Genomic DNA, 69171 nt, shown 5'->3' on the forward strand with positions numbered 1-69171 from the left:
TCCGCACCACGTGCTCTCACCACTGGTGTCCCCCAGGGCTCTGTTCTAGGCCCACTCATATTCTCGCTATACACCAAGTCACTTGGCTCTGTCATATCCTCACATGGTCTCTCATATCATTGCTATGCAGATGACACACAATTAATCTTCTCCTTTCCCCCTTCTGACAACCAGGTGGCGAATCGCATCTCTGCATGTCTGGCAGACATATCAGTGTGGATGACGGATCACCACCTCAAGCTGAACCTCGGCAAGACGGAGCTGCTCTTCCTCCCGGGGAAGGACTGCCCGTTCCATGATCTCGCCATCACGGTTGACAACTCCCTTGTGTCCTCCTCCCAGAGTGCTAAGAGCCTCGGCGTGACCCTGGACAACACCCTCTCGTTCTCCACTAACATCAAGGCGGTGACCCGATCCTGTAGGTTCATGCTCTACAACATTCGCAGAGTACGACCCTGCCTCACACAGGAAGCGGCGCAGGTCCTAATCCAGGCACTTGTCATCTCCCGTCTGGATTACTGCAACTCGTTGTTGGCTGGGCTCCCTGCCTGTGCCATTAAACCCCTACAACTCATCCAGAACGCCGCAGCCCGTCTGGTGTTCAACCTTCCCAAGTTCTCTCACGTCACCCCGCTCCTCCGCTCTCTCCACTGGCTTCCAGTCGAAGCTCGCATCCGCTACAAGACCATGGTGCTTGCCTACGGAGCTGTGGGGGGAACGGTACCTCCGTACCTTCAGGCTCTGACCAGGCCCTACACCCAAACAAGGGCACTGCGTTCATCCACCTCTGGCCTGCTCGCCTCCCTACCTCTGAGGAAGCACAGTTCCGGCTCAGCCCAGTCAAAACTGTTCGCTGCTCTGGCACCCCAATGGTGGAACAAGCTCCCTCACGACGCCAGGACAGCGGAGTCAATCACCACCTTCCGGAGACACCTGAAACCCCACCTCTTTAAGGAATACCTGGGATAGGATAAAATAATCCTTCTAACCCCCCCTTAAAAGATTTAGATGCACTATTGTAAAGTGGTTGTTCCACTGGATATTATAAGGTGAATGCACCAATTTGTAAGTCGCTCTGGATAAGAGCGTCTGCTAAATGACTTAAATGTAAATGTAATGTAAATGTAAGTGGAGATACCTCAACAATCATTCTCATGATAGCACATTGGTAATAGTCAGTGACAAATATCAAAGATAAGCAGGGCTGGGCTTGGTCAAGACCCTGGATGAGAGACCAAAGATAAGCAGCGTTAAGACCCTGGATGGGAAACCAAAGATAAGCTGGGCTTGGTTAAGACCCTGGATGGCAGACCAAAGATAAGCAGGGCTAAAACCCTGGATGAGAGACCAGTGTGTAACTAGGAGGTGCTGCTCAGTCCATCATTTTTTCCTCTTCTGATAGTGGATATAACTTTGAAGATCTGACATTGTTTTAAAGGTACAAATTCAACATATTCAAAGTTTGTCTATGTTGGAATGTGGTTACCATGATTACATAATCCTGTGGTGAAATTTCACCCTCAAAACAACAGTTTACATTGAGGACTTTTTTTCCAAATCCAATATATTTTCCACCAAGATTCGTCACGTCACAATACATTGACAAATTACACTGAAACACTGTTGATTCAACCAGTTTGTGTCCAGTGGGTAAATAACTTACAGTAGGTATGAACAGTATATGCAACATGCCATAGACCTTTCTCCAAGTTTTTGGATTCTTCACTGAGAAGTACAGTACATCTGAAATAGTGAAAAGCCAGCATATATTCATTCAAGTCAAGTGCTGTCAAGTGAAATGGCTACACAGTCTAACTGGCTACACATTCTAACTGGCTACACATTCTAACTGGCTACACAGTCTAACTGGCTACACATTCTAACTGGCTACACATTCTAACTGGCTACACAGTCTAAGCGGCTACACAGTCTAACCGGCTACACATTCTAACCGGCTACACATTCTAACCGGCTACACAGTCTAACCGGCTACACATTCTAACCGGCTACACATTCTAACCGGCTACACAGTCTAACCGGCTACACATTCTAACCGGCTACACATTCTAACCGGCTACACATTCTAACCGGCTACACATTCTAACCGGCTACACAGTCTAACCGGCTACACATTCTAACCGGCTACACATTCTAACCGGCTACACAGTCTAAGCGGCTACACAGTCTAACCGGCTACACATTCTAACCGGCTACACATTCTAACCGGCTACACATTCTAACCGGCTACACATTCTAACCGGCTACACATTCTAACCGGCTACACAGTCTAACCGGCTACACATTCTAACCGGCTACACATTGTAACCGGCTACACAGTCTAACCGGCTACACATTCTAACCGGCTACACATTCTAACCGGCTACACAGTCTAACTGGCTACACAGTCTAACTGGCTACACAGTCTAAGCGGCTACACAGTCTAACCGGCTACACATTCTAACCGGCTACACAGTCTAACCGGCTACACATTCTAACCGGCTACACATTCTAACCGGCTACACAGTCTAACCGGCTACACAGTCTAACCGGCTACACATTGTAACCGGCTACACATTGTAACCGGCTACACAGTCTAACCGGCTACACATTCTAACCGGAAACACATTCTAACTGGCTACACAGTCTAACTGGCTACACATTCTAACTGACTACACATTCTAACTGGCTACACAGTCTAACTGGCTACACATTCTAACTGGTTACACATTCTAACTGGCTACACATTCTAACTGGCTACACATTCTAACTGGCTACACAGTCTAACTGGCTACACATTCTAACTGGCTACACAGTCTAACTGGCTACACATTCTAACTGGCTACACAACACAGTCTAACTGTGTAGCGGTTAAATCTGTGTAGCGGTTAAATCGAGTCTCATACCTTTTAGGTAAACATTGTAGGCTGTATCCTTTAACCTTTTGTGTTGGTAGTCGAGAGATACAGAAGCTTTAACTGTCAATCACGTGTATGTTCTCTGGCTCATTCTAAAAACACTCATACAATCCAAGCTACAAAAACCAACCTTCATATCAGTTACCGTACATCTGACAGGCCAAGTGCACCCCCCTCCTGTTCATACAAGTATCAATAGAAGAATCCTTTACCATCTATGGTTGCCTGGTCTTTGGCGCCACCTGGTGGTTGAAGTATTCCTGTCTCCATTCCAAATGGAACCCTATTCAAATCTAATCAAATCAAATTGTATTTGTCACAAGCGCTGAATACAACAGGTGTAATAGACCTTAACATGAAATGCTTACTTACAAGCTCTTAACCAACAATGCAGTTCAAGAAATAGAGTTAATAAAATATTTACTAAATAAACTAAAGTAAAAATAAATATACCTACTCCCTGTGTAGTGCACTACTTTAGGCCCTGGTCAAAAGTAGTGCACTGCATTATATAAGGAATAGTTAGCCATTTGGGACTCAGTCCTTCTGTTGACTGGATGAAGCTCAATCAGTAGGGTGTGATGAATGAACAAGAATGGAGAGATCCCAGGAGAGGAGCGAAATGAAAGGATCCCAAGCCATCTCTCTCTCTCTCTAGTCTTTCTCTTTGTTTCTTTTGTGTGTCTCGGTCTCCCCTCTCCCCATGTCTCCCTCCCTCCATCCCCCCTATCTCTATAGAGTGGGTCTGTTTGCTTTAATCACCACTATATATTTGCATTCTCAGATTCTGGAAGTGTTTTCAGGGACAGCCAGCGTGTGGCATGCCCACCTTGGCCAGCACATCAGAGCAATACTAATACCCTCAGAAATACAATCAATCCAGAGCTATCCAGCTGGAAAAAGTCCTTCCACTTGGAATCGAAAGTATTTTAATGGTTTTTAGGCACTGAATTCACTATGGGCCTCTGGAGAGACTTGGAAACTGAAATTGTGTGAAAGGGAGACACAGACTTTAAAACGGTTGTTGCATTCGAGAGAGAAATCTTTGGCTGGGATAAAAATTGGAATTGTTTTTTTCATGACAGAAAATCCCTTCCATGAGTTGTACACAATAAAGCAACAAGGGGAATGTATAAAGAGAGTACAGTCTCAGCATTCCTCTTACAACTGAAAGGTATTTGAATTCCAAGCTGATGGGACGTCAGAAATATGGTCTTGTTAAAATTGAGGGCAGTTGACTGTTCATTTCTTTGTAAATATTTCAATATCAAGTCATCTATTCTTCAAGCCAAGGCGTAGCCTGTATGTCTTGTACTGTACTAGGAGATGGAGAGTCCTGGGTGGTTCCTGTCCTGTTTGGTTACACTTCATCATAACACTAAACTCACATTCTCACATTCTCTCTCTCTCTCTCTCTGTCTCTCTATCCCTTTCTCTCCCTCCCTCCCTCCCTCCCTCCCTCCCTCCCTCCCTCCCTCCCTCCCTCCCTCCCTCCCTCCCTCACACTCTCTCTCTCTCTCTCCTCTCCCTGCTGTAATGGTATAGTCAGTAACTGTGATGCTACCTCTCTCTCTCTCTCTCTCTCCCGCTCTCTGTCTCTCTCTCTTTATCCCTTTCTCTCTCTCTCTAATGGTATAGTCAGTAACTGTGATGCTACCTCTCTCTCTCTCCCTCTCTCTCTGTCTCTCTCTCTCTATCCCTTTCTCTCTCTCTCTCTCTCTCTCCTCTCCCTGCTGTAATGGTATAGTCAGTTACTGACTATACCATTACAGCAGGGAGAGGAGAGAGGAGAGAGAGAGAGAGAGAGAGAGAGAGGTAGCATCACAGTTACTGACTATACCATTACAGCAGGTAGAGAGAGAGAGAGAGAGAGAGAGAGAGAGGTAGCATCACAGTTACTGACTATACCATTACAGCAGGGAGAGGAGAGAGAGAGAGAGAGAGAGAGAGAGAGAGGTAGCATCACAGTTACTGACTATACCATTACAGCAGGGAGAGGAGAGAGAGAGAGAGAGAGAGAGGTAGCATCACAGTTACTGACTACACCATTACAGCAGGGAGAGGAGAGAGAGAGAGAGAGAGAGAGAGAGAGAGAGAGAGAGAGGTAGCATCACAGTTACTGACTACACCATTACAGCAGGGAGATGAAAGGGACAGTCTACTTAACGAACAGTAAGATATTTCTGTCCTGCTAATGCTGTGTTTGATGATCTCCACTCTAGCACCCTGCAGCTAGTCTGGGTGTTGAGGACATGGGTTCTACTAGAGAGAGCTTGAAGCTGACAATTGATTTGTGTTGGTGATAAAAACTTAAAAGCTAGCATTCTATAGACAAGATGTGGTGTGTGTGTGACTCCAGATAGCGAGAGCCTGGAAGAGTTAAGAACAATGCCTCATTGTCTCATCTTCCTGGCAGCTGGGAAACTAAGTAAAAGACCATCCTGTGTAGATAACCACGGTGGCTTATGGGAAGGTTAGAAGTGACTGACTAAGCAATCTTGGTATCAGCTATATAAAAACTGTGCATCGTCTGTAAAAGGCTAGACTATAAGCCTAACAGTCAGTCAAGACTGGTGGTCTGACGGTCTCATTATTGCAATAATGAATCGATATTAAATAAAGATGATTGTTTGAAGAAATGACCAGTACTGAATTTCCACGACAGGAGAGACCATCATCATCCTCTACATTATGGATCCCTTTGAAGATCTAAACTGAAGCTGGGGTCATTTTACTACTGTCATGCCTCCTGCTGCTCTCCCTCTCCAGGTCTCCAAGTCACTGGTCTACTAACCACCGGTCCAGAAACCATCATTAAACACACCTGGACCTCATCACCTTGATTCCCTTTCCTTTATCTAGCCCTCAGTAGCCTCAGTCACCAGACAGTATTGGTTTTGGGTTCCGTTCATTATGCTGCTCCTGTTTTTCTATTATCTAGCCCTCAGTAGCCTCAGTCATCAGACAGTATTGGTTTTGGGTTACGTTCATTATGCTGCTCCTGTTTTTCTATTATCTAGCCCTCTGTAGCCTCAGTCATCAGACAGTATTGGTTTTGGGTTCCGTTCATTACGCTGCTCCTGTTTTTCTATTATCTAGCCCTCAGTAGCCTCAGTCATCAGACAGTATTGGTTTTGGGTTACGTTTATTATGCTGCTCCTGTTTTTCTATTATCTAGCCCTCTGTAGCCTCAGTCATCAGCGAAGCGCACATGCCAATGTCCTTTGTTGAGCAATGGCGCGGGAGATTTGGCTCTTGGATTCTTTTCGTTTCTCTGGGAAATATTTGTCACAATCCGTGTTCGTTGTCACAGACAGCATGAACGATTACAATAATCCGACATGCTGCATGCAATGATCTATTAGTCCAAATTCCAATTAGAATTAAGGTCTTACTTTTGTTGTGGCAATTCCCTATGAAAAGCCACTGGCACAGGGGAGAACTGTCCATTACACGTCCACAAACATCAGCTTTCCAAATGTTACTCTTTTGGGGTGAAGGTCCCATTTATTTGGAGTGAAATTCCCATTTACTCCAAAACACACATTCCTATAGGAAAGGTGCAGAGAGATGCATTCTATCAGCTGTATCTGTGATACGGTAACAACTGAATGTGCTCTCCTCTCACCTGTACGAACCCTTCCTGGTCACCTGTACTAACCCTTCCTGGTCATCTGTACGAACCCTTCCTGGTCACCTGTACGAACCCTTCCTGGTCACCTGTACTAACTCTTCCTGGTCATCTGTACGAACCCTTCCTGGTCCCCTGTACGAACCCTTCCTGGTCACCTGTGCTAACCCTTCCTGGTCACCTGTGCTAACCCTTCCTGGTCACCTGTGCTAACCCTTCCTGGTCACCTGTGCTACCCCTTCCTGGTCACCTGTGCTAACCCTTCCTGGTCACCTGTGCTAACCCTTCCTGGTCACCTGTGCTAACCCTTCCTGGTCACCTGTGCTAACCCTTCCTGGTCACCTGTGCTAACCCTTCCTGGTCACCTGTGCTAACTCTTTCTGGTCACCTGTACGAACCCTTCCTGGTCACCTGTACGAACCCTTCCTGGTCACCTGTACGAACCCTTCCTGGTCACCTGTACGAACCCTTCCTGGTCACCTGTGCTAACCCTTCCTGGTCACCTGTACGAACCCTTCCTGGTCACCTGTGCTAACCCTTCCTGGTCACCTGTGCTAACCCTTCCTGGTCACCTGTGCTAACCCTTCCAGGTCACCTGTACGAACCCTTCCTGGTCACCTGTGCTAACCCTTCCTGGTCACCTGTGCTACCCCTTCCTGGTCACCTGTGCTAACCCTTCCTGGTCACCCGTGCTAACCCTTCCTGGTCACCCGTGCTAACCCTTCCTGGTCACCCATGCTAACCCTTCCTGGTTACCTGTGCTACCGATATACACACGCATGTGACCAGTGACCCATGATCCCAACATATAGTGCCCTCAAGTGTACAAAACAAGTAAAAATAACCCTTAACAGACAACATATACACAACACTTAAACAGACCAAAATAGCTCCTCCCCTTCCCACTACTGCGATGCTATTGGTGCTATCCTCGGAGTTGGTCATTTTAGGGGATTTGAATCTGGATTGGCTATTCCCGGCCTCAGATCAATTTAAGAGTATATGTATTGATTTTAATCTGACTCAATTGATCTCAAACCCCATATGGCAAAATGTGAAAAACCCTGTTAACCCCTCATTGATTGATTTAATTCTTACTAATAACCCCCATAAATATTTATCTAGTGGAGTACTTGCATATGATCTCAGTGATCATTGTCCCATAGTATGTATTAGAGATTCGAAACAGCAAAATACTCATCCTTATTTAATTAAGAAGATAACATTTTAAAACGTTTTCTCCTTAAAGGGTTTTGACATGACCTGTTGTACTGTGATTTAGCCTGCTAAATCAGTTTTAGGAATTTAGTCTCCTGTATTCCTGACCCTGACTTGGCTCCAGAATCCATATTTATACCCCTGGCAGATAAACATGCCCCTTTTAAACAATTCAGAGTCAAAGATAGCTCTGGTTTTCTTCAGAGCTCATTCAGATGAGAAATCAGGCCTGGGCCAAAGCAAGGAAAACTGACTCTGTAATGGGACTGGCAATCTTTCTGATGAGAAACAGATGTACTATCTTGATTAGGAAAGCTAAATCAAGATATTTTTCTTTTTTAAGCTGCATCTCAGACTCTGCTGGTGATCCTTCTAAATGTTGGAAAACAGGAAATGCACTGAAGCGTATAAATTCCTCTTCTTTCCTGCCTGAGCAAGTTCTGTCTGACTATGGCACCATAACAGAGAAGAATGCACTAAGTGATGCTTTTAATGATAATTGTATTGTGGCAGGCTTTTTATTTGAGAGAAACGGTGGTTTAATTGACCCTGGTCAGTCAATCTACTGGTCTTTCCAACAGTCAGCCTCTAAGCTGACTCAACGGTTAACCCGTCAACTTCTAGTGAATCTTTGTTTTCATTTCAACAATTTACTATCTGTGATGTGCTACATGCCTTAAATAAGATTTATGCTAAAAAAAAATCCACTGGGGCGGATATGCTTGATCCATTTTTTGCTGCAGCTCTCTGCACCCGATTGCTAAATCATTAACCCATATTTTTTACCTGATGATTATATCTGGTACTATTCCTAAGGTTTGGAAGGCGGCCCAAGGTGGTGATCCTTGTGACCTAAATAATTCATCTCTGTCACGTCCTGACCAACAGAGGGCGTATTGCTTAGTCTAGGTCAGGATGTGGCAGGGGGTTTGTGTTTGTTAAATGTTGGGTTGATGATTGGGACTTCCAATTGAAGGCAGGTGTGTATAGTTGCCTTTGATTGGAAGTCCTATATAGGTGTGTGTGTTTGTCTTTGAGGTTGTGGGGAATTGTTCTGTGTTGAGCCTATGCTTTGCCAGACTGTTGGTTGTTCGTTCATTCTCGTGAGTTCTTTGTTATTTTGGGTGTTCATTTTTGATAGTTAATAAAAGTCAAGATGAGCCTGCACATACCTGCTGCGTTTTGGTCCTCTTCTCTCCAGTACGACATTTTTAAGGATGAGTACGACTTATTTTATGACAGAATTCCCCACCAACAAAGGACCAAGCAGCGGAAGAAGGCTGGCGAGGTAAGGGAGACCGAGAGGCACCCCCAAGAATTTTTTAGGGGGAGGCACAAGGGCTGTTTAACGGGGCAAGAGCTGCCCGCCAGTCAACAGTCGCCAGAGCTGCCCGCCAGTCAACAGTCGCCAGAGCTGCCCGCCAGTCAACAGTCGCCAGAGCTGCCCGCCAGTCAACAGTCGTCGTCAGAGCTGCCCGCCAGTCAACAGTCGTCGTCAGAGCTGCCCGCCAGTCAACAGTCGTCGTCAGAGCTGCCCGCCAGTCAACAGTCGTCGTCAGAGCTGCCCGCCAGTCAACAGTCGTCGTCAGAGCTGCCCGCCAGTCAACAGTCGTCGTCAGAGCTGCCCGCCAGTCAACAGTCATCGTCAGAGCTGCCCGCCAGTCAACAGTCGCGCAGAGCGGCCAGACTGCGCCGAACTGCCGGAGCGGCCAGAGCTGCCCGCCGCACCGTCGCCGGAGCTGCCCCGACCTGCGCGGACCTGCCCCGACTGCCCCGACCTGCCGGACTGCCCCGACTGCCCCGACCTGCCGGACTGCCCCGACTGCCCCGACCTGCCGGACTGCCCCGACTGCCCCGACCTGCCGGACTGCCCCGACTGCCCCGAGCTGCCGGACTGCCCCGACTGCCCCGAGCTGCCGGACTGCCCCGACTGCCCCGAGCTGCCCGACTGCCCCGAGCTGCCGGACTGCCCCGACTGCCCCGAGCTGCCGGACTGCCCCGAGCTGCCGGACTGCCCCGACTGCCCCGAGCTGCCGGACTGCCCCGACTGTCCCGAGCTGCCCGACTGTCCCGAGCTGCCCGACTGTCCCGAGCTGCCCGACTGTCCCGAGCTGCCCGACTGTCCCGAGCTGCCCGACTGTCCCGAGCTGCCCGACTGTCCCGAGCTGCCCCGACCTGCCAGACTGCCCCGACCTGCCAGACCGCCCCGACCTGCCAGACCGCCCCGACCTGCCAGACCGCCCCGGCTGCCAGACTGCCCCGACTGTCCCGAGCTGCCAGACTGTCCCGAGCTGCCAGACTGTCCCGAGCTGCCAGACTGTCCCGAGCTGCCAGACTGTCCCGAGCTGCCAGACTGCCCCGAGCTGCCCCGAGCTGCCAGACTGCCCCGGCTGCCCCGAGCTGCCAGACTGCCCCGGCTGCCCCGAGCTGCCAGACTGCCCCGGCTGCCCCGAGCTGCCAGACTGCCCCGGCTGCCCCGAGCTGCCAGACTGCCCCGGCCGCCCCGAGCTGCCAGACTGCCCCGGCCGCCCCGAGCTGCCAGACTGCCCCGGCCGCCCCGAGCTGCCAGACTGCCCCGGCCGCCCCGAGCTGCCAGACTGCCCCGGCCGCCCCGAGCTGCCAGACTGCCCCGGCCGCCCCGAGCTGCCAGACTGCCCCGGCCGCCCCGAGCTGCCAGACTGCCCCGGCCGCCCCGAGCTGCCAGACTGCCCCGGCCGCCCCGAGCTGCCAGACTGCCCCGGCCGCCCCGAGCTGCCAGACTGCCCCGGCCGCCCCGAGCTGCCAGACTGCCCCGGCCGCCCCGAGCTGCCAGACTGCCCCGGCCGCCCCGAGCTGCCAGACTGCCCCGGCCGCCCCGAGCTGCCAGACTGCCCCGGCCGCCCCGAGCTGCCAGACTGCCCCGGCCGCCCCGAGCTGCCAGACTGCCCCGGCCGCCCCGAGCTGCCAGACTGCCCCGGCCGCCCCGAGCTGCCAGACTGCCCCGGCCGCCCCGAGCTGCCAGACTGCCCCGGCCGTCCCGAGCTGCCAGACTGCCCCGGCCGTCCCGAGCTGCCAGACTGCCCCGGCCGTCCCGAGCTGCCAGACTGCCCCGGCCGTCCCGAGCTGCCAGACTGCCCCGGCTGTCCCGAGCTGCCAGACTGCCCCGAGCTGCCAGACCGCCCCGAGCTGCCAGACCGCCCCGAGCTGCCAGACCGCCCCGAGCTGCCAGACCGCCCCGAGCTGCCAGACCGCCCCGAGCTGCCAGACCGCCCCGAGCTGCCAGACCGCCCCGACTGCCCCGAGTTGCCAGACCGCCCCGACTGCCCCGAGTTGCCAGACCGCCCCGACTGCCCCGAGCTGCCAGACCGCCCCGACTGCCCCGAGCTGCCCGACTGCCCCGAGCTGCCCGACTGCCCCGAGCGCCCCGACTGCCCCGAGCTGCCAGACTGCCCCGAGCTGCCCCGAGCTGCCAGACTGCCCCGAGCTGCCCCGAGCTGCCAGACTGCCCCGAGCTGCCCCGAGCTGCCCCGGCTGCCCCGAGCTGCCAGACTGCCCCGGCTGCCCCGAGCTGCCAGACTGCCAGACTGCCCCGAGCTGCCAGACTGCCCCGACTGCCTGGAACGGCCTGCACCTGAGCCACCTCCAGGATAGGTGGGTTTGGGAGGGAGGGTGTAGCACAGTGCCGTCGTTGACGGCAGCCACCCTCCCTTCCCTCCCTTATGGTTTAGGGGTTATTGTTTGTTGGGTTTTTGTTGGGGTATTGGGGATTTTCTTGTTTTTCTTTTTTAGGTGCATCCTGGAGTCTGCACCTTGAGGGGGGGTACTGTCACGTCCTGACCAGCAGAGGGCGTATTGCTTAGTCTAGGTCAGGATGTGGCAGGGGGTTTGTGTTTGTTAAATGTTGGGTTGATGATTGGGACTTCCAATTGAAGGCAGGTGTGTATAGTTGCCTTTGATTGGAAGTCCTATATAGGTGTGTGTGTTTGTCTTTGAGGTTGTGGGGAATTGTTCTGTGTTGAGCCTATGCTTTGCCAGACTGTTGGTTGTTCGTTCATTCTCGTGAGTTCTTTGTTATTTTGGGTGTTCATTTTTGATAGTTAATAAAAGTCAAGATGAGCCTGCACATACCTGCTGCGTTTTGGTCCTCTTCTCTCCAGTACGACATTTTTAAGGATGAGTACGACTTATTTTATGACAATCTCCCTGTTTCTTTCTTGCCTCGCTAAAATATTAGAATTCTTCATAGATTCTCAGCTCAGATCGTTCTTATCTTTCAAATGTATTATACATGTACATCAGTCAGGTTTTAGACCAGGTCATAGCACTACCTCTGCTGCATCCCTAGTTATAAATGTATGGATAAAAGGCAACATTGACCTGTCAAAGGCTTTCAACACTGTTGATAAGTCACTGCTAATTCAGAGGCTTTTCTCAATGGGCCTAGACCAGGCTGCATGTAACTGGTTTAAAAATGACTTGACATATAGAACTCAATGTGTCTCTACTGATGCATTTAAATCAGGTTTCCTGGATAGGTATCCCGCAGGGGTCAGTTCTGGGTCCTGTACATTTTAGTGTTTACGTTAACAATATCGACTTCTCTTGTATGCCAATGATACTGTTGTGTATACTGTGACCCCACGGTTGACCAGGCTCTATCTGATCTACAGTCTGCCTTCATTGTATTACAGAAAAAATGTATAGTCCTGAAATTAGTACTGAATGCAGGTAAAACTAAGTATATGTTGTTCTCTAGAGTGCATAAAAATAACTCTGATTTCAGCATATGTACTTTGGATGGTGTCCATAATGATCGTGCCCCTGCTTACAAATATCTGGGCGTATGTGTGTCTTTTCTGTCATTCAGGGCTCATTTGTAAAAGAGACCTTGGTCTCAGTATGAAACCCTGATAAAATAAAGGTTAAATATTTTTTAAATGGAATAAATTATATTTCTATGGCTAGGCCTATGTCATGAAACGTATCATGCTCATATTGCTAAATGGTCTGATAAAACATGTGTTAATGTAATCATTTGCAATTCATCTTAATAAACCAATATCCCTCAAGTCAAAGCGGGGTGAACAGTTGTTGTTTTTTTACGGTGGTCTCCAGAGCTCGATCTGGGATGATATATAAAACGCTGGAGGGAGTCTGAAAATATTGACAGCACGGCATCATCGCCAGCTCTGAGGAAACCGACAGATGCATATTTATAGCACCGGCTGCAGACAGACGGGGTGTTAGAGCTTCTCTGGAGGAGAACAGTCTATTCTAAAGACCACTAATGTCTTGACTCTTGAACATATTCTGCATGGAAAAATGGCTCAATGTAATGAGCATAAAACTGAATAGCTGAATCACAACTGGTGATGAGAGCATTTATCCAACAGTAGCCTAAAGGATGGACATTTATTTTTGGAAGATACACACACACACACACAGTGTAGTGACACGAGACATCCCTGATCTCCCAAATGTTACTTCCTGTCTAGGTAGCCACACACACACACACACACTGTAGTGACACGAAACGTCTCTGATCTCCCAAAAGGTTACTTCCTGTCTAGGAAGCTATTTGAGCTTATGGCATCTTTATGACTTGCCATTATTTAATCATGGGTCTGCACTGCAATTTAGGATTTAACAACAGTAGAAATTCCACCATTCTGTCCAAGATTCCTTCCCAAAAATAATCTAAACAAACAATGAGAAAATGCATACAGAGATGGGATACATAGTGGAACAGATCTGCATTAGAATATTTCCCCCTGAAACAGCTTCAGGCCTAGTCACAACATGTTGTTGGGTTATTGGACAGACTGAGTGCTCCACCTGGTGGTTGATCTAGGGAATTACACATTGGTGTTTCCAGCAGTGTCTAACCACATTATAAACACCTATTAACATCTAACAGCATCTCTCTCTGTCAGCAGTCACTAACAGGAAGCATCTCTCTGTGTCAACAGTCACTAACAGGCAGCATCTCTCTCTGTCAGCAGCCACTAACAGGCAGCATCTCTCTCTGTCAGCAGTCACTAACAGGCAGCATCTCTCTGTCAACAGTCACTAACAGGCAGCATCTCTCTCTGTCAGCAGTCACTAACAGGCAGCATCTCTCTGTCAACAGTCACTAACAGGCAGCATCTCTCTGTCAACAGTCACTAACAGGCAGCATCTCTCTCTCTGTCAACAGTCACTAACAGGCAGCATATCTCTCTGTCAGCAGTCACTAACAGGCAGCATCTCTCTGTCAGCAGTCACTAACAGGCAGCATCTCTCTGTGTCAACGGTCACTAACAGGCAGCATCTCTCTCTGTCAGCAGTCACTAACAGGCAGCATCTCTCTGTCAGCAGTCACTAACAGGAAGCATCTCTCTGTGTCAACGGTCACTAACAGGCAGCATCTCTCTCTGTCAGCAGTCACTAACAGGCAGCATCTCTCTGTGTTAGCAGTCACTAACAGGCAGCATCTCTCTGTGTTAGCAGTAGGGGAGGCAGAGAAGGAGGGGGGAGGGAGAGAAGGAGGGATGCACAGGGCCTCAGTCAGTCACAGTGGATTTATTGGAGAACCAGAATTACCTCAAGAGACACACAGGTGTACTCCAAGTCAGGAGAGGAGAATGAGGAGGATGAGGGGAAGATGAGGGTGGCTGTTCAGCCCTAATGGCACCACCTCTACGCCCCTGGCTTAGAGCCAGGAGTGAGTGTGTGTGTGTGTGTGGTGTGTGTGTGTGTGTATCAGGTGAGCAGACGGACACCCAGCTCACCAACGTCAATTAATATAAATGCTATGTTAACTTTTATAGACTCCGGTGTGCAGAGCACCGACCGACCCACCGACCGACACACACACACTTCATTACCCAGACACTGTGGCAGTGGGTCTCACTCTGGATAAATGAGTGCCCTGCCTTTCCAGCATATGTCTACATGTAACACCATCCCTTCTGTATTAAGTGATTGTGCATGCTTTAAATAAATAAAGGTAGAATAAATAAAGGTTAAATAAAAAGGTTGATAAATAAAGGTAGAATAAATAAAGGTAGAATAAATAAAGGTTGAATAAATAAAGGTTAAATAAAAAGGTTGAATAAATAAAGGTTAATTAAAGGTTAAAGACAGGTAGAATAAATAAAGGTTGATAAATAAAGGTTAATTAAAGGTTAAAGAAAGGTTGAATAAATGAAGGTTGATAAATAAACGTTGAATAAATAAAGGTTGAATAAATAAAGGTTAAATAAAAAGGTTGAATAAATAAAGGTTAATTAAAGGTTAAAGAAAGGTTGAATAAAGGTTGATAAATAAAGGTTTAATAAAATAAAGGTTAAATAAATGCTTCTGTGAGATAACATGGGAGACTGATCCGGGGGATGTACCTGCTGAATTTCTTAATGATCCACACTGAATCATTCTATAGCTAGAGAACTCCTGATATCTCCAGGAGTGATGTCTTTATCTGTTGTGGTCTAGTACTGTCTTTTTGCTAGCTAGGGTCATCTACTTTAAGTCCTGCCTGTCTTCCCAGTGGTCTACTTGGTGTGTGAACTGCTGACTGATCATAACTTGCAGATAGTTGTTGACACATCAACCAGGATCAAGGGGCAGGGCAATTTGTGACATGTGTTGGTAATCAGTGGGTGTATTGGAGGGGGAGTGGTTTCACCTCTCCTAGGCAATCAGCAGTTAGTGCAGGGAGGTGTGCTCTTCACCTCTGTTAGGTAATTAGTTCTTCAGTCTCCCCTGGTTTCTCAGCAGCAGCTGTAAGTGGGGGGGAATTCTTGGTCTCTGGCAGCGTTTGGAACTGCCGATCTGCAGTCGAGAACACAGAGTTCATCTCAGCCTATGCTGCCCTTCAGTCCCTAGACTTTTTGGTCCTGATGGAGACATGGATCACCCCAGAGAACACTGCTACTCCAGCTGCTCTCTCTTCATCTGACTACTTTTTCTCTCCTAGTCTGAGAACATCTGGTTGTCGCGGTGGTGGCACAGGGCTACTCATTTCTCCTAAGTGGAAACTCCAAGTGGCCTGTCATGTGCCTTTTACTGAGGAGTGGCTTCTGTCTGGCCACTGCCATAAATGCCTGATTGGTTGGGTGCTGCAGAGAAGGTTGTCCTTCTGGAAGGTTCTCCCATCTCCACAGAGGAGCTCTGTCAGAGTGACCATTGGGTTCTTGGTCACCTCCCTGACCAAGGCCCTTCTCCCCCAATTGCTCAGTTTGGCCGGGCAGCCAGCTCTAGGAATAGTCTTGGTGGTCCTAAAATTCTTCCATTTAAAAGTGGAGGCCACTGTGTTCTTTGAAAACTTCAATGCTGCAGAAATTTGTTGGTACCCTTCTCCAGATCTGTGCCTCGACACAATCCTGTCTCGGAGCTCTACGGACATTTCCTTCGACCTCATGGCTTGGTTTTTGCTCTGACATGTACTGTCAACTGTGGGACCTTATATAGACAGGTGTGTGCCTTTCCGAATCATGTCCAATTAATTGAATTTACCACAGATGAACTCCAATCAAGTTGTAGAAACATCAAGGATTATCAATGGAAACAGGATGCACCTGAGCTCAATTTCAAGTCTCATAGCAAAGGGTCTGAATACTTGTGCAAACATTTCTAAAACTGTTTTTACTTTGTCATTATGGGGTATTGTGTGTATATTGATTAGGGATTTTGATGATTGATGAGGCTGTAACGTAACAAAATGTAGAAAAAGTCAAGGGGTCTGAATACTTTCTGAATGCACTGTAATAAAACAATATACAATCATCTATAGCAGGGGCTCAAACGTTTTCACTCAGGCCCTGCCTTCCAGTATTGGGGAACATTCTGCGTGCACCACGTCCATTTCTATGGGGGGGGGGGGGGGGGGGGGGGTCCAATGATCTATGGAATGGCTGCCAGTCCACCCATTATGTCATCATTGACTTGAATGGGGAGGCCACTTCTATGTATTTGCTCTGACTGCTGTGTTCTAAGGTTCTAGTTCTTTGCTCTGACTGCTGTGTTCTAAGGTTCTAAAGACAAATAAGGAAAACAGTCAGGTAGCATCATGGATTACTTTATTATATTTGCAGCTGGTGGTGGTGGCAAAATGCACTTTGATCAATTGGGTTTATTTGGACACCTGTGCTATGTTCAGAAAAATCAATGGATGGATAATATACGACTTATTTCATCCCTCGTGCCTCAGACTGCATTCACTGTGACCTTGTTGGCTTTAAGTGAGAGGTTAAGGAAGTTCTAAGATGGTAGAGGGGAAGAGAAGGGTAGAGGGGAAGAGAAGGGTAGAGGGGAAGAGAAGAGGGTAGAGAGGGGAAGAGAAGAGGGTAGAGAGGGGAAGAGAAGGGTAGAGGGGAATGAAGAGGGTAGAGAGGGGAATGAAGAGGGTAGAGAGGGGAATGAAGAGGGTCGAGAGGGGAATGAAGAGGGTCGAGAGGGGAATGAAGAGGGTCGAGAGGGGAATGAAGAGGGTCGAGAGGGGAATGAAGAGGGTCGAGAGGGGAATGAAGAGGGTCGAGAGGGGAATGAAGAGGGTCGAGAGGGGAATGAAGAGGGTCGAGAGGGGAATGAAGAGGGTCGAGAGGGGAATGAAGAGGGTAGAGAGGGGAATGAAGAGGGTCGAGAGGGGAATGAAGAGGGTCGAGAGGGGAATGAAGGGGGTCGAGAGGGGAATGAAGGGGGTCGAGAGGGGAATGAAGGGGGTCGAGAGGGGAATGAAGGGGGTCGAGAGGGAAAGGAAGAGTGCAGTAGTCCATAGCTTATTCCCATCACAGTAACAGTGCTACTGGCATCTAGCATTCATCCTCAGGACAGAAGAAAGGCATCTAGCATTCACCCCTCAGGACAGAAGAAAGGTCTCCACTCTCTTTAAGCTCCTGTAAAAACACAGAAAACATGTCAATACAGGTCTGATCTTCATACCAGCTGATACATGAAAAAATAACAGCCTACTGGACCTGTAATGTAAGTCCTGTTCCAACAGGATCCAGAAACAAATATTATATTGATGCCCAATAACTATGAATAGATACACAGAGAACTGTCTAATGACACTAACTATGAATAGATACACAGAGAACTCCTGTCTCCTGAAACTAACTATGAATAGATACACAGAGAACTGTCTAATGACACTAACTATGAATAGATACACAGAGAACTGTCTAATGACACTAACTATGAATAGATACACAGAGAACTCCTGTCTAATGAAACTAACTATGAATAGATACACAGAGAACTGTCTAATGACACTAACTATGAATAGATACACAGAGAACTCCTGTCTAATGAAACTAACTATGAATAGATACACAGAGAACTGTCTAATGACACTAACTATGAATAGATACACAGAGAACTGTCTAATGACACTAACTATGAATAGATACACAGAGAACTGTCTAATGACACTAACTATGAATAGATACACAGAGAACTGTCTAATGACACTAACTATGAATAGATACACAGAGAACTGTCTAATGACACTAACTATGAATAGATACAGAGAACTCCTGTCTCATGAAACTAACTATGAATAGATACACAGAGAACTCCTGTCTCATGAAACTAACTATGAATAGATACACAGAGAACTGTCTAATGACAATAACTATGAATAGATACACAGAGAACTGTCTAATGACACTAACTATGAATAGATACACAGAGAACTCCTGTCTAATGAAACTAACTATGAATAGATACACAGAGAACTGTCTAATGACACTAACTATGAATAGATACACAGAGAACTCCTGTCTAATGAAACTAACTATGAATAGATACACAGAGAACTGTCTAATGACACTAACTATGAATAGATACACAGAGAACTGTCTAATGACACTAACTATGAATAGATACACAGAGAACTGTCTAATGACACTAACTATGAATAGATACACAGAGAACTGTCTAATGACACTAACTATGAATAGATACACAGAGAACTGTCTAATGACACTAACTATGAATAGATACACAGAGAACTGTCTAATGACACTAACTATGAATAGATACAGAGAACTCCTGTCTAATGAAACTAACTATGAATAGATACACAGAGAACTGTCTAATGACACTAACTATGAATAGATACACAGAGAACTCCTGTCTAATGAAACTAACTATGAATAGATACACAGAGAACTGTCTAATGACACTAACTATGAATAGATACACAGAGAACTCCTGTCTAATGACACTAACTATGAATAGATACACAGAGAACTGTCTAATGAAACTAACTATGAATAGATACACAGAGAACTCCTGTCTAATGAAACTAACTATGAATAGATACACAGAGAACTCCTGTCTAATGAAACTAACTATGAATAGATACACAGAGAACTCCTGTCTAATGAAACTAACTATGAATAGATACACAGAGAACTGTCTAATGACACTAACTATGAATAGATACACAGAGAACTGTCTAATGACACTAACTATGAATAGATACAGAGAACTCCTGTCTAATGAAACTAACTATGAATAGATACACAGAGAACTGTCTAATGAAACTAACTATGAATAGATACACAGAGAACTCCTGTCTAATGAAACTAACTATGAATAGATACACAGAGAACTGTCTAATGACACTAACTATGAATAGATACACAGAGAACTGTCTAATGACACTAACTATGAATAGATACACAGAGAACTCCTGTCTAATGAAACTCAGTGACATCACAATGCAGTCCTTAAAATAACAGTGATTGACAGGTGATCTATTAAAACTGACCTCCAGCTGATATCAATCACTAGCCACTGCTGGGCAATACGCCGCTTTAAACCCACGCGGACTACAGGCCTAGTTCATACAAATTAAGGCTCTTGGTGAAATAAGTAGGTATATCTAACAGAGGATTACTGTTAGACACACCCTGGGGACTTTACTATCTCAATGTTGTGTAACCTCCCTAGCATGGTTTAATGTAGTTCACTAAGAAACCTTGGTATTTACATTACACCAATCTTTTCCTCTGTGCTTTTTACTACCGACGATGACCCCCTCCATGCCGCCTGTCTGACTGTACATGGATGAGGACATTAAGCAGGCTAAGCTAACAGTACACAGTGCTTTAGTGACACCTGGTGGAGAGTCTGTGGTACTGCTGTTGGCTCTGTCTGTCTATGACACTGTGACATGCCTAGCTGATCCTATAAAGGGTCGGTTTCCCCAGACACAGATTCAGCCTAGTTTAGAACTAAAAAGCTATTTTAAATGGAGAATCTCCATTGTGAATGGTTTATAGACATATTAAGACTAGTCCAGGACTAAGTGGAGGTAATAAGTGCAATTATGGTCTGAGGTGTAAAACAAAAATCACTTCTCACTTTCACAATGTCCAGCCCGCCAATGAGTTCCCCCTTGACGTATAGCTGAGGGTACGTTGGCCAGTTTGAGTATGTCTTCAGCCCCTGTCTAACCTGGAAATTGGAAGATAAATGAAGAAAACATTTGTTAACATGTAGAAAAACATTTTTTTTGGGGGGGGGACAAAGCTTCAAGGGACTTTGGTCACAAGGATCAAACATCTAAAATTACAATATACACCCTGCTTTTCTGAATATCACTGCTGATAAAAAAAAAAAAAAGACTTCACTTAAAATAATCTAAAGCAAATGTCATAGACAGCCTATTTTACCTCCTCATCTTCCAGGATATCAAAGGTGCTATATTCCACTCTGCAAACAGAAAACACAGGCAGGATGTTATCCAGCGCATCATATTATAAACACAGTTAACCAACACATCATATTATAAACACAGGCAGGATATTAACCAACACATCATATTATAAACACAGTTAACCAACACATCATATTATAAACACAGTTAACCAACACATCATATTATAAACACAGGCAGGATATTAACCAACACATCATATTATAAAACACAGGCAGGATATTAACCAGCGCATCATATTATAAACACAGTTAACCAACACATCATATTATAAACACAGGCAGGATATTAACCAACACATATTATAAACACAGTTAACCAACACATCATATTATAAACACAGGCAGGATATTAACCAACACATCATATTATAAACACAGTTAACCAACACATCATATTATAAACACAGGCAGGATATTAACCATCACATCATATTATAAGCACAGTTAACCAACACATCATATTATAAACACAGACAGGATATTAACCAACACATCATATTATATACACAGGCAGGATATTAACCAACACATCATACTATAAACACAGTTAACCAACACATCATATTATAAACACAGGCAGGATATTAACCAACACATCATATTATAAACACAGGCAGGATGTTAACCAACACATCATATTATAAATACAGGCAGGATGTTAACCAACACATCATATTATAAACACAGTTAACCAACACATCATATTATAAACACAGTTAACCAACACATCATATTATAAACACAGGCAGGATATTAACCAACACATCATATTATAAACACAGTTAACCAACACATCATATTATAAACACAGACAGGATATTAACCAACACATCATATTATCAACACAGTTAACCAACACATCATATTATAAACACAGTGAACTAACACATCATATTATAAACACAGTTAACCAACACATCATATTATAAACACAGTTAACCAACACATCATATTATAAACACAGGCAGGATGTTAACCAACACATCATATTATAAACACAGTTAACCAACACATCATATTATAAACACAGACAGGATGTTAACCAACACATCATATTATAAACACAGGCAGGATATTAACCAACACATCATATTATAAACACAGTTAACCAACACATCATATTATAAACACAGTGAACCAAGACATCATATTATAAATACAGACAGGATGTTAACCAACACATCATATTATAAACACAGTTAACCAACACATCATATTATAAACACAGGCAGGATGTTAACCAACACATCATATTATAAACACAGTTAACCAACACATCATATTATAAACACAGTGAACCAACACATCATATTATAAACACAGTTAACCAACACATCATATTTTAAACACAGGCATGATGTTAACCAACACATCATATTATAAACACAGGCAGGATATTAACCAACACATCATATTATAAACACAGGCAGGATGTTAATACACATCATATTATAAACACAGGCAGGATATTAACCAACACATCATATTATAAACACAGTTAACCAACACATCATATTATAAACACAGGCAGGATATTAAGCAACACATCATATTATAAACACAGTTAACCAACACATCATATTATAAACACAGGCAGGATATTAACCAACACATCATATTATAAAACACAGGCAGGATATTAACCAGCGCATCATATTATAAACACAGTTAACCAACACATCATATTATAAACACAGGCAGGATATTAACCAACACATCATATTATAAACACAGTTAACCAACACATCATATTATAAACACAGGCAGGATATTAACCAACACATCATATTATAAACACAGTTAACCAACACATCATATTATAAACACAGGCAGGATATTAACCAACACATCATATTATAAACACAGTTAACCAACACATCATATTATAAACACAGACAGGATATTAACCAACACATCATATTATCAACACAGTTAACCAACACATCATATTATAAACACAGTGAACTAACACATCATATTATAAACACAGTTAACCAACACATCATATTATAAACACAGTTAACCAACACATCATATTATAAACACAGGCAGGATGTTAACCAACACATCATATTATAAACACAGTTAACCAACACATCATATTATAAACACAGGCAGGATATTAACCAACACATCATATTATAAACACAGTTAACCAACACATCATATTATAAACACAGTGAACCAACACATCATATTATAAACACAGTTAACCAACACATCATATTATAAACACAGACAGGATATTAACCAACACATCATATTATAAACACAGTTAACCAACACATCATATTATAAACACAGACAGGATGTTAACCAACACATCATATTATAAACACAGGCAGGATATTAACCAACACATCATATTATAAACACAGTTAACCAACACATCATATTATAAACACAGTGAACCAAGACATCATATTATAAATACAGACAGGATGTTAACCAACACATCATATTATAAACACAGTTAACCAACACATCATATTATAAACACAGGCAGGATGTTAACCAACACATCATATTATAAACACAGTTAACCAACACATCATATTATAAACACAGTTAACCAACACATCATATTATAAACACAGTGAACCAACACATCATATTATAAACACAGTTAACCAACACATCATATTTTAAACACAGGCATGATGTTAACCAACACATCATATTATAAACACAGGCAGGATATTAACCAACACATCATATTATAAACACAGGCAGGATGTTAATACACATCATATTATAAACACAGGCAGGATATTAACCAACACATCATATTATAAACACAGTTAACCAACACATCATATTATAAACACAGGCAGGATATTAAGCAACACATCATATTATAAACACAGTTAACCAACACATCATATTATAAACACAGGCAGGATATTAACCAACACATCATATTATAAGCACAGTTAACCAACACATCATATTATAAACACAGACAGGATATTAACCAACACATCATATTATATACACAGGCAGGATATTAACCAACACATCATACTATAAACACAGTTAACCAACACATCATATTATAAACACAGGCAGGATATTAACCAACACATCATATTATAAACACAGTTAACCAACACATCATATTATAAACACAGGCAGGATGTTAACTGTGTTTATAATATGATGTGTTGGTTAACATCCTGCCTGTGTTTATAATATGATGTGTTGGTTAACTGTGTTTATAATATGATGTGTTGGTTAACTAACACATCATATTATAAACACAGGCAGGATATTAACCAACACATCATATTATAAACACAGGCAGGATGTTAACCAACACATCATATTATAAACACAGTTAACATCCTGCCTGTGTTTATAATATGATGTGTTGGTTAACTGTGTTTATAATATGATGTGTATACATACATACATACATACATACATACATACATACACATACATATATAGGACCCTCAATCAGAGGCAACTAAAAACACCTGCCTCCAATTGAGAGTCCAACAACCAATACCTAGACATAGAAATACTAAACTAGAGAGAACATAGAACATAACCCAAAACCCGGAAATAATAAATCAAACACCCTTCTAAACAAACCACCACCCCGAACCACATAAAACAAATACCCCCTGCCACGTCCTGACCAAACTACAATACAAATAACCCCTATACTGGTCAGGACGTGACAGGCAGGATGTTAACCAACACATCATATTATAAACACAGTTAACCAACACATCATATTATAAACACAGACAGGATATTAACCAACACATCATATTATAAACACAGGCAGGATATTAACCAACACATCATATTATAAACACAGTTAACCAACACATCATATTATAAACACAGGCAGGATATTAACCAACACATCATATTATAAACACAGTTAACCAACACATCATATTATAAACACAGGCAGGATGTTAACCAACGCATCATATTATAAACACAGTTAACCAACACATCATATTATAAACACAGTTAACCAACACATCATATTATAAACACAGACAGGATGTTAACCAACACATCATATTATAAACACAGGCAGGATATTAACCAAGACATCATATTATAAAACACAGGCAGGATATTAACCAACACATCATATTATAAACACAGGCAGGATATTAACCAACACATCATATTATAAACACAGACAGGATGTTAACCAACACATCATATTATAAACACAGGCAGGATATTAACCAAGACATCATATTATAAACACAGACAGGATATTAACCAACACATCATATTATATACACAGGCAGGATATTAACCAACACATCATACTATAAACACAGTTAACCAACACATCATATTATAAACACAGGCAGGATATTAACCAACACATCATATTATAAACAACCTTTTCTCGGTCTCCATTCATTCCCTTAAGACATCTACTCCCCTGGATGCAGTAAACACTAAGGAATATCCCACTGGAGATAACATGTGATTGGAATTTATCTGAATCTATATGAATAATTAACACAAAATATAACATGAAGTCATCTTATCTAAATCAATCAACAACATGATATAGTGGTGTTACCTCACCCTGCGCTATTCATTATTATGATATAGTGGTGTTATTTTACCCGGCGCTGTTCATTATGACGATATAGTGGTGTTATTTTACCTAGCGCTGTTCATTATCACGATATAGTGGTGTTCTCACCCTGCGCTATTCATTATCATGATATAGTGGTGTTATTTTACCCGGCACTGTTCATTATCATGATATAGTGGTGTTATTTTACCCGGCGCTGTTCATTATCATGATATAGTGGTGTTATTTTACCCGGCGCTGTTCATTATCATGATGTAGTGGTGTTACCTCACCCTGTGCTGTTCATTATCATGATGTAGTGGTGTTCTCACCCTGCGCTGTTCATTATCACGATATAGTGGTGTTACCTCACCCTGCGCTGTTCATTATCACGATATAGTGGTGTTACCTCGCCCTGCGCTGTTCATTATCACGATATAGTGGTGTTCTCACCCTGCGCAGTTCATTATCATGCTATAGTGGTGTCACCGCACCCTGAGCTGTTCATTATCACGATATAGTGGTGTTCTCACCCTGCACTATTCATTATCATGATATAGTGGTGTTATTTTACCCGGCACTGTTCATTATCATGATATAGTGGTGTTATTTTACCCGGCGCTGTTCATTATCATGATATAGTGGTGTTATTTTACCCGGCGCTGTTCATTATCATGATGTAGTGGTGTTACCTCACCCTGTGCTGTTCATTATCATGATGTAGTGGTGTTCTCACCCTGCGCTGTTCATTATCACGATATAGTGGTGTTACCTCACCCTGCGCTGTTCATTATCACGATATAGTGGTGTTACCTCACCCTGCGCTGTTCATTATCACGATATAGTGGTGTTCTCACCCTGCGCAGTTCATTATCATGCTATAGTGGTGTCACCGCACCCTGAGCTGTTCATTATCATGATATAGTGGTGTTACCTCACCCTGCACTGTTCATTATCATGATATAGTGGTGTTATTTTACCCTGAGCTGTTCATTATCATGATACAGTGGTGTTATTTTACCCTGAGCTGTTCATTATCATGATACAGTGGTGTTATCTTACCCTGCACTGTTCATTATCTCCAGTATCATGATATAGTGGTGTTATCTTACCCTGCACTGTTCATTATCTCCAGTATCTGACGACTGAATCCACATTTGGCTTGCTACAGACACAGGAAGAAAAACAGGCTTTAGATATAAAACAGATAACTTAAGATCCTGACATGGGTCTGATTAACAAAGAACATACACTTTATAATAAACATATGAACTCATTTCAGATCCTTCAACAGGTGAGTCCACACAAACCATTTTATTGCAGAACAAAATCACAGTAAGCAATGTTTCTGGTCTTCAATTTTTTTTTTTTAAGACAAAGATGATTTCAAACAGCTAATATAAAAATCCCCGAGCTGACAAGGTAAAAAATCTGTCGTTCTGCCCCTGAACAAGGCATTTAACCCACTGTTCCTAGGCCGTCATTGTAAATAAGAACTTGTTCTTAACTGACTTGCCCTAGTTAAATAAAGAATACAAATTAAAATAAATATAAAGTACTACTCTGAAGCAGGATGAGTTGGGACTTCTTCACTCCAGAATGAATAGCACCAAACTAAAGCTTTCATTGAGCAAGTTTCAACTCCTATTGGTTTCACAGGACCCACTTCTAAACTGTCTTTGAAGAAATAGAGGGAAAACTAATAAAGATCCATATCTAAAATAAAAAACCCAGTGAGTGAAAAGGGAGAGATGGGATTCACAGGGGACTAGGTTTAAACTACTCTGAAGATATCTGTTCATCTGTGAGCAGCAGCAATCAATAGGTGTATGAAGAAGTAGGAGGGTAGAAGAACCATGTGTGTGTGTGTGTGTGTCTGGGTGGGTGGGGGGGGCACTCGCACTGCTCTGTGAGAAGAACATTATTGATTTTAGATTAGCCTCAATTCTGTTGAAATGTATGCAATACCAATTGTCCTTATCTACTAGATTGGCAAAGTATATAGGCCAACTGTTACCTCTTGAAGTTATATTAGAATTGTATTATATAGGCCAAACACAAGCCTCAGTTTATGTCCATGTATGTTATGCATAGTATTTATTTACGATTAGCTGCAATTATATTCAAGTCCTATTCTCCTTTTCTATTCCATTTTTTTTTTTTTTTAATCTTTATTTAACTAGGCAAGTCAGTTACGAACAAATTCTTATTTACAATGATGGCCCTTGTTCAGGGGCAGAATGACAGATTTTTATCTTGTTTGCTCAGGGATTCGATCTTGCAACCTTTCGGTTACAAGTCCAACGCTCTAACCACTAGGCTACCTGCCGCCCCCATTCTATTCCATTAATTAAGTACACAGACCAAACAAAAACATAGGTTTATTGCCCTGTTATGATAGTGACACCTACGTACCTCTTTATTGTCCTGTTATGATATAGTGACACCTAACGCACCTCTTTATTGCCCTGTTATGATATAGTGACAGCTACGTACCTCTTTATTGCCCTGTTATGATAGTGACACCTACGTACCTCTTTATTGCCCTGTTATGATATAGTGACACCTACGTACCTCTTTATTGCCCTGTTATGATATAGTGACACCTACGTACCTCTTTATTGCCCTGTTATGATATAGTGACACCTACGTACCTCTTTATTGCCCTGTTATGACAGTGACACCTACGTACCTCTTTATTGCCCTGTTATGATATAGTGACACCTACGTACCTCTTTATTGACCTGTTATGATATAGTGACACCTACGTACCTCTTTATTGCCCTGTTATGATAGTGACACCTACGTACCTCTTTATTGCCCTGTTATGATATAGTGACACCTACGTACCTCTTTATTGCCCTGTTATGATCGAGTGACACCTACGTACCTCTTTATTGCCCTTCATGAATAGCATGACCGGACACCTGTTGATGGTCGACTTCAACCTGGAGGTTATACGGACAGTCCATAAGTCACACAATACAACGTGCCATCTTCCACGGTGTGTGTGTGTGTGTGTGTGTGTGTGTGTGTGTGTGTGTGTGTGTGTGTGTGTGTGTGTGTGTGTGTGTGTGTGTGTGTGTGTGTGTGTGTGTGTGTGTGTGTGTGTGTGTGTGTGTGTGTGTGTGTATATATATAAAGGTGAGTTTTACCTGTGCTCCAGTGTGACAGCCTTGGGACAGGTATTCTCCAGCTCACCAGATTCAGCTAGTTCCTACAACAGGTATCAACACTGAGATGGGTCACTGGATCACTGCAGAGGCCCTTTGTTCTACTGTACCTACACACTAACACACACCTACAGTCTGAATCACACTAACACACACACCTACAGTCTGAATCACACTAACACACACACCTACAGTCGGAATCACACTAACACACACACCTACAGTCGGAATCACACTAACACACACCTACAGTCTGATTCACACTAACACACACCTACAGTCTGAATCACACTAACACACACACCTACAGTCGGAATCACACTAACACACACCTACAGTCTGATTCACACTAACACACACCTACAGTCTGAATCACACTAACACACACACCTACAGTCGGAATCACACTAACACACACCTACAGTCTCAATCACACTAACACACACCTACAGTCGGAATCACACTAACACACACACCTACAGTCTGAATCACACTAACACACACCTACAGTCTGAATCACACTAACACACACCTACAGTCTGAATCACACTAACACACACACCTACAGTCGGAATCACACTAACACACATACCAACAGTCTGAATCACACTAACACACATACCAACAGTCTCAATCACACTAACACACACACCTACAGTCTGAATCACACTAACACACACACCTACAGTCTGAATCACACTAACACACATACCAACAGTCTCAATCACACTAACACACACACCTACAGTCTGAATCACACTAACACACATACCTACAGTCTGAATCACACTAACACACACTTACAGTCTGAATCACACTAACACACATACCTACAGTCGGAATCACACTAACACACATACCTACAGTCTGAATCACACTAACACACATACCTACAGTCTCAATCACACTAACACACATACCTACAGTCGGAATCACACTAACACACATACCTACAGTCTGAATCACACTAACACACATACCTACAGTCTGAATCACACTAACACACATACCTACAGTCTCAATCACACTAACACACACACCTACAGTCTGAATCACACTAACACACATACCTACAGTCTGAATCACACTAACACACATACCTACAGTCGGAATCACACTAACACACATACCTACAGTCGGAATCACACTAACACACATACCTACAGTCTGAATCACACTAACACACATACCTACAGTCTCAATCACACTAACACACATACCTACAGTCTCAATCACACTAACACACATACCTACAGTCTGAATCACACTAACACACATACCTACAGTCTGAATCACACTAACACACATACCTACAGTCTGAATCACACTAACACACATACCTACAGTCTCAATCACACTAACACACATACCTACAGTCTCAATCACACTAACACACATACACTTCCGTTTAAAAGTTTGTGGTCACTTAAAAATGTCCTTGTTTTTGAAAGAAAAGCTAATTTGTTGTCCATTAAAATAATATCAAATTGATCAGAAATACAGTGTAGACATTGTTGATGTTGTAAATGACTATTGTTGCTGGAAACGGCTGATTTTTAATGGAATATCTACATAGGCGTACAGTGGCCCATTATCAGCAACCATCACTCCTGTGTTCCAGTGGCACGTTGTGTTAGTTAATCCAAGTTTATAATTTTAAAAGGATAATTGATCATTAAAAAAAACTTTTGCAATTATGTTAGCACAGCTGAAAACTGTTGTTCTGATTAAAGAAGCAATAATACTGGCCTTCTTTAGACTAGTTGAGTATCTGGAGCACCAGCATTTGTGGGTTCGATTACAGGCTCATAATGACCAGAAAAACAAATACATTTCTTCTGAAACTCGTCAGTCTATTCTTGTTCTGAGAAATGAAGGCTATTCAATGCGAGAAATTGCCAAGAAACTGAAGATCTCGTACAACGCTGTGTACTACTCCCTTCACAGAACAGCACAAACTGTCTCTAACCAGAATAGAAAGAGGAGTGGGAGGCCCCGGTGCACAACTGAGCAAGAGGACAAATACATTAGAGTGTCTAGTTTGACGCCTCACAAGTCCTCAACTGGCAGCTTCATTAAATAGTACCCGCAAAACACCAGTCTCAACGTCAACAGTGAAGAGGCGACTCCGGGATGCTGGCCTCCTAGGCAGAACGACAGTCTCAACGTCAACAGTGAAGAGGCGACTCCGGGATGCTGGCCTCCTAGGCAGAACGACAGTCTCAACGTCAACAGTGAAGAGGCGACTCCGGGATGCTGGCCTCCTAGGCAGAACGCCAGTCTCAACGTCAACAGTGAAGAGGCGACTCCGGGATGCTGGCCTCCTAGGCAGAACGACAGTCTCAACGTCAACAGTGAAGAGGCGACTCCGGGATGCTGGCCTCCTAGGCAGAACGCCAGTCTCAACGTCAACAGTGAAGAGGCGACTCCGGGATGCTGGCCTCCTAGGCAGAACGCCAGTCTCAACGTCAACAGTGAAGAGGCGACTCCGGGATGCTGGCCTCCTAGGCAGAACGCCAGTCTCAACGTCAACAGTGAAGAGGCGACTCCGGGATGCTGGCCTCCTAGGCAGAACGCCAGTCTCAACGTCAACAGTGAAGAGGCGACTCCGGGATGCTGGCCTCCTAGGCAGAACGACAGTCTCAACGTCAACAGTGAAGAGGCGACTCCGGGATGCTGGCCTCCTAGGCAGAACGACAGTCTCAACGTCAACAGTGAAGAGGCGACTCCGGGATGCTGGCCTCCTAGGCAGAACGACAGTCTCAACGTCAACAGTGAAGAGGCGACTCCGGGATGCTGGCCTAATGTCTATAGACTCGTTACAACTTCAACTCGCTACAAGTGGTTTTGTCCGTCTGTAACCACAAGAAAGTGGTCGTCAATTCTACGAAAGAGTTTAGTAATTTTTCCTGTGGAGCAAGTTAAATCCACCTGAGACCATCACAGTGAGATGAAAGTGCTACAGCTATGAGGTTCACAGACACAGGAAATCCTTCCTTTATCTGGATAGGCCAGAAAATGTCACGTGTCGCTCCCCATGCAAATGGCCGATTTCCTGTGTCTGTGAACCTCACAGCTGCGCTTGTAATAGTGCATATGAAAATCGGGACAACCAACGCTTTTAGGGAGTGTAAAGCAATTAATGTTGCGCCGTCCACAGAGCCCACTGTACACAGAAATATCGGTCGGAACCAGTCCAGAACTGCTCAGTCCCCCCAATTTTTTTTTTTTTTTTTTTTTTACAAATCGAATGATTCGCTACGCCATTGTAGTAGTTGGGATTCGGTTTGATTGCGGTGAATCAAATCCTGGGAATTAAAATAATATTTTGTGAGTAGCGAACAGTAATAGGAAAACATTTTAGTAGCTTCCCTTTTTGGATTATGTTGCTGTAAAACTTGTTTGGTAGATACTTCAGGTTGATCTGGGCACGTATTTAAATGGGACACTACAATTTAATAGCTGCTAGTCAGCCTGCAGTGAACACATCTAAAAGGTAAGAAAAAATATGACTCGAGTACATTTCCTGAAGACAATGTGATTTGATTTGTGCTTGCGTCAGCTGTCTAAATATATTTGCATGCTAGATTGTGTTAAATGTAGAATTCAAGCTGAATAGAAGCTGAAGCAGATCAACACAGTAAAGACAGTGCCTGATTACTTTAATAGAATGCTATACATAGAACATCCCATTATGAAGAGTGACAGACCGATGCCCTCTAACTTGGCTGGGACATGCTTTCAATAGTGCTATCCAACTGCTGAAACCAATGTAGTTCATTAGGAGGGTATCCTGACCAGGACTCAAACCGTGGTCTCTGTCATTCCAAAACCATTACACCAAAAGGCTCAAATCTCTAGGTGAGGTCTCTAGGTGTTATACCAAGGTTATTTGGTATTTTTACAAGGGTTCCATTTTTCATGTTGTTGTTGTCCATGTTTGTTTTGTTTTCGCTCGCCTCAGTTCTCTGGAAAAGAGAAATGTGTAGGGCTAAATGTGTGTTTAACATTACTCACCTTGACAATGTCCAGTCCCCCTACGAGTTCTCCGTTAACGTAAACCTGAGGGTAGGTGGGCCAGTTGGAGAAGGTCTTCAGCCCCCCTCTCACTTCCTCGTCTGACAGGATGTCAAAACTGCTGAACTGGATAGCGTGGTCCTTGAAAAGCGCCACTATCTGACGGCTGAAACCTGGGTGATGGGGAGAACACAGTGTTTTTGTAACCTGGTATAAGACAGGTACACGGCTGTTATACTGGATAGCATGGTACTTCAGTAGAACTACAATCTGACGGCTGAAACCCTGAGGAGAAATCGACTGGTTAGTTAGTTAAATGTTATTGTATGTTAACAGGAACAACAGTCAGGATATTAAATCAGGTTGTTAGTTAAATGTTATTGTATGTTCATAGGAACAACAGAGTCAGGATATTAAATCAGGTTGTTAGTTAAATGTTATTGTATGTTAACAGGAACAACAGTCAGGATATTAAATCAGGTTGTTAAATGTTATTGTATGTTCATAGGAACAACAGAGTCAGGATATTAAATCAGGTTGTTAGTTAAATGTTATTGTATGTTCATAGGAACAACAGAGTCAGGATATTAAATCAGGTTGTTAGTTAAATGTTATTGTATGTTCATAGGAACAACAGAGTCAGGATATTAAATCAGGTTGTTAGTTAAATGTTATTGTATGTTCATAGGAACAACAGTCAGGATATTAAATCAGGTTGTTAGTTAAATGTTATTGTATGTTCATAGGAACAACAGAGTCAGGATATTAAATCAGGTTGTTAGTTAAATGTTATTGTATGTCTGGCCAGTCAGGAACCCCAGACAGGCCCAGTCAGGATATTAAATCAGGTTGTTAGTTAAATGTTTTTGTATGTTAACAGGAACAACAAAGTCAGGATATTAAATCAGGACATAATTGCAGATGAGTTTGGTCAGCAGCATGTTTGTTACCCTCATATTATAGGGGACAGTTGGAAACAAATGAGCAAGACATGAAGTTAAAAGGTAAAATAAAGATGGTCCCAAACCCTAGCCTGGTATCATCACATTCATTAAGTAATACGTGTAACACTGATAAGTGTGTGTGTGAATATATATATATATATATGTATATATATACACACACACTGCTCAAAAAAATAAAGGGAACACTTAAACAACACAATGTAACTCCAAGTCAATCACACTTCTGTGAAATCAAACTGTCCACTTAGGAAGCAACACTGATTGACAATAAATTTCACATGCTGTTGTGCAAATGGAATAGACAACAGGTGGAAATTATAGGCAGTTAGCAAGACACCCCCAATAAAGGATTGGTTCTGCAGGTGGTGACCACAGACCACTTCTCAGTTCCTATGCTTCCTGGCTGATGTTTTGGTCACTTTTGAAAGTTGGCGGTGCTTTCACTCTAGTGGTAGCATGAGACGGAGTCTACAACCCACACAAGTGGCTCAGGTAGTGCAGCTCATCCAGGATGGCACATCAATGCGAGCTGTGGTAAGAAGGTTTGCTGTGTCTGTCAGCGTAGTGTCCAGAGCATGGAAGCGCTACCAGGAGACAGACCAGTACATCAGGAGACGTGGAGGAGGCCGTAGGAGGGCAACAACCCAGCAGCAGGACCGCTACCTCCGCCTTTGTGCAAGGAAGAGCAGGAGGAGCACTGCCAGAGCCCTGCAAAATGACCTCCAGCAGGCCACAAATGTGCATGTGTCTGCTCAAACGGTCAGAAACAGACTCCATGAGGGTGGTATGAGGGCCCGACGTCCACAGGTGGGGGTTGTGCTTACAGCCCAACACCGTGCAGGACGTTTGGCATTTGCCAGAGAACACCAAGATTGGCAAATTGGCCACTGGCGCCCTGTGCTCTTCACAGATGAAAGCAGGTTCACACTGAGCACATGTGACAGACGTGACAGTCTGGAGATGCCGTGGAGAACGTTCTGCTGCCTGCAACATCCTCCAGCATGACCGGTTTGGCAGTGGGTCAGTCATGGTGTGGGGTGGCATTTCTTTGGGGGGCCGCACAGCCCTCCATGTGCTCGCCAGAGGTAGCCTGACTGCCATTAGGTACCGAGATGAGATCCTCAGACCCCTTGTGAGACCATATGCTGGTGCGGTTGGCCCTGGGTTCCTCCTAATGCAAGACAATGCTAGACCTCATGTGGCTGGAGTGTGTCAGCAGTTCCTGCAAGAGGAAGGCATTGATGCTATGGACTGGCCCGCCCGTTCCCCAGACCTGAATCCAATTGAGCACATCTGGGACATCATGTCTCGCTCCATCCACCAACGCCACGTTGCACCACAGACTGTCCAGGAGTTGGCGGATGCTTTAGTCCAGGTCTGGGAGGAGATCCCTCTGGAGACCATACGCCACACCATCAGGAGCATGCCCAGGCGTTGTAGGGAGGTCATACAGGCACGTGGAGGCCACACACACTACTGAGCATCATTTTGACTTGTTTTAAGGACATTACATCAAAGTTGGATCAGCCTGTAGTGTGGGTTTCCACTTTAATTTTGAGTGTGACTCCAAATCCAGACCTCCATGGGTTGATAAATTGGATGTCCATTGATTATTTGTGTGATTTTGTTGTCAGCACATTCAACTATGTAAAGAAAAAAGTATTTAATAAGATTATTTCTTTCATTCAGATCTAGGATGTGTTGTTTAAGTGTTCCCTTTATTTTTTTGAGCAGTATATATATGTGTATATATATAATGTGTATATACACATACACACACACACAGCATTGGGAAAGTATTCAGACCCCTTGTCTTTTTCCACGTTGTTATGTTACAGCCTTATTCTAAAATGGATGTGTTATACACAATACCCCATAATTACAAAGCGAAAACAAGTATTTTGATTTTGAAAATGTATAAAAAAAAAGGTCAACTGACATTATTTACAGAAGTATTCAGACCCTTTGCTATGAGACTCAAAATTGAGCTCAGGTGCATCCTGTTTCCATTGATCATCCTTGATAGGTTTCTACAACTTGATTGGAGTCCACCTGTGGTAAAATCAATTGATTGGACATGATGGTGAAAGGCACACACCTGTCTATATAAGGTCCCACAGTTGACAGTACATGTCAGAGCAAAAACGAAGACATGAGGTCGAAGGAATTGTCAGTAGAGCTCCAAGACACGATCGTGTCGAGGCACAGATCTGGGGAAGGGTACCAAACATTTCTGCAGCATTGAAGATGCCCAAGAACACAGTGGCCTCCATCATTCTTAAATGGAAGAAGTTTGGAACAACCAAGACTCTTCCTAGAGCTGGGTGCCCGGGCCAAACTGATCAACCGGGGGAGAAGGGTCTTGGTCAGGGAGGTGACCAAGAACCCGATGGTTACTCTGATAGAGCTTCAGAGTTCTTCTTTGGAGATGGGAGAACCTTCCAGAAGGACAACGATCTCTGCAGCACTCCACCAATCAGGCCTTTATGGGAGAGTGGCCAGACGGAAGCCACTCCTCAGTAAAAGGCACATGACAGCCTGCTTGGAGTTTGAAAAAAGGCACCTAAAGGACTCTCAGACCATGAGAAACAAGATTCTCTTGTCTGATGAAACCAAGATTTAACTATTTGGCCTGAAAGCCAAGCATCACGTCTGGAGGAAACCTGGCACCATCCCTACGGTGAAGCATGGTGGTGGCAGCATCATGCTGTGGGGATGTTTTTCAGCGGCAGGGAATGGGAGGCTAGTCAGGATCAAGGGAAAGATGAACATAGCAAAGTACAGGGAGATCCTTCATAAAAAACCTTTTCCAGAGCGCTCAGGACCTCAGACTGGGGCGAAGGTTCACTTTCCAACAGGACAATGACCCTAGGCACACAGCCAGAAATAGCTTCGGGACAAGTCTCTAAATGTTCTTGAGTGACCCAGCCAGAGCCCAGACTTGAACCCGATCGAACATCTCTGGAGAGACCAGAATGTAGCAGTGCAGCAACGCTCCCCATCCAACCTGAGAGAGCTTGAGGGGATCTGCAGAGAAGAATGGGAGAAACTCCCCAAATACAGGTGTGCCAAGCTTGTAGCGTCATACCAAATAAGACTTGAGGCTGTAATTGCTGCCAAAAGTGCTTCAACAAAGTACTGAGCAAAGGGTCTGAATACTTATGTAAATGTGATAGTTTTTTTATGTTTAATAAATTAGCAAAATTTTCTAAAAACCTGTTTTTGCTTTGTCATTATGGGGTATTGTGTGTAGATGGATGAGGAAATGAGAAGACATTTTTTTGGTCAATTTTAGAATAAGGCTGTACAAAATGTGATAAAAGTCAAGGGGTCTGAATACTTTCCAAATGCAGTGTATCTATTGTAACAGCTCTTTTTCTATCTTACTACTGACATGAGTCCACATTGGCATGGACAGGATCACTGTTTAAATATGAGGCAGGTTATGCGTTATGTCCTTGATACATGGGTGTGAGTCAGTGTTTGAGAAGAGACTGTGATAGAGGGGAATAGAGAGATGGAAACGAGAGAGGGGGAGGGAGAGAGCGAGCGAGAGAGAGAGAGAGAGAAAGAAAGAGGGGAGAGCGAGTGAAAGACAGCACGAGAGGAGAAAGAGGGAGAGGAAAAAGAGGGAGAGAAGAGAAAGAGGGAGAGGGAGAGAGATCAAGAAAGAAAGAGAGGAGAGCGAGTGAAAGACAGCAAGAGAGAGGAAAAAGAGAGGGAGAGAGGAGAAAGAGAGGGAGAGAGGGAGAGGAGAGCGAGCAAGAAAGCGAGAGGCAGAGAAAAAGGAAACAGAAAGAGGGAAAGAGGAGTGGGAGGAGGGGAGCGGTGATATGTTGCCTGCATGTAGAGCCTGCAGTGAAACTCTCATTCTGATACTTCATTCATTCATGGGGGAATTCATTATAAAACAGCTAGAGGCCCCTAACTAATGGTTATTCAGCTACATGCCACTATATTAACTTGTTTCTACTACACCAGGCCCAGCTGCTTTCTCTGGCTAGAGGCTCTCTATCCTAGACCCAGACACGCACGATTGATTGGCGAGGGGTTGTTCCCACTCTCTCCTTTTCCTAAAGGGTCAGGGGGATCGCGCACCGCAGACAGACGATACAGCTCCAGGAAAAAGGAACATAAAAAGCTGATTTCTTATTTCAAGGAAAGTTAGGTTATTATGCACACACACACAAACACACAGAAAGAGCGTGTAATGTGTTAGGAACATGTGTTTTACATGGTGTATGAGTGTGTAACCTTTAAATTCAGGTCTAGAGGGCTTCTTTAAACAACTAGTGAGGTCGTAGTCACAGCCTCACGCGGTTTGGTGGAGATTTGATTCAACTAGAGTTCACAAACACTCCAACTTGGCTTCTTTAAAGATGAAAAATATTTAGAGATACATTTCAGGATGAGGTGAAAAGTAACACTTACAGGTTTAGATTTGAAAAACTAAAATGTAACGTTTGACAAACTGCCTTGAACCTAATACTGATGCTACCAATCAGCGGCGTGGTTGGGAGTGGAACCTCAACCCTGTACAGTGTAATGTCCTCCTCCACCACCAGGCCTGCCTCTCCTCCTCCACCACCAGGCCTGCCTCTCCTCCTCCTCCACCATCAGGCCTCCTCCTCCACCACCAGGCCTGCCTCTCCTCCTCCACCACCAGGCCTGCCTCTCCTCCTCCTCCTCCTCCACCACCAGGCCTGCCTCTCCTCCACCTCCTCCACCATCATGGCTGCCTCTCCTCCTCCACCATCATGGCTGCCTCTCCTCCTCCTCCACCACCACCCGGCCTGCCTCTCCTCCTCCTCCATCACCACCCGGCCTGCCTCTCCTCCTCCACCACCACCACCCGGCCTGCCTCTCCTCCTCCACCACCACCCGGCCTGCCTCTCCTCCTCCTCCACCACCACCCGGCCTGCCTCTCCTCCTCCTCCACCACCACCCGGCCTGCCTCTCCTCCTCCTCCTCCTCCACCACCCGGCCTGCCTCTCCTCCTCCACCACCAGGCCTGCCTCTCCTCCTCCTCCTCCTCCACCCGGCCTGCCTCTCCTCCTCCTCCACCCGGCCTGCCTCTCCTCCTCCACCACCACCACCCGGCCTGCCTCTCCTCCTCCTCCTCCACCACCACCCGGCCTGCCTCTCCTCCTCCTCCACCACCACCACCCGGCCTGCCTCTCCTCCTCCTCCACCACCACCACCCGGCCTGCCTCTCCTCCTCCACCACCACCCGGCTTGCCTCTCCTCCTCCTCCTCCACCACCACCCGGCCTGCCTCTCCTCCTCCTCCTCCACCACCCGGCCTGCCTCTCCTCCTCCTCCTCCACCACCCGGCCTGCCTCTCCTCCTCCTCCACCCGGCCTGCCTCTCCTCCTCCTCCTCCACCCGGCCTGCCTCTCCTCCTCCTCCTCCTCCACCACCACCACCACCCGGCCTGCCTCTCCTCCTCCACCACCACCCGGCCTGCCTCTCCTCCTCCTCCACCACCCGGCCTGCCTCTCCTCCTCCACCACCACCCGGCCTGCCTCTCCTCCTCCTCCACCACCCGGCCTGCCTCTCCTCCTCCACCACCACCACCACCCGGCCTGCCTCTCCTGCTCCTCCACCACCACCCGGCCTGCCTCTCCTGCTCCTCCACCACCACCCGGCCTGCCTCTCCTGCTCCTCCACCACCACCCGGCCTGCCTCTCCTGCTCCTCCACCACCACCCGGCCTGCCTCTCCTGCTCCTCCACCACCACCAGGCCTGCCTCTCCTGCTCCTCCACCACCACCAGGCCTGCCTCTCCTGCTCCTCCACCACCACCAGGCCTGCCTCTCCTGCTCCTCCACCACCACCAGGCCTGCCTCTCCTGCTCCTCCACCACCACCGGGCCTGCCTCTCCTGCTCCTCCTCCACCACCGGGCGCCCCCGCCCCCCCCCGGCCTGCCTCTCCTCCTCCTCCACCACCAGGCCTGCCTCTCCTCCTCCTCCACCACCAGGCCTGCCTCTCCTCCTCCTCCACCACCAGGCCTGCCTCTCCTCCACCAGGCCTCCTCGCTCTCACCAACACACAGGCAGACCCACAACCCCCCTCTGTCTCTCTCTAATTACCAGGCCTGGCCCCTGTGTGTTTTCCACAGCGGGAGCCTGTTCATGAAGACCACACACACACACATACACACACTTTACCGCAGCGGGGTTCCTGGGGGGATCCCTTCATGAAGAGCATGCAGGGTGCTGCGTTGATCAGTCTCTTCAGACGCTCATTAAGGTCATCTTTAGGGGGCTCCGTCCCTGGCCCGCCCAGCCCCCCCGAGCTGACCGACAGCCTCTGGACCTTATTGGTCAGCTCTGGGGCATGAGCTCCGTCCAGCCTGTCAATCTTCTGGCCACCCTGAGACCCACCAGAGGGTGGGGGGAGAAAGAAAAATAACATTAATATTTTAACGCAATGGTTTTTCTTTTTGTTTGCATGTTTGTATTATTCTAGAGGAGGAGGGTTGAGAGAGAGGGAGAGATCAAGAAAGAAAGGGTGAGAGGCCGAGAAAAAGAGAGAGAGAAAGAAAAAGAAAGAGAGGTTCAAGGACAGGAGTCCTCTCCCAGTTAGATGTTTGGCATGTTAAAATCATCAGTGAAGGCCTGACAGAAGGCCTGATGATACTAACTGTGGAGAAGCTGTAAACTAGGTTATAGTTCCACAGACATGTGACTAACATGTCTGTGGAAGAAAAAAAAATTGATCATATTACTCCAGTGCTAGCCTCCCAACACTGGCTTCATGTTAAGGCAAGGGCTGATTTCAAGGTTTTACTGCTAACCTACAAAGCATTACATGGGCTTGCTCCTACCTATCTTTCCGATTACCTACACGTACGCTACGGTCACAAGACGCAGGCCTCCTAATTGTCCCTAGAATTTCTAAGCAAACGGCTGGAGGTAGGGCTTTCTCCTATAGAGCTCCATTTTTATAGAGCTCCATTTTTATGGAATGGTCTGCCTACCCATGTGAGAGACGCAGCCTCAGTCTCAACCTTTAAGTCTTTACTGAAGACTTATCTCTTCAGTAGGTCCTATGATTAAGTATAGTCTGGCCCAGGAGTGTGAAGGTGAACGGAAAGGCTGGAGCAACGAACCGCCCTTGCTGTCTCTACCTTGCCGGTTCCCCTCTCTCCACTGGGATTCTCTGCCTCTAACCCTATTACAGGGGCTGAGTCACTGGCTTACTGGTGTTCTTCCATGCCGTCCATGGGAGGGGTGCGTCACTTGAGTGGGTTGAGTCACTGACGTGGTCTTCCTGTCTGGGTTGGCGCCCCCCCCTTGGGTTGTGCCGTGGCGGAGATCTTTGTGGGCTATACTCGGCCTTGTCTTAGGACGGTAAGTTGGTGGTTGGAGACATCCCTCTAGTGGTGTGGGGGCTGTGCTTTGGCAAAGTGGGTGGGGTTATATCCTGCCTGTTTGGCCCTGTCCGGGGGTATCATCGGATGGGGCCACAGTGTCTTCTGATCCCTCCTGTCTCAGCCTCCAGTATTTATGCTGCAGTAGTTTATGTGTCGGGGGGCTAGGGTCAGTCTGTTACATCTGGAGTATTTCTCTTGTCTTATCCGGTGTCCTGTGTGTATTTAAACATGCTCTCTCTAATTCTCTCTTTCCCTCTTTCTGTCTTTCTCTCGGAGGACCTGAGCTCTAGGACCATGCCTCAGGACTACCTGGTATGATGACTCCTTGCTGTCCCCAGTCCACCTGGCCGTGCTGCTGCTCCAGTTTCAACTGTTCTGCCTGCGGCTATGGAACCCTGACCTGTTCACCGGACGTGCTTGTTGCACCCTCGACAACTACTATGATTATTATTATTTGACCATGCTGGTCATTTATGAACATTTTAACATCTTGACCATGTTCTGTTATAATATCCACCCGGCGCAGCCAGAAGAGGACTGGCCACCCCTCATAGCCTGGTTCCTATCTAGGTTTCTTCCTAGGTTTTTGGCCTTTCTAGGGAGTTTTTCCTAGGGAGTTTTTCCTAGCCACCGTGCTTCTTTCACATGCATTGCTTGCTGTTTGGGGTTTTAGGCTGGGTTTCTGTACAGCACTTTGAGATATCAGCTGATGTACGAAGGGCTATATAAATAAATTTGATTTGATTTGATTTAACAGAAATGGAATAATGTGTCCCTGAACAAAGGGGGGGTCAAAATCAAAAGTAACAGTCAGTATCTGGTGTGGCCACCAGCTGCATTAAGTACTGCAGTGCATCTCCTCCTCATGGATTGCACCAGATTTGCCAGTTCTTGCTGTGAGATGTTACCCCACTCTTCCACCAAGGCACCTGCAAGCTCCCTGACATTTCTGGGGGGAAATGGCCCTGGCCCTCACCCTCCGATCCAACAGGTCCCAGACGTGCTCAATGGGATTGAGATCCGGGCTCTTCGCTGGCCATGGCAGAACACTGACATTCCTGTCTTGCAGGAAATCACGCACAGAACGAGCAGTATGGCTGGTGGCATTGTCATGCTCGAGGGTCATGTCAGGATGAGCCTGCAGGAAGGGTACCACATGAGGGAGGAGGATGTCTTCCATGTAACGCACAGCGTTGAGATTGCCTGCAATGACAACAAGCTCAGTCCGATGATGCTGTGACACACCACCCCAGACCATGACGGACCCTCCACCTCCAAATCGATCCTGCTCCAGAGTACAGGCCTCGGTGTAATTCCTTCGATGATAAAGGCGAATCCGACCATCACCCCTGGTGAGACAAAACTGCGACTCGTCAGTGAAGAGCACTTTTTGCCAGTCCTGTCTGGTCCAGCGACGGTGGGTTTGTGCCCATAGGCGACGTTGTTGCCGGTGACATCTGGTGAGGACCTGCCTTACAACAGGCCTACAAGCCCTCAGTCCATCCTCTCTCAGCCTATTGTGGACAGTCTGAGCACTGATGGAGGGATTGTGCGTTCCAGGTGTAACTCGAGCAGTTGTTGTTGCCATCCTGTACCTGTCCCGCAGGTGTGATGTTCGGATGTACAGATCCTGTGCAGGTGTTCTTACACGTGGTCTACCACTGTGAGGATGATCAGCTGTCCGTCCTGTCTCCCTGTAGCGCTGTCTTAGGCGTCTCACAGTACGGAAATTGCAATTTATTGCCCTGGCCATATCTGCAGTCCTCATGCCTCCTTGCAGCATTCCTAAGGCACATTCACACAGATGAGCAGGGACCATGGGCATCTTTCTTTTGGTGTTTTTCAGAGTCAGTAGAAACTGCCTCTATAGTGTCCTAAGTTGTCATAACTGTGACCTTAATTGCCTACTGTCTGTAAGCTATTAATGTCTTAATGACCGTTCCACAGGTGCATGTTCATTAATTGTTTATGGTTCATTGAACAAGCATGGGAAACAGTGTTTAAACCTTTTACAATTAAGATCTGGCAAGTTATTTGGATTTTTACGAATTATCTTTGAAAGACAGGGTCCTGAAAAAGGGACGTTTCTTTTTTAGTTGAGTTTATATATAAATATATACACAGTTGAAGTCGGAAGGTTACATACACCTTAGCCAAATACATTTAAACTCCGTTTTTCACAATTCCTGACATTTAATCGAAGTAAAAATTCCCTGTCTTAGGTCAGTTAGGATCACCACTTTATTTTAAGAATGTGAAATGTCAGAATAATAGGAGAGAGAATGATTTATTTCAGCTGTTATTTTGTTCATCACATTCCCAGTGGGTCAGAAGTTTACATACACATCAATTAGTATTTGGTAGCATTGCCTTTAAATTGTTTAACTTGGGTCAAACGTTTCGGGTAACCTTCCACAATTTTCCCACAATAAGTTGGGTGAATTTTGGCCCATTCCTCCTGACAGAGCTGGTGTAACTGAGTCAGGTTTGTAGGCCTCCTTGCTCGCACACGCTTTTTCAGTTCTGCCCAAAAATGTTCTATAGGATAGAGGTCAGGGCTTTGTGATGGTCACTCCAATACCTTGACTTTGTTGTCCTTAAGCCATTTTGCCACAACTTTGGAAGTATGCTTGGGGTCATTGTCCATTTGGAAGACCCATTTTGTGACAAAGCTTTAACTTCCTGACTGATGTCTTGAGATATTGCTTCAATATATCCACATAATTTTCCTGCCTCATGATGCCATCTATTTTGTGAAGTGCACCAGTCCCTCCTGCAGCAAAGCACCCCCACAACATGATGCTGCCACCCTCGTGCTTCACGGTTGGGATAGTGTTCTTCGGCTTGCAAGCGTCCCCCTTTTTCCTCCAAACATAACGATGGTCATTATTGTCAAACAGTTCTATTTTTGTTTCATCAGACCAGAGGACATTTCTCCAAAAAGTACAATCTTTGTCCCCATGTGCAGTTGCACACCGTAGTCTGGCTTTTTTATGATGGTTTTGGAGCAGTGGCTTCTTCCTTGCTGAGCAGCCTTTCAGGTTATATCGATATAGGACTCTTTTTACTGTGGATATAGATACTTTTGTACCTGTTTCCTCCAGCATCTTCACAAGGTCCTTTGCTGTTTTTCTGGGATTGATTTGCACTTTTAGCACCAAAGTACGTTCATCTCTAGGAGACAGAACGCGTCTCCTTCCTGAGCGGTATGACGGCTGCATGGTCCCATGGTGTTTACACTTACGTACTATTGTTTGTACAGATGAACGTGGTACCTTCAGGCGTTTGGAAATTGCTCCCAAGGATGAACCAGACTGGTGGAGGTCTACAATTTGTTTTCTGAGGTCTTGGCTGATTTCTTTTGATTTCCCCATGATGTAAAGCAAAGAGGCACTGAGTTTGAAGGTAGGCCATGAAATACATCCACAGATACACCTCCAATTGACTCAAATGATGTCAATTAGAATATCAGAAGCTTCTAAAGCCATGACATCATTTTCTGGAATTGTCCAAGCTGTTTAAAAGCACAGTCAACTTAGTGTATGTAAACTTCTGACCCACTGGATTGTGATACAGTGAATTATAAGTGAAATAATCTGTCTAAACAATTGTTGGAAAAATTACTTGTGTCATGCACAAAGTAGATGTCCTAACCGACTTGCCAAAACTATAATATGTTGACATGAAATTTGTGGAGTGGTTGAAAAACGAGTTTTAATGACTCCAACCTAAGTGTATGTAAACTTCCGACTTCAACTGTATACACACACACACACGTGACCAAAGGTATGTTGACACCTGCTCGTCGAACATCTCATTCCTAAATCATGGCCATGATATGAAGTTGGTCCCCCCTTTGCTGCTACAACAGCCTCCACTCTTCTGGGAAGGCTTTCCACTAGATGTTGGAACATTGCTGCGGGGACTTGCTTACATTCAGCCACAAGAGCATTAGTGAGGTCGGGCACTGATGTTGGGGCGATTAGGCCTGGCTCGCAATCGGTGTTCCAATTCATCCCAAAGGTGTTTGATGGGGTTGAGGTCAGGGCTCTGTGCAGGCCAGTCAAGTTCTTCCACACCGACCTCGACAAACCATTTCTGTATGGACCTCTCTTTGTGCACGGAGGCATTGTCATGCTGAAACAGGAAAGGGCCTTCCCCAAACTGTTGCCACAAAGTTGGAAGCACAGAATCGTCTAGAATGTCATTGTATGCTGTAGCGTTAAGATTTCCCTTCACTTGGACTTGCCCAAACTATGAAAAACAGCCTCAGACCATTATTCCTCCTCCACCAGACTTTACAGTTGGCACTATGCATTGGGACAGGTAGCATCCTCCTGGCATTCGCCAAACCTAGGTTTGTTCATTGGACTGTCAGATGGTGAAGCGCGATTCATCACTCCAGAGAACGCGTTTCCACTGCTCCAGAGTCCAATGGTGGCGAGCTTTACACCACTCCACACTTGGCATTGCGCATGATGATCTTAGGCTTGTGTGCGGCTGCTCGGCCACAGAAACCCATTTCATGAAGCTCCCGACGAACAATTCTTGTGCTGACGTTGCTTCCAGAGGCAGTTTGGAACTAGGTAGTGAGTGTTGCTAATGAGGACAGACGATTTTTACGTGCTACAGCACTCGACAGTCCCGTATTGAGCTTGTGTGGCCTACCACTTCACGGCTGAGCCGCTGTTGCTCCTAGACGTTTCCATTTCTCAATAACAGCACTTACAGTTAAACGGGGAAGCTCTAGCAGGGAAGAAATTTGACCAACTGACTTGTTGGAAAGGTGGCATCCTATGACGGTGCCACGTTGAAAGTCACAGCTCTTCAGTACAGGCCATTCTACTGCCAATGTTTGTCTATGGAGATTGCATGGCTGTGTGCTCGATTTTATATACCGGTCAGCAACGGGTGTGGCTGAAATAGCCGAATCCAATAATACTTTTGGCCAAGTAGTGTAAATTAGTTTTTTACAATACTTGACTCAACTTAAAGAAGAGGAAGGTCGGGACTGAGGCAATAAGACTCACCTTAAAGAAGAGGAAGGTCGGGACTGAGGCAATAAGACTCACCTTAAAGAAGAGGAAGGTCGGGACTGAGGCAATAAGACTCACCTTAAAGAAGAGGAAGGTCGGGACTGAGGCAATAAGACTCACCTTAAAGAAGAGGAAGGTCGGGACTGAGGCAATAAGACTCACCTTAAAGAAGAGGAAGGTCGGGACTGAGGCGATCTCATATTTCTCTGATACCTCTGGCACTGCTTCTGCCTCCAGCTGTAAGACAGAGAGGAGGGAGGAAGGGATGGAGGGAGAAAGGGAGGAGGGAAGGAGGGAGGGAGGAAGGGATGGAGGGAGGGAGAGAGAGAAGGGAGGAAGGAATGGCGGGAGAGAGAGAGAAGTGAAGTAGGGAGGAAGGGATGGATGGAGGGAGAGAGAGAAGGGAAGGGGGAGGAAGGGATGGATGGAGGGAGAGAGAGAAGGGAAGCGGGAGGAAGGGATGATGGAGGGAGAGAGAGAAGGAAAGGAGGGAGGAAGGGATGGATGGAGGGAGAGAGAGAGAGAAGGAAAGGAGGGAGGAAGGGATGAGGGAGAGAGAGAGAGAGAGAAGGAAAGGAGGGAGGAAGGGATGAGGGAGAGAGAGAGAGAGAGAGAAGGAAACGAGGGAGGAAGGGATGGAGGGAGAGAGAAAAGGGAAGGAGGGAGGAAGGGATAGAGGGAGGGTGAGAAGGGAAGGAGGGAGGAAGGGATAGAGGGAGAGAGTGAAGGGAAGGAGGGAGGAAGGGATGGAGGGAGAGAGAGGACAAAGCAAGGGAAGAGGAAGGGAGAAAGAGATGGAGTGAATGAGGGAGGAAGGGAAGGAGGGAGGGAGAGAGAGAGGGAGGACAAAGCAAGGGAAGAGGAAGGGAGAAAGAGATGGAGTGAATGAGGGATCATCCACACAATGTTGATAACCCTTTGTTCCCTTTCCAAGCTATCAAACAATGTCTGCATCCACACATGAAGAACCCCACTGAATTTCCCCTCAACACTAGGTTTATTTAGCCAGGAGGCATCACCCTTCAGGGAGAAAATAAAGCACACATTCACCACTTTGATATGTCTAACAAGCAAGACAAATGAGAGAGCAGAGCAGCAGCATCTCCTGCTCTGCTCGTGGTGCTGTGATTGGTGATGGATAGTTGCTTTGTTCTTGACAGTGGTGGCAATCCACCAGGACCAAATTAAAGGAACTAGTGTGACCACACACCTCAAACTACCAGAGGAATAAAATAGTTCACGTTTGCATTTACTTTAAAATCATTTTATATATATAAAACAATAGGCTACATGTGAGGAAACACAATGATGTTTCTGATTTCAACAGGGGTCAACACTGGACCGTCACACAAACAGGGCTTTTGAAGGTTTCTATTTCACCATGAATCTCCAGAACCCCCCCCAGGCAGAGGAAAGTAAACCAACATTGATGCACAAATTGACCCAGAGATTGTTTAATCATATTTAGCTAGCACATATTGAAATCCATAAATCACTGAGCCAGGTTGTCGCAGCCAGCCATTACAGACAGGCGATTACAGACATCACTTATTTCCTGCCTGGAGCAAACTCTGCTGTTTGTGTTCCTGATCCATGAGGCAGGGCATTATGGCTGACAGACACTTATAGGCTATATGAACACAACCTGCATTAATGCTGGGAAACATAGCTATGAGGATGGTAAAATATAGTGACTAAATATTTATAGTAAAATGCTTGTTTCCATTTGATATGGGTAATAACAGTGCTATTGATTGGTTAGAGACAACGTAGGCTGGTACAGAAACAACAGACTCATATTGGAGTATGTAGGAATGTTGTTCATAGTTGGAAAAAATAACTTGAAACACAAATTAAGAAAATAGCTGTTTTCCAGTGTACAATATGTAGGATCCAATATCAATCTACTGCTCTTGGATATATTCTTCATTCCATTACTTTAAATGTGTGTGTTGTGTGTATTGTTGTGAAATTGTTAAGATATTACTTGTTAGATGTTACTGCACTGTTGGAGCTAGAAACACAAGCATTTCGCTACACCCGCAATAACATCTGCTAAACATGTGTATGTGATCAATAACATCTGCTAAACATGTGTATGTGACCAATAACATTAGACAAATAACATGTGATTTAAAATGACACCATATTCTCTATATACCTAGTGTACTACATTGCGCCTGTGGGATCTGGTCAAAAGCAGTGCACTATGAACGTAATTCTACATCTCTTCAGAATACTCTAAAATCTCAGGATATAAAATAAATGTGGAAAAAACTGGAGAAATAAATAATAAAAATAATACTAACTTATGATCTACAGCAATCTTTTAAGTGGACCACAAAACATATCAAATATTTAGCGTGCTTAATGAGGGACAACAAACAAATATATATATATAAAGATAAATAAATGTTAAACAAAAAAAAAGAACTTAACTAGGCACTCAACAATACTCAACAATATGAAAGCTGATCCACTTAAATGGAATAATCTTCCCATAAATCTTACAGGTAGAATAAACCTCTTCAGAACGGCATGGATCCTAAAGTTTTTATATTTATTCTGGGTAATACCAATCACCCCAACGAAGACATCATTTTTTTTTTTTAAGTATGCTTGGCAATAATATACTTTATATGACCAAATAAAACTCTGAATTAAATGTAAAGTTTTACATCTTCCTAAGTCTGAGGGAGGTTTAAACCTCAGTCTATCCAACTGACAACCTCTTAGAAAAAAATATGAACAATTGGATCTTGGGCTTTTGCAGTGAGCATATTACCGCCACACCGATTCCATGTGACCGTTGAGTCATGGTAATCTCCTTTTATACACTCTGGACATACTTTGGTAGTACCCAACTTGCTAACTACCATCAGGTGCTAATGTCCTGGTACTCAGGGCTCTATTGTCTGTCCTTCAGGTCCTAAAGGCCTGGTACTCAGCGCTCTATTGTCCCTCCATCAGGTCCTAATGTCCTGGTACTCAGGGCTCTATTGTCCGTCCTTCAGGTCCTAAAGGCCTGGTACTCAGCGCTCTATTGTCCCTCCATCAGGTCCTAATGTCCTGGTACTCAGGGCTCTATTGTCCCTCCATCAGGTCCTAATGGTCTGGTACTCAGCACTCTATTGTCCCTCTAACCACTCTGACATCAATGCAAATGCAATCTAAAATCACATCAAACACTTATCATTAAAACAGTTGGCCTATCTTACATTTAAAACTCACCTCACTGTGATGATCAATTTGAAGAAAGAAGTTCAACAGCAGGTTGAAACAGAGTAAAACATAATTGTTGTGGATGTTGTTTAAAAGCCTAACACAACGAAATGAACAATGCTTTCTAAGGTGATAAATCATTCAAAAACACTCACGCATATTTTACCTTATGCCTATAGGCTTATGAGCCCAAGCCCCCCCCCCCCCCAAAAAACGGAATTAAATTGATGAATTTGCCGTTATACAATACATAGCCTACTGCATATTACCATGGCAGAAAAACATTATTTATTTTTTTACCTGATTTAAGATGTCTTTGGTACATAATTGGTCTAGTCTATACTCCAGATGAAATGAAGTAATGGCCTTTGAGTGTGGACTGTATTATTATGCATACTGGTGGACTGGTTACCTTCTGCTACGCTGTAAAATGTCTATCCATGAGTCAGGGAGAGAACGTATAGCCCTAAGCCATGCTGTTGGTTCATTGATTGTTCACAGCGGCTTACAGTTAACCTACACTTAGTGAATTAGTATTTGATTTAGAATAGTCTAGTAATAGGGAACGTTTTATATTTTCAGAATTAATTGGGTGACATATTACCTTTAATTGGGTGACATATTACCTTTAGCTATACAGAATATCTCCTCCTCTCTCTCTCACATATTACCTTTAGCTATACAGAATATCTCCTCCTCTCTCTCCTTTAATCCTTTCTGGAGTGCACAGTCACATATTACCTTTAGCTATACAGAATATCTCCTCCTCTCTCTCCTTTAATCCTTTCTGGAGTGCACAGTCACATATTACCTTTAGCTATACAGAATATCTCCTCCTCTCTCTCCTTTAATCCTTTCTGGAGTGCACAGTCACATATTACCTTTAGCTATACAGAATATCTCCTCCTCTCTCTCCTTTAATCCTTTCTGGAGTGCACAGTCACATATTACCTTTAGCTATACAGAATATCTCCTCCTCTCTCTCCTTTAATCCTTTCTGGAGTGCACAGTCACATATTACCTTTAGCTATACAGAATATCTCCTCCTCTCTCTCCTTTAATCCTTTCTGGAGTGCACAGACGGGCTGTCAACAGTTTAGTGAAATGTGTTTCCTTGCGAACAGATTTGACTTTGTTTCCTGAATTGAAGCACTAGGTAGCTGCAGGAACAAGGTTGGAGAGCCCATGGCATACAGAGTTTGGGGGGAATATCACCTGTCGGGCAGCGAGAACATGTAAACAGTGGTGGATACATGGAGTGAAATAAGGGTTCTTCTATTTATTTCTCAGCTGCTCATAATATGCGCCGCTATAAAACCCAAGTAGCCTACAAAACGGAGCGGTGGGAAAGCTGGCAGTCTTTATTCACTATTAGAGTGCATACAGATGACAGGTATTTTCCCCTCTGCTCCCTGATCCTTGTTCCTGCCCCCTGTTCCTGCCCCCTGATCCCTGTTCCCTGTTCCTGCCCCCTGATCCCTGTTCCCTGTTCCTGTTCCCTGTTCCTGCTCCCTGATCCCTGTTCCCTGTTCCTGCCCCCTGTTCCTGCCCCCTGATCCCTGTTCCTGCCCCCTGATCCCTGTTCCTGCCCCTTGATAATGGGCCATTCAAAATCGAAACTCATTTTACATATTACCAAAGACAAGATTAAATTGAGAATAGTCTGGTGGGTGAAAATATGACCACTTGATGAGAGAACAGCTGTGCAGCCTGAGGCAAGGAACAAGAACACAAGCTTTTTCTTCTACTTTCTCAAATCATCAATAGTCTTTTGTCCCACCATGCAGCATATACAGGTTTTGATTTCTGAGAAATTCTAAAGGTTTGTATCATTCAAAACTAAAGCTGCCAAATAACTCTAAATCTAGTGTATAGGACCTGTTTCAAATGGTCACTTTTACACTCAGCATAGCCACTTCCTATGCTCACTCGCTCCATAACGGTATCCAATTTAACATCACTACATGTAACATCCATCACAAGATATAGTATGTGTATCAGGCATCATGTAACATCCATCACAAGGTATAGTATGTGTATCAGGCATCATGTAACATCCATCATAAGATATAGTATGTGTATCAGGCATCATGTAACATCCATCACAAGGTATAGTTTGTGTATCAGGCATCATGTAACATCCATTACAAGGTATAGTATGTGTATCAGGCATCATGTAACATCCATCACAAGGTATAGTATGTGTATCAGGCATCATGTAACATCCATTACAAGGTATAGTATGTGTATCAGGCATCATGTAACATCCATCACAAGGTATAGTATGTGTATCAGGAATCATGTAACATCCATTACAAGGTATAGTATGTGTATCAGGCATCATGTAACATCCATCACAAGGTATAGTTTGTGTATCAGGCATCATGTAACATCCATTACAAGGTATAGTATGTGTATCAGGCATCATGTAACATCCATCACAAGGTATAGTATGTGTATCAGGAATCATGTAACATCCATTACAAGGTATAGTATGTGTATCAGGCATCATGTAACATCCATCACAAGGTATAGTTTGTGTATCAGGCATCATGTAACATCCATTACAAGGTATAGTATGTGTATCAGGCATCATGTAACATCCATTACAAGGTATAGTATGTGTATCAGGAATCATGTAACATCCATTACAAGGTATAGTATGTACCTTGACAAACATGGCGTGTTTGTTCTCCTTGGCCAGCTCTCCCATCACATCGTTCATCTGACTGCACTGAGGGGCCCATGCTGCCTGGAAGTGGACCACCGTCAGGAACCTGGTGGAACAGAGAAGTCACATTAGATTGGAATGGTGTAAGGCCGTAGGTGCACCGGTGAGGCTCATGGAAGAGACAGGTGTCAGATCTCAGCATAGCAATAGGTCTAAAACAGCACAACTTTATAGTGACACACAGATTCATATGCTAAAGATGTGGGACATGCATGCACACTTGCCAGCTACTGTCTACCATCAATAGGCCGAGCTAATTCACACTGTTGACATCCATTAATTCTTACTTCCCATACACTGATGATCATGCACGAGATCACATGACTAGGACACTGGATCATAACAGGTCTTCTGGAATTCAACATTATCTTTTATAGCCTACTTGTAATGATGGATTTCAAAAGCACAATAACTGAATGGACCTAGTTAGCTACAGAATTCTGAAATGGGCAGGCACCTGATGTTATGTAGGATAACACTAGTCATGTCTGATAAAGGGGGGGTTAATCTCTCCCTTTCTTATAAGGGCTAGACCTAACGTTACATTATCAGGCATAGTATATAATGTCTGCCTAATAGAAAGGCTCACTAGGCTCTGCCATTTCGTGACAAGAATTCCACATGAGTTCAAGACACAAGAGCCTGACTGTTTATATCAGGTAAACACATCAGCGTGTACAATGGTCAATTACATTCACACCATGTACAATAAACATGTATGTTATTAGCTAGCTAGATGTCCCAAGTTCGTTGTCGTCCCGACGACATGCTAAAGCAAATATCCGCTAAAATAGCTAAGCTAGTTAGTTGCGCTTTCATTTGAAGCAGCTTGATAACGTTAGTTAGTCCCTAACATGGTGAAGCTACATGGTGAAGCTAGCTAGCTAAATTTCGATATAACAGAAAAGTAACTATCATAACAAGCTAAATATCATATGAGGCATTTTTGAATGAAAACCATTCAATGGCTAATTACTTAAATGTCATGTTATTAAATTATGCACATACTTGCCAGCCTTTGATAGCAAGTCCTCAAACTGCTGCGAGGATGTTGCCTCCACAAAATTCGCCATGTTTTCAGACGTGTGTAATCGCTTACCGAGCGATTGGCAGAAGATACAAACCTTCCTGTTCTGCTTGTTAACACTGAGCTGAACGGGGGTCGGAACGCAGTCGTGGTTATATTTAAACCCTGCGCTAGATATGGGTCTGAAAACGTACCTCCATGCAGGGATGGGATATACCACTGTACTCCAAAATGTGGACTACAGTGGCATATCACATCCATGAATTTAGGTACATTTTCCCGAACCATATCTCACCTGGCTCCGAAGTTAATAATGTAACGATGACTTTGTTCCGACCCCAGTGCAGCTCAGTGTAAACAAGCTAATGGTAGAGTCGGTATATTCTAGCAACTATATGGATGGAACAAGACATAACTACCTACACAGAGTCGGTCTATGACTGATCTATGAACTAAAAATTAATAACCAACATGTAAAATACAAGCATAGCTATATTATTGTTTAATTGCACAATATTATTATAATTCTAATGGAGAAAATGTATTGAGCATGCATTTGGTAGCGGGAAGAAGATAAAAAAAAAATGTAATTTGTCCTCATATTCCACAAACAAATAAATTCAATCAATCGTATTTAATAAAGCCCTTTTTACATCAGTAACTGTGACAAAGTGCAATACAGACAGACCCCCTCTACTTGAAATGGATTCAGGTTGGCTGTCTATCATTGGGAGTCTTTCAATAAGACACTTTCAAAAGTCAGAAGCAGAGAAATCAAGAGGTGGTCATGTCCTTGCGGTAGAAAAGCGAACTGAAAGTGAAATAGCTAACCAGGTAGCCAGAGATTGAATCGTTTTGTAGCCATTACTAGTTGTAATTTCATTGATTTTGTTTTGTTTTTGATATCGCAGCAGGACGTTTCTGAAAAGACCTCGTTACTATTAACTAACTAGCTAGCTAACTGGACGTGTAGCATTTGTTTGCTTGCCAGCTATCTAACGTTACTGTTACCTTTGACATTTGTGTTATTAAATTCAGTCGATAGATTCAAATAATAATAATAGGTCTAATCATTTTCCACAACCATGGAATATATGACACCCCTCCAGAAGAAGAGACGCCACGAAGGAGACCTTCAACCCTGGAGAGATTGTCAGGCGGTATGAAGCTAACCTTCCTTAGACACTTTTATTTCCCTTGAAACCCGACGTTGAATTGCATTGCATTCTAGTTAAGGCGGAAATTAGCGTTATGTTTTTTTTTTACGATAAAAATACATTTTTATTCAACAATATTCTGGATTGTAGAGGCCGTGAGAGGAAACTTCCCGGATTTCAAGGGCTCATTTCTGTCCGACGAAGAACTCAATGCAATTCAACGTCGTGTTTCCAGACAATAACGTTAATAGTAGCCTATTTGCTTTAGTGAAAACATTGTTGCTATTGGTGTATTTATAGTTTAGCTAACACCAGTCTATAGCTGTCCAGTTGGCTTGTTGCTATTTTTAGGCTAAATCATTTAATAGTGATTTATTGGTTATCACGTGTGCAATGTGTATTTATATTGCTACTAGTTTAGCTAACCTTTCATGCATAGTTGGTTGTATGGGTGCTCGCTAGCTAAGCTAACGCATAGAGAACTAACGTTAGCTGGTGTTTACATTTTTTAAAAGCCCGTGTAACTATGAATACGTGCTACACAGTCTCTCATTAAGAAACGTTCTCTTAGTACATTAGCTAAGTGAATGAATGCATACCTATAACCATTTAGCTAACTAAATCGATCATTACCTGTCATGTTATACAACTATACTGCATTGTTTTGAATCCTCAGAAACGACTGTGCAACAGAGTGGGAGTCTGCGTCCAGGTTGAACATGGCGGGATGGTGACTGACAGTGCCATGGATACATGGGATGCCAGCATGCAACAGCAGAGTGTCCCAAACAGCAACAGCGGTGTCGGCATCAACCACCCAGCCTCTAACATGGTAGATATGCGTATTCAACTATTTTGGCATCTTTGTTGCATATTAAACTATTTTTGGGATCTTTGTTGCTACAGTCAAGGCAAAAGGAGTTAGCCTCCCACATGCATTGCAGGAGTGTTTTTATGGTCCATGTTTTCCTCCTAAATGATAATGCTGTAAGTCGCTCTGGATAAGAGCGTCTGCTAAATGACTAAAATGTAAAAATGTAAATGTAGTAATAAATGTTCATAGGTCAAGCAGTAAGAGATACTAGACCTACCCATGACCCCATGCTTCCTCAACATCTTATCTCTAAGTTGTAGCCTTAGCTATCTTTATGACAGTCATTCCTCAATGCTGGTGATGTCAAGGAAGCAATAACTGTTTGGGAAATAGCATCTCATCCTCAAATGTTTTATTGCAGAACTACAATATGACAATCCATTAAATAATTGAGTGTAATTCTTGCCGTAATAACCCTCCAGGCTCGTGTTTTCTCTTGTACAGGTCTATGCAGTCCATGCAGTCCAAGGCAGCCAACGTTGTAATCGGTGCCTGGCAGGGGAGCCTGTAAGTAGTGTCCTGATTTTTGCCTGAACATATCCCAGTAGTGTGGATGACTGATATCATATATCAGTGTGTAGGCCAAACCCAGCATTTTGTAGAAGTCATCCAGAAACACCAAAACAATGGGATTTAACAGCTATAGCACATATAAATAAACATTCCTTATGCTAATATGGGATATTATGTCTCTTACTTTGGGGACAATTGTTGCACCTACAAAATCAACATAAATAAAGATACCCATTTTAGAAGGGTTGGCCCTCAGACTAAAGAACCTACCATATTGACTCTGGAGCGCTTTGCTCTTCATGCTCACCTTGGGCCGCGTCAGCATTCTGGACTTTCTAATGTCAAAAGGGTTAATCAGTCCCTCCAGGTTTCTGCAATGACTTTTTGTTGTTGTTGCTAAATCAACAATTCCTTGCATATTATGCGAGGGCTTGTAAATTTGACCAATCACTGCACTCTTTCCACATGCAACAGTCAAATCATCGCAATATTGTCACATAAACCAGGCCCATCACGCAGTACAAAAATAGGGCTTGCAATTTCAACCAATCTGAGTACATTTACTGCATAATATAGTTAAATGAAGCCACACATCAACAAATCCCCCCCCCCCCCCCCCCCCCCCCCCCGTCAGCAGTTTCACAACAAATTGGTATATTGCCATGCAAAATGTCAGGGTTGCCGCAGCAAAATCAAGCCGCTGGAGGGACTGGTTAATGAACATGACATGGGTTTCAGTCCCAAATGGCACCCTATTCCCTATATAGTGCACTACCCTATTCCCCACACAGTGCACTATATAGTGGAGAGGGTGCTATTTTGGGATGCTACCATCATGTAAAGGGTTTGTTCCATAAAGATTACCTGTGTCACATAATGAGTCTCTTCTCAGGGGCACATTAACCACATCATGGGGTATTGATTGGTTATCGTCATGATCAGAGATTGTTTGAAGAACTGAAGGGTCCTTGAGGATGAAGAGATTTGATTGATTGATTGATTGATTGCTTGATCAAGCCATTGTGTATGTGGCTGTGAACGTTTTATCAGTGTGCCTTGCCTTTTCTTGCTTTTAACCACAAACACTGTATTGCTTCATGGAGAGCCTCACATGTTTACACTACCTAACACTGGTATGGGTAAAATGGCTACTAACCAGACAGTAGACATAATAATTTCATACCGTCTTACTAACATTCTGTTTGAATGGAAAGATAACCACTACAGTGTAGTCTACATACAACCATAAGGAATGAGCCATCAAGCCACCATTAATACTGTAACTTTACAATGTAATGTGGATACTCATTTAAAGTCAATGGATCTATTAAAAAAAATGACTTATTGTCCCAGTATCAAGACTGCTTCTAAAGCTGCCAGGAAATATACATGTAAATAATAATAATATTGATAAGTAAAAACTTTTAAAGTTATATCATTATTAACCTTTTTGAAATGGATAATCCTGTCTGCAAATATATTTTTGTGAAATACATATTTGATATATATTTTTCTAAAATGTAATTGGCTGAATATAAAATAAGAAGTTTGTAACAATGTTTGTGCTAATTGTTTAATTTTGGATAGTGTCCTGAATTTAGTGTTAATCTCATGAACATTTTCAGCCAGTTTTCAATAGTTTGATCTACACTTGAAATGTAGGGCTGTTTGACAATGATTTGTCTATTTCCCACTAGATTTGGTTTTGTGTTGTCTTACAATGATTTGAAGCCAGTTTCCACCTTGCCAAGCAGTGATTTTTATGCAAGGAATAGACAATAGTTGATGCTGTTAAATTTCAGGTTATGACTCAATGTAATAGTTTATTTTTAGTACAAGAAAAGCAACTTTCAATAAAGTATGATTTGATGAACAATGTGTGGACATTTAGATGTGTTTTTGTGACTACTGTTTCTTCATTGTTATTCAATACCTTTTTTTATATGAAGCTTATTTCCACATGCCATCTATTCATGGGCTTCTGCTGCCTGCTGTACATTGTGTGGATCTTTACCCTACGACAGTCTGGTATGTTTACTAGTGAATTATATGTGAACAGCATTTATTCTGTTACATTTCTGTCTCTCTTGTTTGAGGATATGTTTTGTTCTATATTACTGCTAGCTGTGTTTGGTTCACATGTCTCATGTCAGGAGGTAGCATATACTGTAGCTATCATCCCTATTCTTATCCATGGACTTTAACTAGATCACACATTTTCAGGCCACTCTTCTATTCCAGTATTTTTCAACTCCCCTGCCTTCTAGAACGTTAGCATAGTTTGTATCCTATCCTTCGAGAACGTTAGCATCCTCCGTATCCTATCCTTCTAGAACGTTAGCATCCTCCGTATCCTATCCTTCTAGAACGTTAGCATTCTCCGTATCCTATCCTTCTAGAACGTTAGCGTAGTCCGTATCCTATCCTTTAGAACGTTAGCATTGTTTGTATCCTATCCTTCTAGAACATTAGCATAGTCTGTATCCTATCCTTCTAGAACGTTAGCATTCTCCATATCATATCCTTTAGAACGTTAGCATTCTCTTTTGGGTGTTGTATCTTACCCTTTATGATAGTTTCCAGTCCACCTCATATGATACGAAGTGATTGGCGGTTATAATGCCATGATAAATGATATATTCATAGATATCAGGGTATCAACATTATGGCTCAACAGATGCAATAGGGGAGGGCTAAAGTTTTGAGGAAAGTCAACCAGGATGGATTAATGAGTATTACCCTTACAATCTCCCCTGTCCTCCCCCAGTACAGCCCAGTGTACTAACAAGAGAAATCCATGTGTTCTCACACAAAGCTAGACCTGAGGGAAATGGCTCTGAGGGCCTAGATTTTCAATAATGTAAGACAATAAAGCTTAAGCTTGAAACCTGCTGCAATATGCTACAAGTGTAAAGAGCTTAGCTGCTAATAAAATGGAAAAGAGAAATACCTCCAACTCATATTGGGAGATCAAGTATGCCCCAGAAGAGCCCTTCATGAAGACGTAATGAGCAGGGTGATGATATAGTCTGCGTTCAAAAATGGCACCCTACATAGTGCACTACTTTGGACCAGGACCCATTGGGGTATGGTCCAAAGTAGTGTACTATGTAGGATATAGGGTGCCATTTGGGATGGATGCAGGCTTCACACAGACCAACCCTGACAAGTATCATTTTATGGATGTGGAATTATTTTGATTTCCTTAGGGATGTTTTGGACAATTGCACTTTTCATGTTCCCTTTCGGTCCCCTCTATTTTCTCCTGATCATCTGACTGGTCTGACTGCTACTGACACCCTGATCTGACTGCTACTGACACCCTGATCTGACTGGCCTGACTGCTACTGACACCCTCATCTGACTGCTACTGACACCCTGGTCTGACTTCTACTGACACCCTGGTCTGACTGCTACTGACACCCTGGTCTGACTGCTACTGACACCCTCGCCTGACTGCTACTGACACCCTTGTCTGACTGCTACTGACACCCTGGTCTGACTGGTCTGACTGCTACTGACACCCTGGTCTGACTGGTCTGACTGCTACTGACACCCTGATCTCACTGCTACTGACACCCTTGTCTGACTGCTACTGACACCCTGATCTCACTGCTACTGACACCCTTGTCTGACTGCTACTGACACCCTGGTCTGACTGGTCTGACTGCTACTGACACCCTGGTCTGACTGGTCTGACTTCTACTGACACCCTGATCTGACTGGTCTGACTTCTACTGACACCCTTGTCTGACTGCTACTGACACCCTTGTCTGACTGCTACTGACACCCTGATCTGACTGGTCTGACTGCTACTAACACCCTCGTCTGACTGGTCTGACTGCTACAGACACCCTCGTCTGACTGGTCTGACTGCTACAGACACCCTCGTCTGACTGGTCTGACTGCCACTGACACCCTCGTCGGACTGGTCTGACTGCCACTGACACCCTCGTCGGACTGGTCTGACTGCCACTGACACCGTCGTCGGACTGGTCTGACTGCCACTGACACCCTCGTCGGACTGGTCTGACTGCCACTGACACCCTCGTCGGACTGGTCTGACTGCCACTGACACCCTCGTCGGACTGGTCTGACTGTTACTGACACCCTCGTCGGACTGGTCTGACTGTTACTGACACCCTCATCTGACTGCTACTGACACCCTCGTCTGGCTGAGTTGCCATGCTTCTCCACAGGGAACCAGACAGATGTAATGGTTTCTCTGCTGAACAGCACTAGGTCAGACTCCTGGAATCTGACCTGCTTCTCCACAGGGAACCAGACAGATGTAATGGTTTCTCTGCTGAACAGCACTAGGTCAGACTCCTGGAATCTGACCTGCTTCTCCACAGGGAACCAGACAGATGTAATGGTTTCTCTGCTGAACAGCACTAGGTCAGACTCCTGGAATCTGACCTGCTTCTCCACAGGGAACCAGACAGATGTAATAGTTTCTCTGCTGAACAGCACTAGGTCAGACTCCTGGAATCTGACCTGCTTCTCCACAGGGAACCAGACAGATGTAATGGTTTCTCTGCTGAACAGCACTAGGTCAGACTCCTGGAATCTGACCTGCTTCTCCACAGGGAACCAGACAGATGTAATGGTTTCTCTGCTGAACAGCACTAGGTCAGACTCCTGGAATCTGACCTGCTTCTCCACAGGGAACCAGACAGATGTAATGGTTTCTCTGCTGAACAGCACTAGGTCAGACTCCTGGAATCTGACCTGCTTCTCCACAGGGAACCAGACAGATGTAATGGTTTCTCTGCTGAACAGCACTAGGTCAGACTCCTGGAATCTGACCTGCTTCTCCACAGGGAACCAGACAGATGTAATAGTTTCTCTGCTGAACAGCACTAGGTCAGACTCCTGGAATCTGACCTGCTTCTCCACAGGGAACCAGACAGATGTAATGGTTTCTCTGCTGAACAGCACTAGGTCAGACTCCTGGAATCTGACCTGCTTCTCCACAGGGAACCAGACAGATGTAATGGTTTCTCTGCTGAACAGCACTAGGTCAGACTCCTGGAATCTCGTCAGCTGATGTACAAATCATCATGGACTAACTTTGTAGTACATTAACATTTTATTGCTTCTTTTATTGCCTTATGCTGTATATAGCATTTGAGTATTATTTTTCTATATTTTTTTATCTGTGTTTTAGATTCAGTGAATCATTAAAGAATAAGAGATGCTAAGAAAGGTGACAGTTTCTCTTTCTGCTCTTTATTAAACTCTGACCTTTTCCCTTTATGAATGTGTCCTTCACTGGATCCCATCTTACAGCATGTCCACCTACTTTGGTTCAGGCTTTGATCCACAATATTGCATTTAAAGTTCCACCCATGTAGTGCAAGGTGACCCCGCTCTCCATTGTTCCCTATGGGAACTCTATACTTGTGGAGCTCTTTCTTGTCCCTCCCTCAAAAAGTAGTCCCCTTCAGTGACAGAGTTCTACAGAGATGCAGAACAAAAGGTCATGCACAAAGACAGCCTTTTCTACAGTCTTGGTGGGATGGTGCTCTGTTGAACTGTTACAAAACGCTGATCAGTGTTTTGAAGCAAGACGAGGAGAACCAATAACTCTAACTGGTCTATTAATAATTCATAGTGCTGAGCGAGTAGTGATTTTTGAGGCCTGTTTAACTTTGATAATTAAAATATAATCCGTTTTCAATTTTGGTTTCAGAAAAATGTTTTTTTTACGTTAAATGCACTGCCATTACTGCTTATCACCCATTAAACATTATTTATTCACATTCATTTAATAAAATATTTCAGTTTTTGTGTATATTAAATGTGTTTTATTTAATGACTATTTAATTCTAAGTCATCTGATCTCTGTAGCGCTGCTGCCCATGCTTTCTGACAAAATCACTATTTGAGTAGTTCTTCAAAGTATTTAAGGCATACTTTTATTACTGCTGAGTACCAACTATCAATCACTTAGATCATGTATTTTCAGGTAGAGATACCTCCCGAAGAAACTGCCCTCCATCCCCCTATCATGCATTCTCTTATTTGACAGGCGGACAAGTAGGCGCACAATGTATTATGGTCATTGTAGTTAATTACCACGATTTCTGCGTTAAACTATGTAGAATATTGGCCTGTTGGAAACTACAACTCCCTACTACATCACACAGTTCGGGCTGGATCTGATTTAGCTCTACAGAAACTGCAATGTGCACATTGAGCTCACAGAAAACCCCAGAAGGAAATGGAATTCTAATAATTGAACCGACGTTGGTCAATTATAGTAATAAAAAAAAAGAAAAATACCCCAGAAGTAGGTTAATCTCTCAACACTAGTAATTAAAAACCATACAATAGCTAACAGTGCATGGTGAATTATATGGTTCCGTCCGACAACAAATTGAACAAAGTAATTATTCCCAATGCGAAGTGTAAAATGACTTAAATTACTGAGCCAATTTGTTCTAAATTCACTGTTGTGTACAAACACTTAAAACCCTGTCATGGTCATACTTATATAATGAGTGTTCAAAGTACACCTTGAATTCCCCTCCTATTTGACGTGAACCCATAACCAAGGGGGAAACAGTTTATAGCGAATTCCAAGGTCATAAACTGTTAAATGGCCAGCAAAAAGACAACAGAACATTGAAGCAAAATCCTTAGTTGCTACATCCATTTTTGGACATACATTTATGATATATACTCATTGATGCTTAAAGAATATAACTTAGAAATGCCTCATGAGTGTAGTTCAACTGTTGTACTCCATCAGAGGCCAAAATATATGCTTTTTTTACTCCAATGTCTGTAAACAACATAAATGTAAAGATATATATACAGTTGAAGTCAGAAGTTTACATACACTTAAGTTGGAATCATTAAAACTCATTTTTCAACCACTCCACAAATGTCTTGATAAAAAGCTATAGTTTTGGCAAGTCAGTTAGGACATCTTGTCATCCTTGTGCATGACAAGTCATTTTTCCAACAATTGTTTACAGACATTATTTCACTTATAATTCACTGTATCACAATTCCAGTGGGTCAGAAGTTTACATACACTAAGTTGCCTGTGCTTTTAAACAGCTTAGAAAGTTCCAGAAAATGATGCCATGGCTTTAGAAGCTTCTGATAGGTGAATTAACATAATTTGAGTCAATTGGAGGTGTACCTGTGGATGTATTTCAAGGCCTAGCTTCAAACTCAGTGCCTCTTTACTTGACATCATGGGAAAATCAAAAGAAATCAGCCAAGACCTCAGAAAAAAAATTGTAGACCTCCACAAGTCTGGTTCATCCTTGGGAGAAATTTCCAAATGCCTGAAGGTACCGCGTTCATCTGTACAAACAATATTACGCAAGTATAAACACTATGGGACCATGCAGCCGTCATACCGCTCAGGAAGGAGACGCGTTCTGTCTCCTAGAGATAAAGGTACTTTGGTGCAAAAAGTGCAAATAAATCCCAGATCAACAGCAAAGGACCTTGTGAAGATGCTGGAGGAAACAGGTACAAAAGTATCTATATCCACAGTAAAACGAGTCCTATATCGATGTATCCTGAAAGGCCGCTCAGCAAGGAAGAAGCCACTGCTCCAAAACCGCCATAAAAAACCAGACTACGGTTTGCAACTGCACATGGGGACAAAGATCGTACTTTTTGGAGAAATGTCCTCTGGTCTGATGAAACAAAAATAGAACTGTTTGGCCATAATGATCATCATTATGTCTGGAGGAAAAAGGGGGACGCTTGCAAGCCGAAGAACACCATCCCAACCGTGAATCACGGGGGTGGCAGCATCATGTTGTGGGGGTGCTTTGCTGCAGGAGGGGCTGGTTACAAAATAGATGGCTTCATGAGGAGGGAAAATTTTGTGGATATATTGAAGCAACGTCTCAAGACATCAGTCAGGAAGTTAAAGCTTGGTTGCAAATGGGTCTTCCAAATGGACAATGACCCCAAGCATACTTCCAAAGTTGTGTCAAAATGGCAGCAAAGTCAAGGTATTGGAGTGGACATCACAAAGCCCTGCCCTCAATCCTATAGAAAATTTGTGGGCAGAACTGAAAAAGTGTGTGCGAGCAAGGAGGCCTACAAACCTGACTCAGTTACACCAGCCCTGTCAGGAGGAATGGGCCAAAATTCCCCCAACTTATTGTGGTTGGAAGCTTGTGGAAGACTACCTGAAATGTTTGACCCAAGTTAAACAAATTAAAGGCAATGCTACCAAATACTAATTGAGTGTATGTAAACTTCTGACCCACTGGGAATGTGATGAAAGAAATAAAAGCTGAAATAAATCCTTCTCTCTACTATTATTCTGACATTTCACATTCTTAAAATAAAGTGGTGATCCTAACTGACCTAAGACAGGGAATTTTTACTAGGATTAAATGTCAGGAATTGTGAAAAACTGAATTTGAATGTATTTGGCTAAGGTATATGTAAACTTCTGACTTCAACTGTATATATATATATATATATATATATATATATATATATATATATATATATATATATACTGCTCCAAAAAATAAAGGCAACACTTAAACAACACAATGTAACTCCAAGTCAATCACACTTCTGTGAAATCAAACTGTCCACTTAGGAAGCAACACTGATTGACAATAAATTTCACATGCTGTTGTGCAAATGGAATAGACAACAGGTGGAAATTATAGGCAATTAGCAAGACACCCCCAATAAAGGAGTGGTTCTGCAGGTGGTAACCACAGACCACTTCTCAGTTCCTATGCTTCCTGGCTGATGTTTTGGTCACTTTTGAATGCTGGCGGTGCTTTCACTCTAGTGGTAGCATGAGACAGAGTCTACAACCCACACAAGTGGCTCAGGTAGTGCAGCTCATCCAGGATGGCACATCAATGCGAGCTGTGGCAAGAAGGTTTGCTGTGTCTGTAAGCGTAGTGTCCAGAGCATGGAGGCGCTACCAGGAGACAGGCCAGTACATCAGGAGATGTGGAGGAGGCCGTAGGAGGGCAACAACCCAGCAGCAGGACCGCTACCTCCGCCTATGTGAGAGGAGGAGCAGGAGGAGCACTGCCAGAGCCCTGCAAAATGACCTCCAGCAGGCCACAAATGTGCATGTGTCTGCTCAAACGGTCAGAAACAGACTCCATGAGGGTGGTATGAGGGCCCGACGTCCACAGGTGGGGGTTGTGCTTACAGCCCAACACCGTGCAGGACGTTTGGCATTTGCCAGAGAACACCAAGATTGGCAAATTCGCCACTTGCGCCCTGTGCTCTTCACAGATGAAAGCAGGTTCACACTGAGCACATGTGACAGACGTGACAGTCTGGAGACGCCGTGGAGAACGTTCTGCTGCCTGCAACATCCTCCAGCATGACCGGTTTGGCGGTGGGTCAGTCATGGTGGGGGGTGGCATTTCTTTGGGGGGCCGCACAGCCCTCCATGTGCTCGCCAGAGGTAGCCTGACTGCCATTAGGTACCGAGATGAGATCCTCAGACCCCTTGTGAGACCATATGCTGGTGCGGTTGGCCCTGGGTTCCTCCTAATGCAAGACAATGCTAGACCTCATGTGGCTGGAGTGTGTCAGCAGTTCCTGCAAGAGGAAGGCATTGATGCTATGGACTGGCCCGCCCGTTCCCCAGACCTGAATCCAATTGAGCACATCTGGGACATCATGTCTCGCTCCATCCACCAACGCCACGTTCCACCACAGACTGTCCAGGAGTTGGCGGATGCTTTAGTCCAGGTCTGGGAGGAGATCCCTCAGGAGACCATCCGCCACCTCATCAGGAGCATGCCCAGGCGTTGTAGGGAGGTCATACAGGCACGTGGAGGCCACACACACTACTGAGCATCATTTTGACTTGTTTTAAGGACATTACATCAAAGTTGGATCAGCCTGTAGTGTGGTTTTCCACTTTAATTTTGAGTGTGACTCCAAATCCAGACCTCCATGGGTTGATAAATTGGATTTCCATTGATTATTTTTGTGTGATTTTGTTGTCAGCACATTCAACTATGTAAAGAAAAAAGTATTTAATAAGATTATTTCTTTCATTCAGATAAAATTAATGTGTGTGTGTGTGTGTGTGTGTGGTGTGTGTGTGTGTGTGTGTGTGTGTGTGTGTGTGTGTGTGTGTGTGTGTGTGTGTGTGTGTATATATAAAGAAAAAAGTTTTTAATAAGATTATTTCATTCATTCAGATCTAGGATGTGTTATTTTAGTGTTCCCTTTATTTTTTTGAGCAGTGTATATATATATATATGGTCTTGAGCCTTGTTAAAACTATAATTTTGATATCATGGATGGTCAGTCCTTGCATCCATAGTGCTGTCTATGAATTAGAGAGTGGTTACATTTTTTTAGGCCAATCCCTCAACTTTTTACCAAAACAAAGGTGGGGTGTCCGCTTTGTTATTGTTTTCAACTGCAGATTCTAGCTTTAAAGCAATAATTGTATTGTGTTTTATGAATCAAAGGGTGACAGTTTCATTTGTATACTACTGCAACTTCCCTGTTTTTGATTATTCTTCAGAACATCAGCCTCCCCCATCCCTCCAGGAAATAAAACCATACAAACATGGGTACTGTTTTATGTTAAGGTTATGTGATTAACGGAAATCACCTTTGTCTCTTGCTGTGCTCTTGACAGTAGCTCACATTTCTCCTTGTGCCCAAAGGAATCCCTCAAGACTTCCTGCAACATACACGGTACCATGAAACTATTTAAGTGGCGTGCCTGTGCCGACCTGTCAGTCACCACCAGTCACATACGACTAACGGCAGTGCTGCTGGAAGGGTTACCAAACACATGAAAGAACAGGACTCCTCTCAGAGAGATATCTTAATGTCAGGCTGAGTGTCAGGACAGGAACAGGTACTGTAGTTTGAACAAAGCTTCGGAGAGGTAAGGCCAAACAGAGGAGGAGAGGAGAGGAGAGACAGAGACTGTTAATGCATAATGTTTTATCTGATCCCAAGGCCCCCATGACGAATAATAAATATATTATGAATTAACAATGGCTTGTGGTGTTCACCTCTGCTCTGCATGCGTTCGGTGGCTTGTTTGCCTCTGAGCATAACCTCTGCTTGTACATTTGTTTGGAGGTGTTTGCAGAGGATTGGCGGTGGTGCACCTTGCTGTTGTTTAAATGTTAAATCAGATCTGTGTCAACGAGGGGAGAAGCTGCGTGCACGGTGGGGTCCCTGGGGAAGGGTGAGAAGTTAAAGGGCGTTAAGATACTGCTCTCTGAGGGAGAGATGTTTTATCACACCACCTGTCATTCCACACGTGTCTAACTAACCTCATTCACCATCTCATCTGCTTTTGCTTCATTTACTTCCTTTATTTACCTGCTTCAGTGGCGATTTTAGCATGTGGCGGAAAATATGCAGCCCGAAGTCAAACGAGAGCGGATACAAATGTAAGTCCAAAAAGTAAATGTTCATTGCTTTAACTAATTATGACAAATGTTGAGAACATGTTGAGCAATGTAATACAAAACAAATTATTTTTTAAATAAGTTACGTTACATGTTATGTTGGCTGACAATTTGTTAGCTTCGCTACTAGCCATAAGTACAGCATAGCATATCACTACAGCAGTTGCTTGTATGCATTGGTGATTTTAGCATGTAAATCTTGGTGGGTCAAACTCCCCCCACATTTTTTTTAGATGCATGCCAGCATAGACACAACACAACAATAAACAATACATTCATTGCACTATAATGGTGACAAATGGTGCCCACAAACTGTTAGGGCTTACATGATCACTACAGACCCTGGTTCGATTCCAGGCTGTATCACAACCGGCCCTGATTGAAAGTCCCATAGGGCGGCGCACAATTGGCCCAGCGTCGTCCAGGTTTGGCCGGGGTAAGCCGTCATTGTAATAAAAGAAAAAATTCTTAACTGACTTGCCTAATTAAATAAAGGTTAAATAAATATAAATAAAAAATAAAATATTTGCGTAGTTAAAAAACTTCTTTGGGATCGGTGTCCCTTCCACGAGACGGTTGAACTAATGTAGGCTAATGCGATTAGCATGAGGTTGTAAGTAACAAGAACTTTTCCCAGGACATAGACATACCTGTGTAAACAAACCTTCAAATGAGCTTCAATGCCATACAACACTCCTTCCGTGGCATCCAACTTCTCTTAAATGCTAGTAAAACTAAATGCATGCTCTTCAACCGATCGCTGCCCGCACCTGCCCGCCCGACTAGCATCACTACTCTGGACGGTTCTGACTTAGAATATGTGGACAACTATAAATACCTAGGTGTCTGGCTAGACTGTAAACTCTCCTTCCAGACTCACATTAAGCATCTCCAATCCAAAGTTAAATCTAGAATCAGCTTCCTATTTCGCAACAAAGCCTCCTTCACTCATGCTACCAAACATACCCTCGTAAAACTGACTATCCTACCGATTCTTGACTTCGGCAATGTCATTTACAAAATAGCCTCTACTCAGCAAATTGGATGCAGTCTATCACAGTGCCATCCGTTTTGTCACCAAAGCCCCATATTCTACCCACCACTGCGACCTGTATGCTCTCGTTGGCTGGTCCTCGCTACATATTCGTTGCCAAACCCACTGGCTCCAGGTCATCTATAAGTCTTTGCTAGGTAAAGCTCCGCCTTTTCTCAGCTCACTGGTCACCATAGCAACACCCACCTGTAGCACGCACTCCAGCAGGTGTATCCCGTGTGGAAGGGTTACCAAACACATGAAAGAACAGGACTCCTCTCAGAGAGATATCTTAATGTCAGACTGAGTGTCAGGACAGGAACAGGTACTGTAGTTTGAACAAAGCTTCAGAGAGGTAAGGCCAAACAGTGGAGGAGAGGAGAGGAGAGGAGAGTAGAGACAGAGACTGTTAATGCATAATGGTCCCGTGTGGCTCAGTTGGTAGAGCATGGTGTTTGCAATGCTATTGTTGTGGGTTCGAATCCCATGGGGGACCAGTACGGGGGGAATAAAAAATGTATGCACTCACTAAATGTTTTTCTGCTCTGGATAAGAGCGTCTGCTAAATGACTAAAATGTAAATGTAAAATCTCACTGGTCATCCCCAAAGCCAACACCTCCTTTGGCTGCCTTTCCTTCCAGTTCTCAGCTGCCAATGACTGGAACGGATTGCAAAAATCACTGAAGTTGGAGACTTATATCTCCCTCACTAACTTTAAGCGTCAGCTGTCAGAGCAGCTTAACGATCGCTGCAGCTGTACATAGCCCATCTGTAAATAGCCCATCCAACCAACTACCTCCCCCATCCCCATATTTGTTTTTCTGCTCTCTTGCACACCAGTATTTCTACTTGCACATCCTCATCTGCATGTATATCACTCCTTTCTCTTGCATTTCAAAGATGATGGTACAAAAAAATACAAAATAACATTTTTTGTATTATCTTTTACCAGATCTATTGTGTTATATTCTACTACAATCCCTTCACATTGTGGCCAATGACCACAGATAAAAGCCTTCTTGGATGGGCAGTTCTAATGTAACTCTATGGTAGCACCCAAGGAGCTTGAATTGTTGAGCTCTACCCATAGATTTAGTGGTGACATAGTGTCCCCATGAGTGAGAGAACACAATCATGATGCAACAAGAGAACATTACCAACCCTTACGCTCCGTATTTCCCACTGGCTGCCCCACCACCACAGAAGCACTAGGCTGAAACACTTTGAAACATTTTGGTGCTGCATTACTCTAGAAAGCATAAAAGAGACCATGTTTGTATGCAGCTTTATTAACTCAAATGTATTTTTTTTCATTGTTTGCAAACTGATATGTGACATGTATTATAATGCCAAAATAACATGCAAAACAGGTAACAACAACAACAACAAAAAGAAAGCATTTTTTTAATGAAAGGTTTTAGCTAAACAGGCGGGGCTCAAAACAGAGCCTCATCTGCCCTGAATGACTGGTCACCACTGACCTGCTTTACTTCCCAGAGATGACAGTTCTGACTGACTGACACTGCTGCTGCTGGTCAAATATTCATTAACACACACACACACACACACACGCACGCACGCACGCACGCACGCACGCACGCACACACACA

The 69171-nt window shown here is 44.0% G+C and overlaps 2 protein-coding genes across 3 annotated transcripts; one reads left to right on the forward strand and one right to left on the reverse strand.

The window, feature by feature from the left end:
- Positions 1-16785: 16785 nt before the first annotated feature.
- LOC106577336 (glutaredoxin 3) lies at positions 16786-52791 on the reverse strand. 2 transcript variants are annotated; one of them, XM_045687660.2, is made up of 11 exons: positions 52548-52791; positions 51477-51585; positions 45749-45823; positions 39343-39547; positions 32209-32381; positions 28174-28235; positions 27909-27966; positions 26131-26183; positions 20409-20448; positions 20098-20190; positions 16786-17618 (listed from the first exon to the last, which is right to left on the reverse strand). In XM_045687660.2, exons 1-11 carry the CDS (start codon positions 52610-52612, stop codon positions 17568-17570), a joined length of 984 nt encoding a protein of 327 aa, XP_045543616.1. In that variant the 5' UTR covers positions 52613-52791; the 3' UTR covers positions 16786-17567. The 2 variants fall into 2 exon arrangements, with proteins under 2 accessions (XP_045543616.1, XP_082834895.1); XM_082978769.1 differs by lacking the exons at positions 45749-45823; positions 51477-51585; positions 52548-52791 and adding an exon at positions 45581-45661.
- Positions 52792-53320: 529 nt separating this feature from the next.
- Positions 53321-56768, forward strand: LOC106613726 (uncharacterized). The gene is made up of 4 exons (XM_014216283.3): positions 53321-53726; positions 54400-54555; positions 55042-55104; positions 56003-56768. Exons 1-4 carry the CDS (start codon positions 53652-53654, stop codon positions 56030-56032), a joined length of 324 nt encoding a protein of 107 aa, XP_014071758.1. The 5' UTR covers positions 53321-53651; the 3' UTR covers positions 56033-56768.
- The last annotated feature ends 12403 nt before the right edge of the window (positions 56769-69171 follow it).

This window comes from Salmo salar, chromosome 01 (genome assembly GCF_965601325.2).
Source record: "Salmo salar chromosome 01, fSalSal1, whole genome shotgun sequence".
Taxonomy (NCBI): domain Eukaryota; kingdom Metazoa; phylum Chordata; class Actinopteri; order Salmoniformes; family Salmonidae; genus Salmo; species Salmo salar.

What these genes read in the sequence shown, in the direction of transcription:
- LOC106577336 (XM_045687660.2), bottom strand. Translation starts at nt 52,612, where the DNA reads ATGGCGAATTTTGTGGAGGCAACATCCTCGCAGCAGTTTGAGGACTTG. An exon ending in AACACGCCATGTTTGTCAAG is followed by an intron (nt 45,824 to 51,476) that starts GTACATACTATA and finishes TCTGTCTTACAG; the next exon opens with CTGGAGGCAGAAGCAGTGCC. An exon ending in ATATCCTGGAAGATGAGGAG is followed by an intron (nt 20,191 to 20,408) that starts GTAAAATAGGCT and finishes TCCAATTTCCAG; the next exon opens with GTTAGACAGGGGCTGAAGAC.
- LOC106613726 (XM_014216283.3), top strand. Translation starts at nt 53,652, where the DNA reads ATGGAATATATGACACCCCTCCAGAAGAAGAGACGCCACGAAGGAGAC. An exon ending in ACCACCCAGCCTCTAACATG is followed by an intron (nt 54,556 to 55,041) that starts GTAGATATGCGT and finishes TCTCTTGTACAG; the next exon opens with GTCTATGCAGTCCATGCAGT. An exon ending in GGTGCCTGGCAGGGGAGCCT is followed by an intron (nt 55,105 to 56,002) that starts GTAAGTAGTGTC and finishes GTCTCTTCTCAG; the next exon opens with GGGCACATTAACCACATCAT.